The sequence below is a fragment of the Solanum verrucosum genome, unplaced genomic scaffold (genome assembly GCF_900185275.1).
Source record: "Solanum verrucosum unplaced genomic scaffold, falcon-dt-bn FXZP01000150.1, whole genome shotgun sequence".
Lineage (NCBI taxonomy): Eukaryota > Viridiplantae > Streptophyta > Magnoliopsida > Solanales > Solanaceae > Solanum > Solanum verrucosum.
The window spans coordinates 445873-517961 of NW_026020371.1; the positions used below are offsets into that span (position 1 = coordinate 445873).

Sequence of the window (72089 nt, forward strand, 5' to 3'; positions counted from 1 at the left end):
GTTTTATATGCTTTGTGCACCAGTCATGCTCATTTTTCTTTTAGTGTAAGAGCTAATTCCACCTTCTTTGTAATGGCTTAAATGTTTGATGTAACCTTGGCTATTTTCTTAGCCCCTTCATCAGCAAGGAAGATAATTTGACTAAATTCAGACACCCTTCATTTGCCACAATCCATTTAACACTAAACCATCAGAAAATATCTTGTATTATACAAAACCAATAGTAAAGCAATTTGAACATTTTATAAGAGAAGCCATAAGCAGGATGACAGAAGACAAACTACTAGCAATGCTCAGAATTTCACAGTAATGTACATTGGTAAGCAAACGAATCTATAGATTTTCTGTCTAATGAGAAGCAACGGCACTTACTAGCAAAAGATTCAGCTTCAACTACCAGAGAAATATTTGTCAATCTGCTCAACGATTTCTTTCGCCTTCCTCTTGGCTCTAGTGGTCCCGTTTAGGGGATGATTAGCTATAGTCCCATTAACACTCTCATCTCTCCACATCTCTTGCAACCTTGTTCTGTCATTATAACACAGTGTGTGAAGAATCGCGATGCAGTGCTCCTTGCTTTTATCACTTGTGTCCTCCTTAATGATACTAAGGAGACAAGAGACTGCATCCAGCTTTACCATGCATCTGCTCAATAGGTTTGTCATAACTGGACAGCATGGCAAGAAGGACTAACAATTCATCAACGAGTATGCGATCAGTGATCTTCTTCATAATCACCTTTATTGCTCCTTCAAAAACAGCTATAGACCTATTTTCTTTGACAACGCCAAGACTAACAATTGTTGCAGCAGCATCTTTCATGGCCAACAGTGGTCCTTCATCCAGGAGTTTGACTAAAGGCTTGAGAGAACCTGCCTTCATTATAATACACTTGTTTGACTCAAGTGATGATAGTGTGCAGAGAGCAGCAGCAGAGTTGCTTCTTGTTTCAAGTGTTCCGAATTTCAAAGACTCAACAAGTAAAGGAATGACAACAGGATTTGTTGCTATAAGCTTTTTATTGGGGTCATGTAATGAGATGTTCATAACTGTCTTGTAGTTTAGGATGATCATTCAGTTTTCCAGACATTAGAGGTTCTAGCAATTTGGTAACAGCAACACTGTCCTCTTCGAAAAAAGCCCGTAGAGGTGGAAAGCGTTTAGTCAGAATACGAACTAGTTTTGCAGCCTTCATATTCTCCAGAACATCATCATTAGATGACAATGTCTCAAGCAGTGAATTAAAATGATATCGGTCTGATTCTGGGAATACACCGTGGTCCTTATCAGGCAGCTCGATTCCATGGTCGTTGCACCAGAGTAAAATAAATTTTCTCATTAGAAGATTTGGGATGAGATCTGAATGGGGGAGAACCTCCTTTGTTTCAGGGCAGGTTCGACTACCGTTGTTGAGCCACTTTTCAATGAATAGTCTGCAAACAAGAATAACGAAAACAACCATCCTAAGAAGAAAGATGAATGAAATTTCCTAGACTTTGAGAACGCAATATAGTTTATAATTCTGAATACGCCTCTGGTGATATTCATGACAAACAATCACCACTGCAAAACAACATTATGAAAGCAAATTAAACCTTCTGAACCCCCTCTTCCTAACCAGGTAGCCTTTATCTTATAGTTTTTCTTTTTCTATATGGCTAGATGAACACCATGTCATTCAGCAACTAGCATTTCTTTTGGCTTAAACTACAATAACAATTTTATGATTCCGAATCCGTTATATTCATGACAAACAATCTCGAAATTGGTCATATTTTCACAGGGGACAGACATATCATCCTTTTACAAAAATCCCTAACTATATAGAGAATAAATAATTTCAAAGCAGAGTTGAAGAGCAATATGAATTTTAACAGAAAGCAACTGTAATTTGTAGTATATATATATAAGAGGTGGTTACAGAATTTGTTACATTAGGCTCCGCTCCACTTTCTTTCTTCTTTGTAAACCATCTTCTCTATTCCTTGAATTACCAATATTTTTTTAAAAATAAATAAATATGGAATTAACGTTTTCATGTATTTGAAAAAAAGTATGACCATATATATGGGGTAGATTAGATAATAAAAATGTATTCTTAAATATTTATTTGGTCATAAAATTCAATTATATTTTATAAATATTTTTCAAGTTACAATAACTAGCTTAGACATGAGAAATGGATTTGACCGTACAAAAAACCTCAAATTGTGATATCGTTATTGGGCGTTGTCATGATCCAAAATCACAAGTCGTGAAGGCACCCATGTTACCAACTCAATCAATATTAATAATGGGAAAAATAAGCGACAAGTAAAATATCCCAACAGTTAACTCTTTCATAAGTATTAAATGCGAAAAATTAAACTACAAGCCAAGATTAATGTCATAAGTACAAGAGCAATACAAGTCTAAAATTATATAATAAGTTTAAACATAAAAAATTATCCTATCAGAATACCAAAACAACCTAATAAATAGAGATAGATAAAGGTGTCAGTAGCAGAATATCCAAGTAGCTCACCACAACTCCAAGATTATCTAAACTCAAACTCAAAGCTCCAAGAAATGCACTCGAATTCGAAATCCAATCTGCATCATAAAAGAGTGCAGCAAGTGTAGTACAAGTACGAAATCACGTGTACTCAGTATATCTCATAGACCGACAACGAAGAAGTAGTGACATGAGTATATAAGAAAATCATCCTTTAATTTTACAAGTTTACTTCACACCTTATCAGCCAAGTTCCATCAAATATGAATAATTAAATGTCACAAAATGTCCATATACTAATGAAACACATAATCAAATAAGAATGAAGGATATTGTATAAGATGCAATTGAATGCAACACCATGAAATAATATGCCTCAAATGCCAAGTACTCTCTCTTAACTGTATATACACGATATTTGTAGTTTAGTTTTCCGCACTTATACGAGTTAGTTCTTTTTATTCAATATTATTTCTTCATTAGTTAAGTTGTTAGTTGATAATAAAAGAACATGGTTCGCCTATTGGGTAACAGGTTCCCTCATGGCCTAATGAGATTTTGGGTCGTGACAACATGGTAAGTTACCCCTAGTGGTCATTTTCAAAGATGAGAATGGGGAGGTAGATCAAGTGAAGGTCTTCCTCGGATAGAGTCTCATGAAGTTGTCGAGGGTTTTTATTAGGGGTGTCAAATGGGTGGGTTGAAATTAAAGATATTAAAATGGGTTGAAATAGAAATCAAGTTGAGTCCTGACCCGCCTAAGTTTACTACGGCTCAAATGGTTGGACTCAAATGGGCTAAAAAATGGATTGGGTCTTGTCTCTTGACCCACTTAATCTCAATATTTTAACATAGTGTTATTTAAGTTTTATAACTACAATTTCAATTTCAACTCAAGATTTTTTTTTAAAAAAAGAAGTTACAAATGTATAGATAAATCTTAGAAGATATAAAATAGATAGTAATTCATACCTTCAATATAAGAATATACATTACATCAATGCAACTATGCAAGTAAAGAGTCTTAAAAATAGGTTGAAATTAGAGATTAAATTGTACTCAATTGAAAATTCTTTTTCATGGATTAATGTTTGAATGAGTTGAGATTAAACTCAATTCAAATTATCTTAAACCCAACTCATAAAATTCTGGAAGGTTAGAGCAGATTTACCTATGTTTTGACACCTCTAGTTTTGACAGATCAATGAAGGCATCAACGACCTCAGCATATCTAAAATTTGGCTTGTTTAGAATTTGCAATGTATAAGTATCGCATAAACAGTGTATATATCTGATACATCATTTATACATAATATATAGTATTAATACAATATCAATACATTAAATATACATATGACCATTTTATTGAAATTATTTTTTGTTGCTCGTAAAGATAGGCTAAGAATCCCTTGAGATAATAACACTCTCTATCAGTTGAGGCAATAATGTTATCAAAATTGACTGATATTTTATCTTCTCACCTAATTTTGTGAAATTTTTGTGAAAATTAAAAGTTACTACTTTTTATCCATTAGCGCGCCTAACAACATCAAAAACACTATCTGCTATAATCTGTTTGCTCAAGAAATGTTCTTTAGCAGATATAATCTATTAGCAGGATCAAGTTCGCCATTACTGAAGAGTGGAGACGATGGACCATATCGAGCTGTTAGTGAAATCTCAGAGCCAACTTTATGTACTGGATTCTGTCCTTTTGAAAACCACACTCGACAAATTCACAAGGCTCAGAAGTTATAGAGAAGGCTAGATTAGTGCAAACTCTGGGTCAAATTTTCTTGTTATTCAATAAATCTTGAGATCAGCCTCACAGTACCTTCCTATCCAACAATCGTCCTTCACATGCAAACAAATTATTGAGCCAAAAAAATAAAAACAAATTTCTTCAATAGGATCAAAATATATAATTAGGAGTCCGTCAAGATCCTAATGCTTCACTTGGGTATTAGTATGGACATCTTTATTGTGACTGCCTCACTTTCTAAGTCTGCAATTAAAACCACAAAAACAATTAGACTGCAACCTGAAAAATTTAACACCTGAAACAGCATCAACTGCATGTATATCTTCAATATTATATCTAATGCACATGATGATACTCGCCAATATGCATTTAGCAAAAAAATTGCTACCATTAAACTAATATCTTATTCCTGTATAATATCAAATAATATGCGGAGTCAACTTAGCATGTATACTAAGATTATCTTGTATATGAACTTTCATGCTTATCATTAGATGCTTTCTCGTTCACAGGGAAAAATTTCTTTCGCAAAAAACAAGTTTCTTCTAACTGGCACAATTCAGGTACCTCTAGGCATTAAGATTTTATTGTACTTGCCAACTTAAGAATCCCTCCCTATAGGACTTGTCTAAAACAATCAAACTGATTAGGATTCAGCTCTGTTATTATTGACTACTACCTACAGGAATCCAATCTTTTGGTGTGGCTCTCGCACCTTCTGAGTGCAGATGTGGCTGCCCCACTTTCTATATCTGCTGTTGGAATTACAGAAACAACTCAAAAGGCCTACACCTGAAGCTGCATCAAGCAGTCTCAGGTGAAAAACTATTGCTACCATAATACTATGCACTATTCCTGTATAGTAATGTACATTTATACAAGCAAATCTCATAACTGGAATGTCGTCTTCAACAACCAGATACTTCACCCAATCGTGAACCAAGCAAATCTTACTTTAATAACTTGTGTTTACACTTGTACATTGAAGCACAACCAACAAACCAAAAGGATTTAGCATTAGATCTGTGCAACAATAAAAAAGGAACTCAGCAGCAAATGTTTAGGTTTCAGGTCAAGTTATACCCAGCACTATGGTAAAGAACAACTTACTATAAATGATGTGCACACGAAGAACATTATCCCTGAGGTTTTAGACATACCCTATGCCACTTGAAAATCAAAGAGAAAATTATTTCTTTGGATAGGGAAAAAGATGTAGAACAATTTCCGTGACAGTACTTACATGGGGTGATTAAGAATGTACATATGCAAAAGATTCAGCCTCAACTAGTTTGTGCACCAGAGAAATATTTGTCAATCCGCTCAACAATTTCTTTCGCCTTCCTCTTGGCTCTAGTGGTCCCGTTTAGGGCAAGATTAGCTATGGTCCCATTAACACTCTCATCTCTCCACATCTCTTGCAACCTTGTTCTGTCATTATAACACAGTGTGTGAAGAATCGCGATGCAGTGCTCCTTGCTTTTATCACTTGTGTCCTCCTTAATGATACTAAGGAGACAAGAGACTGCATCTAGCTTTACCATCTGCTCAATAGGTTGTCATAACTGGACAGCATGGCAAGAAGGACTAACAATTCATCAACGAGTATGCGATCAGTGATCTTCTTCATGATCACCTTTACTGCTCCTTCAAAAACAGCTATAGACCTATTTTCTTTGACAACACCAAGACTAACAATTGCTGCAGCAGCATCTTTCATGGCCAACAGTGGTCCTTCATCCAGGAGTTTGACTAAAGGCTCGAGAGCACCTGCCTTCATTATAATACACTTGTTTGACTCAAGTGATGATAATGTGCAGAGAGCAGCAGCAGAGTTGCTTCTTGTTTCAAGTGTTCCGAATTTCAAAGACTCAACAAGTAAAGGAATGACAACAGGATTTGTTGCTACAAGCTTTTTATTGGCGTCATGTAATGAGATGTTCATAACTGTTGTGATCAATTCTTCTTGTAGTTTAGGATGATCATTCACATTTCCAGACATTAGAGGATCTAGCAATTTGGTAACAGCAACACTGTCCCCTTCGAAAAAAGCCCGTAGAGGTGGAAAGCGTTTAGTCAGAATACGAACTAGTTTTGCAGCCTTTATCTTCTCCGGAACATCATGATTAGATGACAATATCTCGAGCAGTGAATTGAAATGATGTCGGTCTGATTCTGGGAATACACCGTGGTCCTTATTAGGCAGCTCGATTCCATGGTCGTTGCACCAGAGTGAAATAAGTTTTCTCATTAGAAGATTTGGGATGAGATCTGAATTGGGGAGAACCTCCTTTGTTTCAGGGCAGGTTCGATTACCCTCGTTGAGCCACTTTTCAATGAATGGTCTGTCATATGTCTGCAAACAAGAATAACAACCATCCTAAGTAGAAAGATGAATGAAATTTCCTAGACTTTGAAAACGCAATATAGTTTATAATTCCGAATAAACCTCTGGTGATATTCATGACAAACAATCACCACTGCAAAACAACATTATGAAAGCAAAGTTTAACCAAACCTTCTGAACCCAGGGGACTCCCCAGACATATCGTCCTTTTACAGAAATCCCTAACTATATAGAGAATAAATAATTTCAAAGCTAACGTTGAACCCAGGAAAACAGATAAGATTGAAGATTACCCGTCCAGATGCCAAAACAACAGGGTCTTTCATAAGCTGATGAGAAAGCGGGCAAAGATATTCAGGAGGTGGAGTAGCTCTCAATTTCAAGTCTTTTAGAGCACTCAAACAATGCATGGCTTCATCAGTGTCTTCAATACTGTAATCAGCGTCTTCAACTATACAATTCACCCTTATCTGCAACTCTCTTTTCAGTTCATCCGCCGCCAATCGTCTGCTCGATTCCGCCATTCAGTAATACACAAATGTAATTTGTAGTAAATATATAACTAACTATAAGAGTGATAGAAAATTAACTGCAGCAAAGATGAAAGGAAAAGACTCGCAAATGTGGAAATTTTCTCTCTATTGATACTTCAGAATACGCACTAGTTACTAGACTCCTTAAATAGAAAACCTTACAAATAAAAAACACGTTTATTCTCCTAATAATTCTGAATCTAAAAACTGACTTCAATACTCCTATAACCTAAAGACTAGGAAACAACTTAATGACACTCCTAAACAAAAGCAACAACCTAACTGTTAGTTTATTTACACAACAAATAAATGAAACTACATAGACGACAAATAATTTCAAAAAGTTACTATAACGATCCAAAATCACAAGTAGAATATCCCAATTCAATTCAATATTAATAATGGGAAAAGTAATTGACAAGTAGAATATCCCAACAACTAAGTATTTCATAAGGTATTAAATGCGGAAAACTAAACTACAAGCCAAGATTTAATGTCATAAGTACAAGAGCTATACAAGTCTAAAATTATATAACAAGTCTAGACATAAGAAATATCCTATCAGAATATCAAAACAACCTAATAAATAGAGATAGATGAAGGTGTCGGTCGCAGAATATCCAAGCAGCTCACCACAACTCCAAGATTATCCAAACTGAGATTCAAAGCTCCAAGAAATGCACTCGAATTCGAAATTCAACCTACACCACAAAAGAGTGCAGCAAGTGTAGTATAAGTACGAAACCACGTGTACTCAGTATATCTCATAGATCGACAACGAAGAAGTAGTGACAGGAGTATATAAGAAAATCATCTTTTAATTTTATAAGTTTACTTTACACTTATCAGCCAAGTTCCATCAACTATGAATAATCAAATGTCCTGAAATGTCCATACACTAATGAAGCACATAATCAAATAAGAATGAAAGATATTGTATGAGATGCAATGCAATGCAACACCATGAAATAATATGCCTCAAATGTCAAGTACTCTCTCTCAACCGTATATACACGATGTTTTGTAGTTTAGTTTTCCACACTTGTACAAGTTAGTTTTTTTTATTCAATATTATTTTTACATTAGTTCAGTTGTTAGTTGATAATAAAAGAACAGGGTTCGTCTATTGGGTAATAGGATCCCTCACGGCCTAATGGAATTTTGGGTCGTGACAACATGGTAATTAGTTACCCCTGGTGGTCATTTTCGATGATGAGAATGGGGAGGTATATCAAGTGAAGGTCTTCCTCGGATCGAGTCTCATGAAGTTGTCGAGGGTTTTTATTAAGGGTGTCTAATGGGTGAGTTGGGTTGAAATTAAAGATATTAAAATGGGTTGAAATAGAAATCGAGTTGAGTCCTGACCCGCCCAAGTTTATTTTGGCTCAAATGGGCTAAAAAATGGATTGGGTCTTGACCCATCCAGTTTGACCCGCTTAATCTCAATAATTTTAACAGAGTGTTATTTAAGTTTTATAACCACAATTTCAATTTCAACTCAAGATTTTTTTTTTTTAAAAAGAAGAAGTTACAAATGTATAGATAAATCTTAGAATATATAAAATAGATAGTAATTCATACTTTCAATATATGAACATACATTACATCAATGCAAGCAAAGTATCTTAAAAACGGATTGAAATTTGTGATTAAATTGTACTCAATTGAAAATTCTTTTAAAATGGGTTAATGTTTGGATGGGTTGAGATTAAACCCAATTCAAATTATCTTGAACCCAACTCATAAAATTCTGGACGGTTTGAGCGAATTTACTTATATTTTGACTCGTTTTGACACCTCTAGTTTTGACAGATCAATGAAGGCATCAACAACCTCAGTATATCTAAAATTTGGATTGTTTAGAATTTGCAATGTATAAGTATCGCATAAACAGTGTATATAAATGTCTGATACATCATTTATACATAATATATAGTATCAATACATCATATATATATATATATATATATATATATATATATATATATATAAAGTGGGAAACTTTTAACTTCAAAGTTGGATTACCATTTTACCCCTACTATAAGTTAAAATGTTATAAAATATTTAATTAGTCAAATATTAGAATTCACAATAAGTTTTCTCTAATAAATATTTGTATTCATAACCGAATTTTTATGCAACCTATAATTATAATATTTAATATGTATTAACCTCTCACAATTGAATTATTATTAATAATAATAATAATAATAAATAATAATAATAATAATATATATTATCTAATTAAATCAAACATTTAATTAAAAATCTAATTAAAAATATTATTTTGCGCACCTTAAGTAAAAGTTAAATAAAATTCAATTAATTAATTTTTCAATTACATAAATTGAACGTGATTTGGAAGTGGAAAAGTGGTACTTTAATGCTCAGACAAATGTTTCCAAGGAATTCACATAATACATGATTAATTGCTTTAAATTAACACATCATGTATTACTTTACCTAACTTTTACAATTCCTATAATTTGTCTTTTCATTTTCTTTAACTTGACTTATCAAATTCTAACACTTTTAAATTAGTAACCAATCTTTGTTAATATAACAATCAGTAGAATTTGAATAGTTCATTAAGTATGTAACTGTAGGTTAATAACTACATATTATGTTAAAAGGAATTTCAAAGAACATAAAAAAAAACACTATATAAAGGTAACAAATGATTTCCATTTCCTTCAAGTTTTGTTTCTTTAGTTGAGAATCTGACCTTTCTTCTCATTTTCTTTCTTTTCCTTTAAATTTTTCCTTTTGCATGAAATAAAGAAAATGGGAGATGGAGAGGAGAAGCATGTAGAGTTGATACATGCTGGAATTGAATAATTGTCATATCAACATTCAACATTCATTGGATGATATATGAAGACCACTATCTCCGTATGGAGTGCTAGCAGAAATTCATGAGCTATGAAAAGGAGGAAGTTGGTTTCTTTGGAAGACTGATTTTAGAATTTTCATTAATTGATTTATTCTTATAATGTATTGTAATTATAATTATTTACGGCTATAGATAAATGCGATGTTATTTGTGTATTTCGAGGGAGTTATAAAATGATATCTTGTAGTATTTTACTATAAAAGTGGGAACTACCAAGTTAAAAGTTTACATCTCTGACATTCATTTTAATTTGTTTGTTATTGTTGATACTTGATATAATAGTTGGATATCACAGGTTATATGCCTTCATGGCGTCATATGATTGGTATTGAAAAAATTATTTTGTATTTTTTTTCTATTTTGTAATGTGTCTTCATATGTATCTTCATATTTGAATTTACTGATTCATTTTACAGAAAGAATTAGGAGTATCCGCGTCATATATAAATATAGTATCAAACTTTTAAAGGAAAATTTTCTTTTATTTTGATATGATATCATTGAATAAAAACTATTTCAGCTACCACAAAATATAGGTATCTTCATTTAAATAGTCGGGTAGATTTACTATTACTTTTTCTAGCCGGCATATATATATATATATATATATATTTATTGATTACACATGATCGTACACATTACAAATGAATTATACATATATAATATATTATATACTCACCGTTTTTTTTATAGTTTAATCAATTGGATGAACAACTATTTATGTTAATTCTTCAAAAATAATCTTAGTTGCAAATTTTTGCTACATTTATTTTCAAAACTAAATATGTATGTATTTTTTAAAATATCATTAATATGGGAAACACGCGCAACGCGCATGCACGGAAACTAAATTTTGTGAAATTTTTGTGTAAATTAAAAGTTACTACTTTTTATCCATTAGCCTAACAGCATCAAAAACACCATCTGCTATAATATGTTTGCTCAAGAAATGTTCTTTAGCAGATACAATCCATTAGCAAGATCAGGTTCGCCATTACTGGAGAGTGGAGACGATGGACCATATCGAGCCGTTAGTGAAATCTCAGAGCAAATTTTCCTAGATAGTACCCATGTTTGGAAAATTATTTAGAAATATCACTTATGTTAGTTTTAATACTACAATATCACCCAACTTTATTTATTTTCTTCAAAATATACTTGACACAAAAAATACATTATCTCTCTCCTACTAGGATGCCATGTCACATTTTTTAATTTATTAATAATATTTTTTTAATTCTTTAAATGACAGCTTATGTTTAATGTATCTATAAGAGAGCATTAATCCATTCTCTATGAAAATCTAGTTACTTCAATTTTATAGCGAAAATCTTTATCCTATGTTTCATTTACGAGTATTTGCCGTTATATCCATACAAAAATTTAATCTTGTTGTCGAGGAAAAAATTAAACTAGTTACTTGAAGCTAATGAATAAACAATAAATTTTGTTGGATATTTAGAGATAAACTAGATATTAGGAACATTAATTTTACACAAACTATAAACATTTGTTGCTTGTTCACGGTAAAAAATCAAAGGTTTCTTGTTCATGGTAAAAAAAAAGATTTTTACACAAACTATAAACATTTGTTCAAAGCTTAGGCAGATTCAAACAATAGAAATATCCGATTCAAAAACAAGCAAGCAAAAATCCCCTAAATTTTAAGAAAATTACTTCAATATCATGTTAAGTATTCAAATTATTTCACAATTTACACTTCAAAAATAAAAGAATCAGAAGAAAATTTGAATTTTACCTCGTGGCGATTTCTTTGGTCGACATCAAAGGTATACAGCGGCTCAGGAGACAGTTCTTTATGCAAATTCGTTAATTTATTCCTTGAAGAACCGGAGGAAGCCACATATTTTCTTGAAGAATCGGAGGAGCTCATATTACAATTCCTTATGTAAATTATTTTTTTCACCGGGTATAATATATGGATTGTTTAATTTTTTTAAAAAAAATTGTTAATAATAATAAAAAAAGGAATAATGTGACATGGCATCCTAGTAGAAAAGAGATAATGTATTTATTGTGTCAAGTATATTTTAAGAAAATTAGGTAAAGTTGGGTGATATTGTAGTCCTAAAACAAAACATAAATGATATTCCTAGGTAATTTAATTTCCCAAACATGGGTGACTATCTAGGGAAATTACTCTGGATTCATAAGGCTCAGAAGTTATAGAGAAGGCTAGATTAGTGCAAACTCTGGGACGAATTTTCTTGTTATTCAATCAGCCTCACAGTACCTTCCTATCAAACAATGGTCCTTCATATGCGGAGTCAATCTAGCATGTATACTAAGATTAACTTTCTAAAATAAAATTTTGTTTTATCTTGTATATGAACTTTCATGTCAGTCTTGAAGTGCTTATCATTAGATGCTTTATTGTTCACAGGGAAAAATTCCTTTACCAAAAAACAAGTTTCTTCTAACTGGCACAATTCAGGTACCTCTAGGCATCAAGATTTCATGTCAGTACTGATTTTTGTATTTCAAGAACTCAAGCTTTAAGAACTCATCACACGACAAGGGACCTAATAGAGTGAACAAGGGCAATCTTGAAGTGTTGTTGTTTTAAATGCTTGTATTGTGCTGAAGTTGTAAGATTTGTTTCTCATCTATAAAGAAACGTATCAAGTCTTTTCTTGGTTACTGATCGTACGAACACAGTTAGAGTTAATTACGTGTCTTACAAGTTGAAGTCTATATTAATTAGAGTTAGTTAATAGTGGGCAATGGAGGCATTGCTTTGGCTCAGGTAAGTAATAGAGTTATTACTTGTTGTGAGATTAAGAGTTCAATCTCATATAGTGTAGTTGAAGTCTAGGAGGAATGTTTTTTATGCCCTGTGCACCAATCTCTGTATTCATGCTCTTTTTACTTATTCATTTTTTTTAGTGTAAGAGCTAATTCCACCTCCTTTGTAATGAGGTTTAAATGTTTGATGTAACTCTAAACCTGCTATTTTCAGAGCCCCTTCATCAGCAAGGAAGATAATTTGACTGGATTCTTGTAATTAACTAAATTCAGACACAATCCATTTAACACTAAACCATCTGAAAATATATTGTATATCTTCACCTTTCACACTGGAGATAGCAAAACCAATAGTAAAGCAATTTCAACATTATAAGCAGGATGTATCTGTCTTTAAAGGTGACACAAACTACTCAGAATTTCACACTAATGTACAAGCCTCAACATGGACAAGCAAAAGAATCTATATTTTCCTACAAGGACGAATTCGGTCTAATGAGAAGCAACATCACTTATATGGGGTGATTAAGAATGTACATATGCAAAAGATTCAGCCTCAACTAGTTTGCGCACCAGAGAAATATTTGTCAATCCGCTCAACAATTTCTTTCGCCTTCCTCTTGGCTCTAGTGGTCCCGTTTAGGGCAAGATTAGCTATGGTCCCTTTAACATTCTCATCTCTCCACATCTCTTGCAACCTTGTTCTGTCATTATAACACAGTGTGTGAAGAATTGCGATGCAGTGCTCCTTACTGTTATCACTTGTGTCCTCCTTAATGATACTAAGAAGACAAGAGACTGCATCCAGCTTTATCATCTGTTCAATAGCTTTGTCATAACTGGACAGCATGGCAAGAAGGACTAACATTTTATCAATGAGTATGCGATCAATGATCTTCTTCATAATTACCTTTATTGCTCCTTCAAAAACAGCTATAGCCCTATTTTCTTTGACAAGACTGAGACTATAAATTGCTGCAGCAGCATCTTTCATGGCCAACAATGGTCCCTCATCCAGGAGTTTAACTAAAGGCTCGAGAGCACCTGCCTTCATTATAATACACTTGTTTGACTCAAGTAATGATAATGCGCAGAGAGCAGCAGCAGAGTTGCTTCTTGTTTCAAGTGTTCCAGACGTCAATGACTCAACAAGTAAAGGAATGACAACAGGATTTGTTGCTATAAGCTTTTTATTGGCGTCATGTAATGAGATGTTCATAACTGTTGTGATCAAATCTTCTTGTAGTTTAGGATGATCATTCACATTTCCAGACATTAGAGGATCTAGCAATTTGGTAACAGCAATACTGTCCTCTTCGAAAAAAGCCCGTAGAGATGGAAACTGTTTAGTTAGCATACGAACTTGTTTTGCAGCCTTTATCTTCTCTGGAACATCATCATTAGACGACAATATCTGAAGCAGTGAATTAAAATGATCTCGGTCTGCTTCTGTGATTATACCCTGGTCCTTATCAGGCAGCTCAATTCCATGCTCCTTGCACCACAGTGAAATATGTTCTCTCATTAGAAGATTTGGGACGAGATCTAAATTGGAGAGAACCTCCTTTGTTTCAGGGCAGGTTCGATTACCTATCTTGAACCACCTTTCAATGAATGGTCTGTCATATGTCTGCAAACAACAATAACATGCAAAATTTTAACGAAAACAACCATCCTAAACAATCCAAGTACAAAGATGAATGAATTTTGGCATCTGTGTTTCCTAGACTTTGGGAACACTAATTTAACGTCTAGTACTGAGCCTCCTCTCCAGCAATGAAGTAGTTTGTCAAATGAATATCAGGAAGAGGTAGCTTTGTGGAAACCAAATACAATACAAGTAAATCTAGCCAGAGTATAATTTCAGGAAGAGGTAGCTTTGTGATTTTGCACTCTTGACTCTACAAATGGACCTTGTAAGACTGCTAGAAAAATTGTACAGATTCTTAAACAACACTATGAAAGCAATTTTAACCAAACCTTCTTCTAGATGGCTAGATGAACACCATGCCATTCAACAGATTGGTAACACTATGAAAGTAATATTAACCAAACCTTCTGACGAACCCCCTCTTCCCCCAGCTTTCCCACCTTTTCCTAACGAGGTACCCTTGACCTTATAGTTAACTTTCCCTTTTTTCTTTTTTCTTTTTCTTGATGGTTAGATGAACACCATGCCATTGATCAGCAGATGCACTTAAACTACAATACAGTTGAACAACTTTATAATTCCGAATCCGCCCGCCTCTGGTTATATTCATAACAAACAATCACTACTGCAAATCAACACAACAATATGCAGCATTCTTTTTCTTGGAAATCGCGTAATGAGAATGAAGAACTATAGTTTATAACAAATACTCAATGAAACTACAAATAATTTCAAGAAGCACAAAGCAGAGTTGAAGAGCAATAAAATTAGACATTTGAACCCAGAAAAACAACAACCGCAATACCAAAATTGAATGAAGATTGAAGATTACCCGTCCAGAAGCCAAAACAACAGGGTCTTTCATAAGCTGATGAGAAAGTGGGCAAAGATATTCAGGGGGTGGAGTAGCTCTCAATTTCAAGTCTTTTAGAGCACTCAAATAATGCATGGCTTCATCAGTGTCTTCAATACTGTAATCAGCGTCTTCAACTATACAATTCACCCTTCTCTGCAACTCTCTTTTCAGTTCATCTGCCGACACCCACGCCAACGCCTGCAATCTTCCGCCCTGTTTGCTCGATTCCGCCATTGAGTAATATGAATTTTAACAGAAAGCTACTGTAATTTGTAGTATATATATATATATATAACTATAACAGGTGGTTACAGAATTTGTTACATTCGCCTCCACTTCCTTTCTTTCTTTAGCTCATTAACCACCTTCTCTATTTCTTCAATTACCAATATTTTTTTAAAAAAAATTACCATCATTTTTTAAAAAAAGTTAAAATGGAATGAAACGTTTTCATGTATTCGAAAAAAAGTTTGACCATATATTTCAGATCAGATTATAAAAATGTATCCTTCAAAATTTATTTCGTCATAAAATTTAGGGATAATACATATATTTGACCTTAAACTTGGCTTCAAATTTTAACTTTGACCTCCAACTTTCATAGTGCAAAACAAGCACTTTAACTATCCAACCTTTTAATAAATAAACACGCGATTTTTGGAGCCAAGAGCATGAAATGCAATCGCTGCCACGTGTATTAGTGAGCCACTCAATGGCTGCCAACTAATTAAACACTTTACACGTCCATTTTAGAACTAAAAAAAAAATTAATTAATTAAGGGTAGAGTTGTCATTTCAGCATTTTTTTCACTGTTGTGTGCCTAAAAATTACTTCTCACTCGCGCAAAATGTGTGCACGTCACGCGTTTTGCCAGGTAAGACACGCGTGCTTATTTATTAAAAGGTTGGATAGTTAAAGTGTCTATTTGTGCACTTTGAAAGTTGAAGATCAAAGTTAAAATTTGAAGCTAAGTTTAAGGTCCAATATATGTATTATGCCTAAAATTTAATTAGATTTTGAAAATTTATTTTTAAAATATTTTCAAGTTATAAAATTAGTTCAGGCATGAGAAATGCACTCAACGGCACGAAAAACCTTCTGACGTCGTTATTAGACGCGGGTCTCACATTCGACAAGTTATTGATTGACATAGAGCATATAGTTCAACCGTTAGCAGTGTTTCTCTAAGGAAGTAATACATTTTATGTGCGGTATGATGAGTCCAGAGTCAAAAGTCCAACAAAATTGAACAAAAATTTCTAAAGTGTAAACAATTTAAGGATGATATCAAAAGGGAAACATTGGTGTTATGCCATCAACGAGTCAAAATTATAGGGTAAGACATATGACAGCATGAGCTTTACAAGGCTCAAGCCGTCGCGCCTTCCGTTTTAAAAAAGGTTGCTAACTTTAAAAAAAAAAGTTAATAATCCCTTTTCTGTTGTAAAACTAAAGCAAAAATAGACAAGAAATATAGAAGATGAAAGCAATAGAAATAGGGAGACAAGAGATGAGAACTTTTCTTATTATTCCAAGTCTTCAAGTGTATACAATATGAACCCTTATGCCTCTATTTATAGTGTAACATGGAGGCATACAAAATGTTAGTCATAAACATGACATTAACATGAATATAATGGGGAGGTTATGGAAGTGAAAGGATACAAGAATAATGGTTATAAAGGTGGAGGTTATGGAGGTTATGGTTATTTTCATAATGGAGGAAAATAATGGAGTAACTTCTTGATGTAATGGACATCCACAATATATTATTTTATAACCCCCTTGGATGTCCATAGATAATATGCCTCGTTAAAACCTTACTAGGAAAAAACCCCGTGAAAAAAAATCCTAGTGAAGGAAAAAGAGTACACATATCTTTTAATACGCTTTGAATGTTGCCTAGTTAAAAACCTTACCAGGAAAACCCAATTGGGATAAAACCATGGTTAAGGAAAAGAGTACAACGCGTATTTTTCTCCCCCTGATAAAAACTTTACTCGATATCTCGGAGACGATGCATTCCAATCTTATATCACAACTTCTCAAATATTTATATTGGCAATCCTTAGTGAATAAGTTTACAAGATTACCACTTGAATGAGTCTTTGAACGTCTATCTCACCATTTTGTTGAAGATCATGTGTGAAAAATACTTTTGGTGAAATATGCTTTGTCCGATCTCTTTTGATTGTATCCTCCCTTCAATTGAGCTATATATTATTTCCGTATATGGTGGTTAGAATATCCTTTGCCAAAGGAAAATCACATATTTTCTGAATATGATAGATCATGATTCTAACCATACACACTCCTGACTTACTTCATAGATCAATATTATTTATGTATGATTTGAAGAAGTGGTTGCCAATGCTTGATTCTTTGAATGCCAAGATATTGTTGTGCCTCCATATGTAAACAAATAACTCATTTGCAATCGAGCTTTATGCAGATCAAATAAATATTCTGCATCTACATAATCAAATCATTTCTAACTCAGAGATTGATCATTTCAATTTTATGTGTTGCTCGTCTTTACTTCTCAAAGAAAATCACACATCTTCTATGTGTTGAGTCACTTGCTTTGTTAGTTGTTTGGCATAACTTGAATGATAATATGAAATCCCCTCACATAACTTTATATATATATATATATATATATATATATATATATATATATATATCAAATAATCTTCTAGCATTTGCATAACCAATAATCTGTAAGTGCACCAATTGCACTAATACATGACATTTTTAATCATTTTCATGAGGTTGGAAATATTCTTTCTTTGTGTTAAGCAGTCTCAAAACCATTGGGTACTCAATGGAATTGCTTTAAGACCTTTTAAATCCTTCAAAGATTTTCATATAACATTCATCGTCTAGTTAGACATAATAATCATTCATTATACATATTCAAGTATTTTATTTATTGTTAGACTGAAACAAGTCTCCTTGCATCCACCACTGGAGATATATCTCCATTTAATTATGAGGATTTTTGCGAAAATCCTTTATACTCCGAGGCACAAATCGCACTTTATATCTTACGGTTATACTTTCGCACAGTGATTTATTTGTACCACATTGACATTATATTTTGATCCATGAACTATAAGATCAAAAACATCACTTTTCAAAGTGAAACAAAATATACTTGAATAGTGCCAATCATTTATCTGTCCACATTATATGACAGATTCGAATTTAAGATCCTCGTAATCACTTATAGCATTGAGTGCTACTTCATATCAAAGATACTGTCGACGGTCATTTGATTCGATTCCAATACGACATTACTTATCGAGATCTCTTCATTTTCATCATTTTCAGGTACCTGAACCTTTGCCAAGATTTTATGAAGTGTTATGTCATAGTGCTCTTTCAAAGCACTTACCTCATTATTATGACCATTTTGATAATTTGCTCCTCTCCTTTCCCAAGGAGCTTTACGTTTGGAATCGATTGGTCTATCACGCTTCTGGCGTACCATAGACGCTATCCTTCAAGGACTATTTATTGGAGCATTTGTAGCTTAATTAAAATATTGGGTCAGCAAATACATCTGGCAAATTATTTGCAAATGAATTATCTCTTGAACTTCAAGTTCACATTTTTTTAACGAGGATCTAGATAATTCACCCCACACATAATTTTCAGCTGCTACACATATCTCCCCCTAATGTTAGGAAATCTAACATTTACCCCAATCTCATTTGGGGATCCATCTTTGTGCGTGGTGGAGCAATAAAATCATATGTGCACACATCAAATTTTTAGATGGAAATTATTTGGTTCCTGACCCTGAACCAATTGTGATGGGAGAACCTTGTTGGCTTGATGCATACATGTTAAATAAACCCATCTCATACCAAATTTTATTTGAGAGATTTGTTCTCATAATCAGTGGTCTAGCTATAATTGGAGGCAAACAATTTCTGCTAAACCAACTAGTATTATCAACATAATTTTATAGTTTGGAACTATGCTCTTTAATTTAACAATTTGAGCAAACAACCTTACAAAAACCAATTTGTAAGTTGATGCAAATGCACATGTGACCATACCATAGATGCATCTATTAAATCATAATAGTAAGCGATCCCCATGGCAAGTGAACGGGCCCATATTCACCTTTTTATATGTTCCAAATAATTTCAGGGGATACAATCCCAACCTTAGCTGGTACAATGATCAATTTATCATGAAAACAAGAAGTACAAGAGAATTCTTGAAGAATCTTTTATTTCTTTAAACATATAGTCACATGAATTCTCAATTTCTTTTGCATCACATTTGAATCGGAATGGCCAACCCATTATGCCAACTAATATTTATTCTAGTAAACTTCTAGTTTACTTTTACATGTGATTCCATCATCATGCTCATATTTGTATACAACAAACAACGAAAAAAAATGGGTAATTTTATACGTAAATATTTATAACCCACTTTGGTTGTAGTAATTTGAAGATTTAAATCTTTCCATAATTTATAGTCTCAATATAATATTTTTTTTCTTTTCAATTCTTTTGAAACTTGAAAAGTCTTTTTTGAGACTTACTACAACCCCAATATTATGAACAATTTCATTTCTCCGGATAGTAACAAATTAGCCCTTTCGGAACTTTCAATTAATTTTGTGTACTACCACAAATTTCACAACACCATTCTTATGGTGACTATATCCTTCAAGGAGAAAATTATTATTATTGTCATGGTTAAAACTATCACATTCAAGACTTATTTCTTGACAACCAATGACAAATTTGTGTTACCACACAACAATATTTATTTTGGTCATAATTTCTTTCTTTTGTCCTTCAATAGTTCATAATTTAACATACCACAATATTTGTGTAGTATTTAAAGTATATGACTAAATGACCACTTATGTCAAAATATTTCTTTTCAATCTCTCTAACCTCCCGTAAAGGTAAGATGCGACATTTATCCAACAATACATGAACATGTTCTTATCCATAAGAACACAAGTCACATTTTCTTTAAGAAATGGACCATAACCATTTGAACTTGCTCCATAAGTTTTTATTAGAAACTCATTGTCATGCTTTCACATTTATCAAATTTATGTGACTCACCTCAACATCATTTTAAGAGGTCAAATGTACCAAATGTACTACCACTTTGTGTTCCTTTATTTCGATGGAGGATTTACAAAACTTTTCAAATTTGGGTTGCACCAACAACAATGTGCCCAATAACTTCTCATACCACTTTGATGGATAAAAATTACCTTCACATTTGAAGGAGCATCTTAAGAAACAATGTGTCCAATAACCTTTCATACCACTTTAATGGACAAAATTACCTTCACATTTGAAAGACCGTCTTAAGAACCCATAATGTTTTTCCTTTTAATTACCACAATGATGAACATTAACATTTTACCACTCACATATTCATACATTCAACCACTTGTCATTTTTCAGACATATTATGCACTGCTACCACATTCACATAAGAGAATGGAGCAAATTAATTGGGTAAATTTCATGAATTTCAGTCAAAAGTATAAAACTTTATGTTAGTCATCATCATATCATCACTATAGTGCATTATGACTTAAACCCAATGTCTTACCCATATAAAAACGTCTTTGGTCATAAATCAATGGGACTTGAACCCAACTTCTTATTATCATGGTGCATCGAGACTTTAACTCGATGTCTTACTCACTTGGTGCAGTGAAACCTGAATTCACTGTCTTACCCTCAACCAATGTCTTAATAAACCAAATGCATTACCAAACAAATAAATATTGAATACCATAAATATAATCTGAATTTGACTTAAAATTGAATAAAAATGAACAAAAATTAATTAATTAGAACAACATGTTGGAACCATATAAAAGTCCTAAGTTAAAATAAATTAAAACATGTTAATAGTCCCTCTTAATATTGTTATGAAGATCATCATAATTTACTAACCATTTTAAAATAACCACAAAACAAGCTTTGTTAGTACAAATAATATATAGGATGATATGAAGTATACCTTGCAATCGAATAATTACTAGGATAATTCATAAAAAATCAAGAAATACCTACCATTGATTCTTGACGGAGTATGAGCAACTCGTGTTGATAACGTGTTGTAAAACTAAAGCAAAATTAGACAAGAAATATAGAAGATGAAAGCAGTAGAAATAGGGAGACAAGAGATGAGAACTTTTCTTATTATTCTAAGGGGATAAGGGTCTGAAAAATATCTCAACTTTGGTCAAATTTGTTGTTGCGATACTAAACTTTTATGAGGACCTATTACCTCCCTAGACTATTTAATAGTGTATTTTTTACCCCCTGAACTATTTAATAGTGTATTTTAAAGGTATATATGTGCCCACGTGGACACATTACTATTTATAATTTTGCATTATTTTTTATGTCCACGTGGGCAAATATATATGTTTAAAATACGGTATTAAATAGTCTAGGGAGGTAATAGGTCCTCATGAAAGTTTAGTATCGCAACAACAAATTCAATCAAAGTTTAGATATTTTTTAGATCTTTATCCCGATTCTAAGTCTTCAAGTGTATACAGTATGAACCCTTATGCCTCTATTTATAGTGTAACATAGAGGCATACAAAAGGTTAGTCATAAGCATGACATTAACATGAATATAATGGGGAGGTTATGGAAGTGAAAGGTTACAAGAATAATGGTTATAAAGGTGGAGGTTATGGTTATCTTCATAATGGAGGAAAGTAATGGAGTAACTTCTTGATGTAGTGGACATCCACAATATATTATTTTATAACATTTTCATTATTTACTTAATTGTTTTGTTGTTGTATTTTTCATGTTTATTTTTTACCATTTATATGTACATAAAATCGTAAGTGGTGCGGTCAAGTTTTCGAAGTGAACACAAGTCCTCCTTCTAAACTTGAGCACACCATTAGCATCAAGTTTGGCATCTCCCCCCTCCCCCCCTCCCCAACTCCACATTATCTTTGAGTTTGGCCAACTCTTCATCCTCAAATTGTTTAGTCATGATTTTCTCTATGAAGGTGGGCTAATCTCAATATTGGCTAGCACACCATTTCTCAAAGATGCCCAACTGCATAAATTTGGACTACAAGGTTTGAATTTTTCTAGTCAAAGGCCGCTTTGATATCCCCAAATAGGCCAAACTGCATGTTCATGCTAACTTTCTTTTGGCTCAATGTGTCTGCTACCACATTAGTCATGCTCGGATGATACTGAATGATTACATCATAATCTTTGAGCAATTCCATCCATCTTTTATGTCTCAAGTTCAGATCCTTCCAAGTGAACACATATTGAAGATTATGATGATCACTGAACACTTAACTACATACAAATAATGTCGTCATATCTTGAGAGCAAACACCTCCGCTGTCAACTGCAAGTCGTTGGTACGATAGTTCCTCTCATGGACCTTCGACTGTATGGAAGCATAAGTTATGACATTCTTTCCTATATCAACACAACACTCAACCCCGAACCTGAAGCATCAGAATAACAATGAAATCTTTACCTTCTATCAACAAGGTCAAGATGGGTGTTGTAGTCAACCTAGTCAAATGTGTAGCTATAGAAGCAAAGTTCTTCACAAACCTACGATAATAACTAGCAAGCCCCATAAAATTTCTTTCATCAATCCCAAAGTTAGGTCAAACTCAATTCTTGATTGCCTCAATCTTTGGTGACAGGTGCAAACTATCTTTTGATACGACATAGAAACGTTGCAAGATTGGATTTCCTGACTCATATGTTGTTTGACATACCGTCACGGTCCAAAGAATATTCCCCTTAGTGGTCATTGTCGAAGATGAGAATGGGGAGGTAGATTTACGTAAGGATCTTCCTCAAATCGGATCTCGTGAACTTGTCGAGGGATTTGACATACCAATGAAGGCATCCAACGATTTGAACATATCTAAAATTTGGGTAGTTTAGAATCTGCAACGTATAAGTATTGTATGAACAATGTATATGAATGTATATACATCTCTAATACATAGTCATACATTATATAGACATAGTATATACTCTCTCCATTCCATATTAAGTTAATTTTTGAGGTGTTTCGCACCATTTAAGAAAAGTAGATTAAGACATAAATTGAACCTAGTTTTCCATTTTTACCCTTATTAATTATTGTCAAATTTATGATTAAAATAACTAAATATTAATTAATCACTAATTCCAATACTAACTAATGAAGGGTAAAATTGGAAGAATACTCTAAAAGTAGTCTTGAAAACTGAACAATTAAGTTAATTTGATAAATGAAAAATGCCTCAAAAATTAACTTAATATGAAATGGAGAGAGTAGTATTTATACAATATCAACACATTACAAATACATACGACAATTTTTGTTGAAATTCATTTTTGTTGCCTACACAGATACATAAAAATCCTTGAGATAATTACACTATTAATTGAGGCAATAATGTTATCAAAATTGACTCATATTTTAGGTGTGTTTGGTATGAAGGAAAACATTTTTCGAAAAATGTTTTCCAATTTTCTCATGTTTGGTTGGGTTAAATGTTTTGGAAAATGTTTTCCAAATCAACTCATTTTCCTCAAATTTAAGGAAAAATGCCTTCCCTTCAAAACTTAAGGAAAACATTTTCCAAAACTCTCTTCCAACTTCAAATTACAATTACTTTTTTGTTGAAAAAATCAATTTATTTTGTCCCTACCCTCAAACCAGCCCCCCCCCCCCATCAAAAATAATAATTTTAAAGCATGTTTTTAAATTCAAGTTTTTTACCCGACCCTCACCCCTACCCCCACCCCCACCCCCTACCACCATCCCCTCCCAAAAAAATATTAAAAATTGTTTTTAAAAGATATTTCTAATTTCAATTTTTTATTTTTTTAACCCCACCCACTACCCTCGCCTCCCCCCATCAGCCCCCCTATCACCCCCCCCCCCCCACCCCCTTCTAAAAGAAAAAAAATTAAGTTTGTTTTTAAAAAATATTTTCAACTTCAAATTTTTATTTTTTCATCCCGATCCTTGACCACTCACCTCCCTTCCCCTGCCACCCCTCCCCCCCCCCCCCAAAAAAAAAAAATTGAGTTTGTTTTTAAAAAATATTTTCAACTTCAAAATTTCATTTTTTTTCACCCCTACCCTCGACCCCCCACCCACCCACCCCCTAAAAAAAATTTTAAATTTTTTTTAAAAAAATATTTTCAACTTCAAAATTTCATTTTTTCACCCCTACCCTTGACCCCCGACCACCCAGCCCCTATTAACCTCCCCCCCCCCCCCCAGCCACCAAAAAAAAATTTAAGTTTGTTTTTAAAAAATATTTTCAACTCCAAAATTTCATTTTTTTTCACCCCTACCCTCGACCCCCCCACCCACCCCTACCACCCCCCCCCATTCCCCAAAAAATGTTTGTTTTTAAAAAATATTTTCAAACTTCAAAATTTCATTTTTTCACCCCTACCCTCGACCCCCTACCACCCCTCACCCCAACCACCCCCTACAAGGCCCCCCACCCCCAAAAAAAAATTAAGTTTGTTTTTAAAAAATATTTTCAACTTCAAAATTTCAATATTTCACCCCTACCCTCAACCCCACCCCCCCAAAAACAATTTAAGTTGTTTTTAAAAAAAAAATTCAATTTCAAAAATTATTTTCTACTCTAGTAAAAATAAAAGATATTTCTCAAAAACATTTTTCATTCATAAATCAAACACTAAAAAAATTTTCCGGAAAATATTTTCTAGTCACCAACCAAACATGAGAAAATAAGTCAAAAATCAACTTGTTTTCTAGGAAATAATTTTCCATGAAAAACATTTTCCTTCATACCAAACACACTCTTTATCTTCTCACCTAATTTTGCGCAATTTTTGTGTAAATTAAAAGTAACTCTCTCCGTCCCATTTTTGTGTAAATTAGAAGTAATCTCCTCCATCCTATTTTATGTAACGCTCTTTCCTTTTTAGTCCATTCAGATAAAAATGTCACCTTGTCATAATTAGAAACAATCAACTTTAACATACCTCTTTTATCTTCAGTGAAATGATTTTAAACCACACAAATATCTAAAAATTATTTTAGACCATAAATTTTAAAAATCTTCCTTTCAAAACACCATGTCAAATCAAAATGTGTCACATAAAATGGGACAGAATCATAGCCTAACAACATCAAAAACATCATCTCCGCCTTTGCTATAATTTGTTCGCTTCAGGTAAGCACTTGGACAAGTCCCATGGGTATTTTGCTATATATATGGGGATAATTCGGTGTAATTTCTGAGGTGTTTTGAATGAATCTGATACTTGGATTCAAGGAAGAAAACGAAATCAACTTTTGTATATATGTAATGTTGTATATCACGAATTAGCTATTGTATTTTGAGCTAAAGATTTACAGCTCGCGTTGTTAATGTTAGAAATATTGGTAAATTTGGAAGTGCTAAATATCCCACTATTGTTATTGGCATCCAGTAGCTCACTCCTACTTTTTAATTAAAACAAATGGCAGCCTACCATATTCATAGTATATTCAATATTGTTTGTAGATCAGTACAAACTTTGTAGATACATATCAAAGCAATTCAGTGTATATAAAGGCATTAAAAGTATACAACAATAGTTGCCTAATTAGGAGACCGTCAAGATCCTAATGCTTCACATGGGTATTAGTATGGACATCTTTATTGTGACTGCCTCACTTTCTAAGTCTGCAATTAAAACCACAAAAACAATTAGACTGCAACCTGAAAAATTGAACACCTGAAGCAGCATCAACTGTATATGTGCTACCTGGAATATCTTCTGCAATATATCTAATGCACATGGTGATACTTGCCATTATGCATTTAGTTAAAGATTGCTACCATAAAACTAATGTCTTATTCCTGTATAATATCAAATGTCATCTTCAACATGCATATGCGGAGTCAACGGAAGGCCCAAGAACTTGATGCCTTATCCAGATGTGAACCTAGCATGTATACTAAGTTTAACTTTCTAAAATAAAATTTTGTTTTATCTTGTATATGAACTTTCATGTCAGTCTAGAAGCTTATCATCAGATACTTTCTCATTCACAGGGAGAAATAAATTCCTTTAGCAAAATAACAAGTTTCTTCTAACTGGCACAATTCAGGTACATCTAGGCATCAAGATTTTGTTATAGTTGCCACCTTAAGATTCCCTATAAGACTTGTCTAAAACAATCAAACTGATTGGAGATGTGCTTAAAGTGCTCAAGGATTCAGCTCTATTATTATTGACTACTACTACAGGAATCCAATCTTTTGGTGTGGCTCTTGCACCTTCTGAGTGCAGATGAGCTGCCCACTTTCAATATCCGCTGTGGGAAGTACAGAAACAATTAGATTGCAACTCAAAAGGCCTACACCTGAAGCTGCATCAAGCAGTCTTCTACCAGGTATGTCCTCTGTAATATGACTAACATACATGATACTACCTATATGTAAAGTGAAAAACTATTGCTACCATAATACTACACACTATTCCTGTATAGTAATGTACAGTTATACAAGCAAATCTCGTATCTGGAATGTCGCCTTCAACATGCCTAAAGCTAATTAAGTTTTGAGTCCCTCAGAACCAGATACTTCACCCAACAGTGAACCAAGAATGTAACTAAGCAAATCTTACTTCAATAACTTGTGTTTACACTTGTACATTGAAGCACAACCAACAAACCAAAAGGATTTAGCATTAGATCTGTGCAACAATATCTGTTCCAACAATAAAAAGGAACTCAGCAACAAATGTTACATTTCAGGTCAAGTTATACCCAGCACTATGGTAAAGAACAACTTACTATATATATGATGTGCACATGAAGAACATTATCACTGAGGTTTTAGCCATACCCTACACCGCTTAAAAATTATTTCTTTGGATAGGGAAAAAAGGCAGAGAACAATAAATCTTAAGACAATGCCAAGAAAAATCAATATAAAGGATACATGGAAGGATACAGAAGTGCATAAACTGCGGACACCTGCATGACTTCCTACTGCAAGGTTTTAAGGAAAAAATCAACCAGCAATATGAATTCAGTCTTTCCTGAAAAAGCAAAATAAATTTAAGTATTTAGGTTAGTCAAACCCATAGCTGCTTTACCTAGCCAATTTGACCGGTAGACCACAAAAGGCACCAGTCACAGGAAATTCTTTTCTGATGAGACCAATCATAATAAATTCTGATGGTGATGCCGTTCCAATATCAACACATAGCCAGATTAACCTGACAAAAAGAGAACTAGCTGCAATAGTGGGACATTTTCTCACAGTTTTTCTAAGGTCCTGAAGGATCATATCGGTCTTCAAAATCATCAGAAGCATCCCTTGGCTTCCGTTTCTTGAAGTCAAAATGATGATCACCTCTCTCCCTATGTGGACTACTCTCCTCAATTGATTTGTGGTACCTTCTGGAAAAATTTAATCTAGAATCATTTGAATAGTCTCTCTTCTCTTTGCTGATCGATTTCTCACGTGAATATGCACGACCGACTCGCTGATTTGGGCTTCTAGAGTAATCTTTTTTGTCCTGTCTGGACCTCCCATTACTTCTCTGGGCCACTAAATGTCGATGATGCCACTGAGATGCTTTTTCCATATTTTCAGAATAATCATATTTGCAATCTGTTGAATTGACTTCTCCATCAGTATGAAACTCTTCCCTATAACCACCCTCCCTTACTTTGCTTAAAGCAGGCGAATCTGGCTGCCTCTTTCCAGACTCAGCTTTATCCTTATAATTATTATTATCCACCCTGTAGGATGCGGACGGCGGAAATTTGGTCCCTTCAGCTCCTTTTGTTGGGCAATTGATGGGATCTGCTTGCCTGATTTCCTCCATGTATTCCTCAATTATGTCCCTCATAACCTAAAGGTAGAAGAGGACATCAATGAAGATGTAAAAGAAAAAGGTGTATAGGGAACAGAAAGAAGTAGCTGAATACACAAAATGAGTAGACATAAAGATCGAGATCTATAACGAGTGCAAATAATTGAAGTCCACAAAGCTTTCTGCATTACCAGATGGGCATCAATAGAATTCTTCTTCGCAAATTGATTTTTGAAGGAACAAACTCAGAGTTAGGTCAATGATATACATGACTTGATAGAAAAACAACAGAGAAAACACAGTCAAATCTTAAGAAGCAAAATGTACCTGTGTTGTTGACCGCTTCAACTTTTTCCCGCGATATGACATTCTTCTACGTTTGTAATCCCTTTCCTCAGCTAATAATTCCTCTCTAGTCTTTGTCCTATCTGTGTCCTGAAAATGCCACACAAAAGATTAAGAAAGGAGTACGGATCAAACTGATAAGACTAAAGTAACTGAAGCTTTAAAGTTAAATTGCATATCACTAAATAATATTTTAATTCACCAATTTTAAGTGAATTTCGCATACTGAAGAATTTAAGTCACTGAATTTTAAGGAATCAGGGTCTTAAGTTTTATCATCTGAAAATGTTTAACGCTAAGAGGTGTTTGACCATGCTAACAAGCTGGTCAAACTAGCGCTTATAAGCAAAAATCGACCAAATACTTAAGTTTGGTTACCCTTAACTTATGATTTTATAGCTTATATGCAATTTTGGTTTGACAAAACCTTTTACGATGGTATCCCTAATATGTTTATTTAACTCTCTGAAGTACTCCACATAAAACATAGCTTTTAATTATCTCTATACTTTTTCTCCATCATTCATCTGATTTATGTAGAAATATTTTTAGATTTTTAAAAAAAATTTGAGATTTATAATTTTTGACAAATAGCTTTAGGATATTTCAGTCATTTTAACAGAAAAAGTGTTATCAATACCTTTTAATGTAGATTTTATAAAAATCCAACTAAATATTAAATATAGCTTTTCATAAGAGTTTCTAGTTTTTACGAGATGCATTTATATGATATTTAGTTATTGCTCATCCTCCATACTATAACCCGAAATTGTCTCACTAAATTTTTTAAAAGAAATTGTAAATGCCACTCAGGGGTCATTTTGGTTCATGGACTAGTTGAGATTCTGGTGCGGGTATAGTTTTGCAGAGATTAATAATACTTGTACATCTTCTGACAATACAAGTTCTTCCGTGTTGCAACCAATATGAGATACAAGCTCAATAAACGTATAAGTTATACTGGAAATGAAAATGTCATCAAACACACAATAAATAATACTACCATGACTACTTTTTCTAACCTCTCCAACCAAACGACCCCTTGTATGTAATAAGTGATCTTAAATTTCACATCAAATTCCTATGGTGCAGCAAGCATAAATTGGTCCATTGCAACCTTCACTACTAGCAGAGTGCACTGCTCTCACACAGTAACACATCCACAAACAGATTGACTAACAAGTGCAATGAATTCGAAACTTCTAGCCAGACACAAACATATTGAAACACATTCCAGTTTTGTATTTTATTAATTAGCACATTAAACTTTAAAAAATAACAGTCTTTTTGGCACCACGTCTATATTCAGTGCTAGAAGAGACCATGAAGAAAGGATAAAACAGAAAGCATACTTTAATTTGTTGTATTCTGTTAGGATGAATTTTCTCAAGAAGATCTGAAGGGTCGGAAAAACAGAAATATAAGCAAAAATGCTCTTAATCTTTAACCTCCCAAAAACAGATAGTACTTTCAGAAGCTACTTCTATCCCAAATGTTTCTACACTGGTTAGCCCTTATATATATTTATTGCTTCAAGATCAGCAACGACTCAAAGTACCATTTGACAAGCAAACACACCTGATTATTTTGCGAACGCTGCCATAGAAGGCCATCATGTTCAAGCAGGGGTTTGTAATTAGGGCGTTTTTGCCGTTCCTCATCTGCTTTATTTGAAATATAAGTGTGCTCCATCGATCTGCAAAGAAAACTGTTTAGCAATATACTATAGGAAAAATACACTAAGTATATTCTTATTTCATGCTTGACGAAAAGATTGAGATCAGAAAAAAAAAACAGCAATAAAGAACTCCTGCTCTTAACACCTTTGCACAAATTGTAGATGCTTTATCTTTGCACATCACTACTTTACTAAGCCTGTTTGGCCAAGCTTCTGAAATCAACTTATTTTGAAAAGGGTTTTTTTCAAAAAAGTACTCTTGGTGAGAAGCAGTATATCTTTGATTAATCGATTTGAAAAGTACTTTTGAGAAGTAACTAGTGTTTGGCCAAGACTTTAGAAAGTGCTTCTAAGTATATTTTCTCAAAACTGCTTTCCAAAAAAAGTACTTCTGAGAAACTTCTTCTACTTCCTAAAAACACTTATTTTCGCCTAAAAGTCTGGCCTAACACCTCAATTTTAAGAATAAGCACTTTTGGCCTCACAAAAGCTTAGCCAAAAAGAAAGTATTTTATCGCAAACCAGAGGGCTGGAAAGAACTTTTTTATTCATCTGCATATAAATCATCTGTGAGACAGATACAACTTTCTACATAGTTGAAGATATGCTTTTCATCCCTTCAACTTTATGTTATTGTCCTATGCATCTAGATGTATGGTCGTTATAAATCCAGTTGAAACTCTGGGCTTAGTAGCAAAATCATTCATGAATCATAACTTCAATTTGAACCAAGTTAACCCCCAACTTTTGACATCAATGCATAGACTAATCTTCTTAACAGAAAGCATGCACTTGTCCAAAAAAAAGCTCAAGTGTCTTCTCTTTTTTACCATCTAAAATTGAAGAAAAGAAAGAAGGATCAGTTGGCAAGTGGATTACGTGCCTGGGTACGAAACTCTAAACGCAAAATTTGATCATTCAAGTCAGATAGCATTTATCTACGCTAGGATCCAAAGAAAATAGTCAGTAATATAAAAACAAAAACTAATAAAACACTTAAGTAAGAGTTGCTGAATTTGTGTTTTTCCTTCTCATTTTTTTTTGGGATGTTGTGATGCACATCTAGACATATGGACATCTTCAGAATACCATTCTAAGAAGAGCAAAGGTAATATACCGTTGGTAAGCTGGAAGTGATGGTAAACTCCTAAGTGCTTTGAGCTTTTCTTCAAGCATGGATCGTTCATACAATGCTGCAACAGCTGCTGCTACTTGGGAAACAAAAATTGCACTTTTAGAGAGTGTTTCATCCATTACATTTGTTCCCTCATTTTCCATTCTTCTTTTAAGTGGTTCACCACTTTCCTGTGGCTCTTGAAGATTGTCATCCCCACTTTTCATATCAGTAGATTCATTGAACATACAAGAACTAAATGCAGAGTCACAGATACATTGCTTTAGCATGTTGATCGCAAACAACTTCCCATTCATTTCTCCATATAACACAGAAAGCTGGGTTCCCAACCACACGAAGACTTGAACTAAGACAGGACACTTAAAACTTCGATTACTCAAAACTGATTCCTCAGCTTCTCCATTGCAAAATGTACTAGCTAAATCATTAGATTCCCTAACTATAGCCTTCAAACAAAGCTTAAACAGTACAAGTATATGATCCCTCATTGCTAAATCAAGTACAACACTATAATACCTAGCTGAATTAGCAACTACCCACGTAGATAAACACTCCACACTACTCATCCCTAATCCCAAAATCGCACGAAGAACACGATATGAATACATAAAAGGAAACTCATTCCAATGATCCGTTTCATTCCTAATTGCATAAACCTCCGAAGGAAGAAGCTGACTAACAATTTCTTTCGGAAACCCAATCAAATTTTGACCAAAATTAGCACATTCGGAAGATAAAACAGCAAGCAAAGTGAGCATCGGAGGATTGGCATTTTCTCCCCTAATAGGAAAAGAAACAACACCAGGACAATTAGAATAACAGAAAGTGGGATTTTCAAAATCGAGGTATGTTTCAAGAGAGAAGCAAAGGTCAGACTGCGATTCAAGCAAGGGTAAGGTAAAGGGATTGGATGAGTGAAGGGTATGGGGGTATTTGAGGTGTTGTATTAGGGTTTGAATGTAATCGGCGGATGAAGAGGAAATGGGTGCGCAATGAAGAGAGTGAGAGAAGAGGGAAGAAAGGGGAAGACGATGGTTGGGATTGAAAGGGCATGGGATTAGAGCTGGAGAAGGAGAGGGAGGAACAAGGGGTATAGGAAGAAGAGAGGAGAGAGAGTTGAGAGTAGTTGAGGAGAGGTTGAGGAGAGATGTAAGGGATGAGAGAGCACCAGGAAGATCATATGCCAGAGCACTGGCTGGAGTAGGGTGGTGGAAGTAAGGTGGTGGCGGTGGCGGGGGAAAGGCGGAGGCGGATGGCCGTGGCGGGGGAAAGGCGGAGGCCGGTGGCAGTGGTAGCGGTGGCGGGGGAAAGGCGGAGACCGGTGGCAGTGGTAGCGGGGGTGGCGGAGGAAATGGATTCATTTCGTCCTTAATGCTCGGCGACGTGTTGACGAACTAAGTATATTGTGTATGCATTGCGTATATAGTAAGTCTATTCAATATCTATTTAATTTTTATCCATAATTAAAAGACACCCCACTAATTAAGAACTCATCCAAATAACTTGACCTACACCCAAATTATAACCCAAAATCAATCTTTATACCAAGTAAATCCCTAATTCAACTATTTAAATCCCTAAATCTATCCTTAATCAATTTCTAAAAGTAAGTACTTGATGTAGATTTTTCGATATGAATCCATCGCCCTTATTGGAGAAATAGAACAACGCACCTCTGAATGGGCCCTGCAATGCGTGATTCAAATTTAATCGGAGCTCCAATGTGAACTCCAACACCGGATAGAAAAAAAAAAGAAGAACAACACATACATGGAGAGCAAGAAAATCGCTATAACAAGAGCTCCTAACTGGACCAGAACGAAAAGAGGATGAAACTAGTCGAATGGGAGATGAGAGAGTCTGCTTCATGATCATCTACAATTTCGTTAATGAAAGATACAATGTAGCTAGACGATCGGAGAATCAGAGATTCTCGAAGAAGTGAAGAGTAAGTCCCCATAAGCTTCCTCTTGGCTTTTCTGACCGTCCCAATCTCTCATTATCCAAACCCTCCAAATCAAGATGCAACATATAAAAGTTCCTCAGATGATACACTGTTTGAAGTTTCATCTTTACGCCATCAATTTCAGTACTTGAAATCAAGTAAGTTAATCGAGGCAGCCCAGGTAAGATTTCATGAAAAAAGGAATCAATTTTGAATGTAAATTAGCTAATTTAGGCTTAAATGAGGAGTGGGGTAAGTGGAACTAATTTTTTTATTTTTTTAAATCACTATTTATTAATTTGAAAGTCTAAGTCAATTATCAATATAATGTATATTGTATTGTTATCTATTTATTTTCAAACAATTATAATTATTTTCCTATTATTAATTCGAAAGTCTGACTCTCTCCGCAGAAGTCTCCTTGATGAGTTTTGTTTGTCTTGCCTTGTGTTTCTTTCTATACTAAATGGTTCTTGCCCGTGCTAAGCACAGGCCCAACAATTTAAATTCTAATATAATTTATTGCGTTTGATCTACCTAGGAAATATGTTCGAGAAACCAAGTACCATAATAAACATTTGGCGAAATGATCTAATGGACCCTTGTACTTGTATGTATTTGTATTGTGGATCCTTCTACTTAACTCTTTACCAACTAAACCATTAAACTCAATCAAAAGATGATTTTTAATCCCCTTCTATCATGTGTGTAGCCCACTCTCCCTTAAATAGATGACATGCCAAATCCAGTGGCGGAGAGAGGATTTTCATCAAGGGGGTTAAAAAAAAAAGATTAATCACATAAATAATAGGCACATACATATATCTAAAAACTTAAATAGATCATTACAATTGTACTCTACGAGGTTTCATATCTTGAAATGTCTTAATAATAGCATCATTAGGAATACTATCAAATACATCTTTTTCTACAAAAGGCACCAAACAACCACTAAAAAAATCATCACTCATTTGACTTCGCAAGTCATTCTTGATAAACTTCATTGCCGAGAAAGCTCTTTCAAAGGATGCAGTGGCAACTGGTAGAAGTAGAGCAAGTTTCACTAAGCGGAACACCAAAGGATAATTTGAATGTTTTTTTGTTTGGACTAATCTTTTGGAAAGATCACAAAGTCCATTTAGATCAGAGAACCTTTCATCAACATCACGAACATCAACAATATAACTTGCAAGTTGATTCTCAAGGGTATCCATATTAAATTCATCAAAATCATCTGGATATAATTCAGTCATCCTCATTATTTTTTTGCTGTCAAAACTTGAAAACGAGTTAATTGGATTCAAACAAGCAATTCCATGGAGCAAAGCAGTAGATACCTCATTAAAACGATTATTAAGCTCTTGAAGTTGCCAATCAATAATATTGCAAAACACTTCAACACGGTAATGATGTAAGACTGTATAGTGAGCAAGTCTTCGTCGTGATCTTAAAGAGCTAACATATGGCTCCTCAAAGTTAGGTATCAAAATTTCATGTTTAGTACAAAATATAGATACCTTAGCAATAAGAGAATTTCATTCATCATCCCTTAAAACTTGCAACCTTTTCTTTGCTACTTCAACAAGTAGCATGGCATTTGCAACATCTTGCTCCTTTTCTTTGTAAGCATTTATTGAGCTCATTTGTGATTGCTAATACATCTCTCATCAAATGCAACATGAACGCAACCTCAAATGTTTGATAAGATTCAAGATGTCCCATTGCCTTGGCTCTTTCAACCATACTTCGTGCATTAAGAGCAAGTGATTCAAGAACTTCAACAATAGAGCCAAACATAAGAATAAAATTGTTAAAGGATTTATAATGAGATCCCCAACGAGTATCACAAGCTCTTGAAAGACCAAGTTGTTGATTCAAGCCCCTACCGGCTGTCAATTCACCCATATCTAATGCATCTTGAATTGCTGCTTTTTGAGAATCTCGTAAATCATCCATACGTTTAAAAGAAGATCCCAATACATTAAAAATATTTGAGACCAATACTACAAGTTTTCCCACTTCAACACACTTTTTAGAGACCCAACAAGAGTTAGTTGAAGTTGATGAGCAAAACAATGTATAGAATGAGCCGATCTACTTTCTTGCCTAATCAACATTTTAAGTCCATTGACCTCACCTTGCATATTGTTTGCCCCATCGTAACATTGTCCATGCATACGTGATGGACTCAAAGAATGTTGAGCAAGTAAATTAATAATTGTCTCTTTCAAGGATAATGCACTAGTATCTTGAATATGAATAATGTCAATAAGTCGCACCATCACAAATCCCATTCTATCAACATATCGTAATACAATAGCCATTTGCTCATTGCGTGAAATATCAAAAGATTCATCAACTAGTAAGGCAAAGTAGTCACCATTTAGTTCCTCGAGAATAGCTTTAACTGTTTCTATCTTGCATGCAGTCACAATATCTTTTTGAATTATTGGAGAAGTCATTTGATCATTTTGAGGGGCATGTTCAAGTACATAATCACGAATTTTATCACATCTTTTTGCATACCATAAGAGAATTTGAAGAAAATTACCCCTACTAAGTGATGATTTAGATTCATCATGACCTCGAAATGCAAGTCCTTGAGTTATGAGAAGTCTTACTACATCAACCGAAACACTTAAGCGGATATAATATCCATGTTTAATTTGATTAGATTGTCTCTCAAATGCAGATTGAATCGACTATTGCTGCCGTAGTAAATCCTGACATTTTTTTTTTGATCGATTATGTGGGCTATTCTGCAGACCAATATGCTTGTCAAGACCACTCTTTTTATTCCAATTCTTAAATCCTGTACATGAAAATACTTCACCTCCACCTTGATTAATATTGTGATCTTTAAATAGCTAGCAATACAAACAATAGGCTGCATCTTTACTAACACTGTACTCCAACCAATCATGATATACATCATCAAACCATTCATGATTAAAACGACGCATTGCTCCAGAAATATTTGTTTGAGGGTACTCATGCACCTCCAAGCGAGGTTGACAAGGACCATTCACAAGGTATGCCCTTCTAATAACATCACGATGATTTAGATGATAATTCAATATTGGAGTTCTTTCACCGGGATCAAACTTTAAAGTACTCAAATCAAATTCTTGAGAAGAATGTGATGGTACTTTAGAATGATTGGCATTTTCTTCTTGGTTAGATTGACTATGACTATGAGAGGCTAAACTTGATTTCGATATTGGGGTAAAATACTTCTTCATTGAATATTATGACTGGATTGTAAAGTAAAAGTTTAGTTAGAATTTAAGAGAAATAAACACACATTCAAAAGTCAGAACTATTAAACAAAAAAGCATACACACAAGAAGGACCAAAACCAAAAAGCTTAAGCAATGGTTATTGGATTATTACATTATATTTCTCTATCTCTCCAATTTTAGATTAAGAAAATATATTAAATTAGCCAAACAAAAAAAATGAAACTTCAATGATATCAATAATTCAGCAAACTAAAAGAAAGCACATCAAGAAATAACGAAATAAGGTATATAGAAATCTAGTAAGAAAAAAGGGAACCAAAAACATACCAAAGTAATTATTAATGGAGATGAAAGAAACGATTGCGGATATAGACTTCAAGATTTCAATAATGACCAATCCAACAAAAGCAGCAAGCAGCAGTGACAAGGAGCAACCAGCAGCAACCAGTAGTGACAAGCAGCAGCCAGCAACAGCCAGAGCAAGGAAGAAGGACGATGAAAAAAATAAAACGTGAAAAAATCCTAAAAGAAGAAAAGGGTTTTTTAATATTTGACTTTGTAATTAGGGATTATCAGGGTTTTAATAAAGAAGAAAAGGGCTTTTTAATATTTGACTTTATAATTAGGGATTAAACTAATAAATCTTAAATTCCCGCCTAAAATATAAGGCTGATAAAAAATTGCCTCTGTTCGAATTCGAACACACGACCTAACGTGCAGGAGCGCGAATTCTTGAACCCCCAACGCCGCTGAGCTACGCCTTTGGTGTATGTTCAGGGGGTTCAATATTATATATATACACATAAATAAAAAAGTTAATCGTATATATATAGTGTAATTTTTCGACGATGGGGGTTCGGATGAACCCCCTTGGTTCAACGTAGATCCGCCCCTGGCCAAATTCATGTCACATAAATTAATAACACGTCAAAATAATTTTCATTAAATATTTTTAAAAATTATTAATCAAAATATTAAATAAAAGGTAATATAATTCTTTAAAGTGAATTCTTATTTCTCTCACCTTCCTCCAACTTCCGTCCACCTCTCCCGACCAACAATCACCATCACCACCTCTCCTGAAAAGGAAGGTTGGGGCGGGGGATAGGGGTGGGGGTGGGGGTGGGGGTGGGGGATGATTGAAGAAGGTGATGTGAAGGAAAGAAGAAGACTTCTTTTTTTTTAAAAAAAATATTATTTTATTTTAATAAAATTTAAATATGTTCTTCACTTGCCTTTACATGCATGTGGTTACACTCTCTCGCCAACTCATTCATTTTAATGTCACATAAGCATAATCAATGGTCAGGAGTGTTTGATATATTATGTTTTAAAGAGTTTAAGGACTCAATTGATAAATGGTTAAGTAGAAGGGTTCATAATACAAAAGCATACAAGTATAGGGGTCCATCAGATCATTTCGCCTAAACATTTTTATACCAAAAATAACATAAGACAAAAAATAAAAATACGAATAATAAGTAAGAGTCTTTATAAAGATCAACAATCTTAGTGAGCTCTAGCTTTGAATCGATCAAGAAGTTACTAAATTCTATCAGCCTATTTTTGTTTATGGCTTTTGTTTTTGCACTTGAACTCCACTCTGAGCAATCTTTACCCAAGTACAAATATAGTTGTGAACTACCAGGACATTGTGGGGAGGGACCTTACATTTAGAAAGTTTACAGAAATATCCACCAACATGTACACTACTCTTCATCTTGATCACACTATATATATTGATCCACAAAAGTTAGTACATTTTCATCTATGTGAGTGAGCAACTGAATTACAAGAAGTAATAATATTTGTCATGATGAAATACTATTGAAAGACCTGAGAGTTAGTTCATAGAGACATTGCAACAGAGAGCCATACATACTCAATTTATATTTATATAAGATACCTTCAAATGATATTGGCTCAAGTTTGAAAAAACGAAGAAGATGGTTTCCCTGAATCATCAACCATTTCAAGCCTTATAACATTTCTATTCAAATTATTAAAAAATAATCAAGCTCGAAATAATTGATTAGGGGGCATGATCTGAACTTTCTTTTGTTGTTTCTATTAAGTCATTGAAGGGTAGATTGGAGTTTATGTGAGTTCGTTCTCTACTGCTTTTGTATTTGCTTTGAGAGCCTATTTGAGAATGCCTACCCATATTTCCTTCTTTCTTTAATCTATTGAATTTATCAGTTGAAGAAAGATCATTTTTTGGATTTTTCATTGTCATCAATATCTATAGATGGCTACTGATACTGTTTCACCAGATCATCCTACACCCGCCTCTGAGTTAAGCTTCTGTGAATCTCAGATTTTTACCAAAACATGTTTACGTCTCTTCTTTGGGTACTTTTAAATGGATGCATATGTTGACAACTTAGTTGAAGTACCCTTCTTGGTTGTTTGGTTATATATAGAGTTTTGTAGCAAATATATTTTTTGCTCTATCATCTCTAATGTTATGTGTTGAGTTTTATTAGCACAATTCAGATTTTAGAATTCATACCGATGAATGAATAATAAGCAGTCATGAGCTACGTCAATGCAAGAGAAGATTAATCTTCTACTTTTAACAAAAACAAACAAATAGTAATACTAGAAGGATGTATTTGTAATGACCCTCCAGGTCATTTATGTGTACCCGCCTTCTTTTCATCGTTTAGAGCATTTCTATAGCGACTCCAAGTCGATTTATGACTTGATGGCACTGACTGTTTGGTCGCTTGGTCATACGTTTGGATTTTGTGCAGCTTTTCGTGTTTTAGAGACCTCGAAGCTTGAATAGTTAATTTTAGTCAAAATGTCAGGTCAACGACCTCATAATGGAATTCTGACAGTTCCATCACCTCCGGAATGGCCAAATTAGGCTAGTAGCATGGTTGGCACTAGTATCGAGGCATTCCGTGCAAGTATGAATCATTAGGCATTTTAGCTTTGAAAATTGGCCTAAGGTTGACTTTGGTCAACATTCTTGGAAAACGCACTTGAATGAAAATTCCGTCAACGCGGTTAGCCCCGGAATGTCGAGTTTGGTCTAGAACGACCTTTCGTTCGACTCCCGAGGCCTCCTGACTCATTCCGAGCCCCTCGGTGGACTTTGGTTAAAATGGGCTTTAAGAGTGGGACCCACTTTTTATCGAGATGACCTCTGATGGAAATTCCAACTGCGCCATTGAGTCCGGTGCGTCGAATTTAGTAGGGTAGCATATTTATTTTATTTTTATCGGGTTCCGAACGAATCCCGAGAACCCCGTCGGAGACCGTAAAAGAAATAGCAAAAGCTGAAATCTGGTGCAGCCCTTTTAGCGACCAAATTTTGGGCTCTTAACGATCAGATTTTTAGGGTTTTTAGCGACCAGTTTCGCCCTTTAAAAGCTCTCATTCAGCTTTCAACCCTCATTTTAAAAGTGTGATATCTTGAGCTATAGAGCTCTAATTTGGGTGATTCAAGAGGCTAGGTTGTGAGATTTTTCGAGGAGAACATGTTGGTGAGCTAGGAAGCTGCTTTGGGACCTTCATTTGAGATAAATTCTTGTTTTCATCTGCTGCCATGGCTACTTCGTGAATTCAATTTGTGAAATATTTTGGGACTTGATTTCTCCCTCATTCTAAGTCCAAATTTGATGATTCCAGTGGCTATTTTGAGTGGTTTTTTGAGGAGAACATTGTGGTAGTTTGGAATTCACTGTAGACCTTCGTTTCTGGTAAATTTATTGATTTCAGCTGCTGTCCCATTTCTAGTTCTTGAGAAAATCCGGGTTTTGGTTGCATGTTAATATTGTGATGTTTTCGATCCCCGAATTGTGTCCCAATTTGGGACATGAGCTCGGGGAACTGATTAGGACCTATTTTTGGGGTTAATTCTGGAATTTCCAGCACGGGTCCCACATTCTCCGTTTTGACTTCGAAATTGGTCCGTCTCCGTTTCTTGTGATGTTAGTGTCTAAAGGACCGTAATAACATTGTGACTCTATTTTTTTTATAGCGTGGCAGCGTTTCGAGGCCGTTCGAAAAGGAAAAGCTCCGGAGAAGTGATTTGGAGCGCGCGTGATCGGCCTACAGGTAGGCTACGACTTCCCTCTCTTAGATTGAGCTTGAGCATGTGAATGCATGTTGATTAGTTGGGATTTGGATTGAGTAGTTATTGAATCATGCATAGGTGTTTAGAAATCATGTTTTCGGCCAATTTCAGGAATTATCGGGTAACTGTGAGCATGGTATGTGTTACTAATCAACCTTCTTTGCTATGTGGAGTACATGTATGCTTGATTACTATTTATCGAAGCATGTTGGGCCTTAGCTTAGGTTTGAATAGGGCTTGCCTTAGAAATGCGTGATTCGAAACTGATAGGCCTTAGTTTTACCCCGACGTCGCTCGATCGTCTTAGATCCCTGTAGACTGGTGTAGCAAACTAAAGTATGATAGTTTGGGCCTTATCTAGGCGATACGCTTGCTCCGATGTTAGTTATCCTTATTGCTCCGATGCTACGGCTTCACGAGTTACGTCGGCGATACTGGGTTTCACTTCGTGATTTGAAGTTGGTTTTCGATTCGGTTCCAAGGACTTACATTGATTGGCTAAGTGTGAACGGCGTTCCATGGACATTTATGATCATAGATCGATTGAAACTCTTTCAGCAGCTACATTGACACCTTTATCGGGCATCCAGATTCGAGCTCCGACCTCAACTTCATTGATATTTTCGAAGAGCATCCGGTTCAAGGTCCGACCTCGATCACCCGGATACTTCTATAGAGCATCTGGTTAGAGTTCCGACCTCAGTTACTTGATACTTGTGATTGGTTACTTGGGTACTTCTGGTGAGCATCCGGTTCGAGGTCCTGCCTGGGGAAGATTTGTATTGTATAATTATAATTGTATAGGACGAAGAGATATGTATTTGTCTGTGTATATACAATTTCTCTCATTTTATACAAACACTAACACAATTTTATATATTTGTGTTTGTATAAAATGAGAGAGGCGAGCGAGATTTATGGGGAGAGAGGCGAGTGAGAGTGGCGAGCGAGATTTATGGGGAGAGAGGCGAGTGGCAAACTGTTTTCTACAAATTAGAATTTAAATAAAACTGTGATTATAACATTTATTTTGAATTAATAATTTACTATTTTGTACAATTTCCCAAAAAAAATACAAGTACCCAAAAACATAAGTGGTACAAGTAAAAATGACAGAAATTTTGAAATTTTAAAATTACCTCTAGATAAAAAATATCATGTCATTACCTATCTTCTTCAAACCTCTTATTTTAAGTAGGATATCAAAAAAAAAAAGGAAAAATATTTAAAACACCCATTATTTTTTGTTTAATAATTACCTTTATCCTTCGTTATATTATCAAAATCATTTATATCCCCGTTGTTATTAAACTTATTGTCACAACCCAGGGGTACACGCTAGATGTAATATGGCGTAATTGATGTCACGACCCGATAATTCCCGAAATAGGCCGAAAACATGATTTCTTAACACCTATGCAAGATTCAATAACTACCCAACCCAAATCCCAACTAATCAACATGCATTCACATTCTCGAGCTCAATCTAAGAGAGGAAAACCGTAGCCTACCTGTAGGCCAATCACACGCGCTCAAAAATCAATTCTCCGGAGCTTTCTCTTTCCGAACATCCTCGAAACGCTGCCCCGCTATAAAAAATAGAGTCACAACATTATTACAATCATTTAGACACCAAAATCACAACAAACGGAGACGGGTCAATTTTGGAGTCAAAATGGGAATCGTGGGACCCGCATGGAAAATTCCAAAATTAACCCCAAAAGTGGGTCCTAACCAGTTCCCCCAGCTCATGTCCCAAAATGGGATACAATTCGGGGCTCGGGAACAACACAATATCAACATGCAACTAAAACCCAAATTTTCTCAAAAATTAGAAATGGGACAACAGTGTATTTACCAAAAACGGGCGGTCTACAATAAAATCTAACAACACCACAATGTTCTCCTCGAAAAACCACTCAAGATAGCCTCAAAAATCACTGAAATTGGACCTAAAATGGCTAAGAAAACAAGTCTCAAAATCTTCCAAAATCAAGCTCACAAAAGGGTCAGTAGCAGGTATTTTTCGAAAATTACCTCAAACGGGGACTCCAAATCACTATCCGAGCTCACCAACACGTTGTCCTCGAAAAATCTCACAACTTTGCCTTTTGAATCGCCCAAATCGGTTAAGAGATGAGAGAGTTATGAGGGCTTAAGTTTGGGGAATATGTTGCTGTTTTTCTACATTTATCCAAATCTTAAAACTCCGACGGGGTGCTCCGAACTCGTTCGGAACACCGCGCATGCAAACGAGATATGCAACCATACCAAATTCGACATTCCAGACTCAACGGCGTAGTTGAAATTTCCATCAGAGGTCATTTCGATAAAAAGTGGGTCCCACTTCCAAAAGCCATTTTAAGTCAAAACCCACAAAAGGGCTCAGAAAGATATCGATATCCTCCAGACACAAAAGAAGGGTCAATCTAGACCAAACTCGACATTCCGGAGCTAACCACGCTGACGGAATTCTCATCCGAGCACGTTTACTCAGAATGTTGACCAAAGTCAAACTTAGGCTTAAACTTAAAGTTAAAACGCCTAATCGCACCGACTCACACTGAAAACCTCGGGAGTCATGACGACCATGCTACTAGCCTAAAATGACCCTTTCGGAGCTGATGGAATCGTCAGAATTGGATTCCGATGTCATCTTCTTGAACTTTTGATCGAAAATGATTGTTCAAGGTTCATAAGCTCCAAAAACACAAAAACTCGCAACAAGACCAAACGAACGACCAGGTGACCGAACTGTCAGTCCCAGCAAGTCATAAATGACTTGGGTCGCTATATGAACGCTCTAAACAACACACAGAAGGCAAGAAATAGAAATGACCAAGAGGGTCATTACAATATCCACTACTAAAAAGAACTTTCGTCCGCGAAAGAAAGGATCAAGAAGTACCTGAAGGCTCAAACAAGCTGGGAAACTGCTCTCGCATCTCCTGCTCAGTCTCCCAGGTAGCCTCCTCGACTGGATGATGCCTCCAATGGACCTTAACAACAGGAATGGCTCTCGAGCGCAATCTCCTCACATCTCTAGCTAGAATGACAATTGGCTCCTCTACAAATGTCAAACGATAATCCAATTCGACTGCATCATACTGGAGCACATGGGACTCATCAGGAACATACTGCCGCAACATCGAAACATGAAATACTGGGTGGATGGCTGAAAATGTTGGAGGTAGGGTCAACTCATAAGCAACCTCCTCAACTGTCCGGAGTATCTCAAAAGGCCCAATGTACCTGGGGCTAAGCTTGCCCGCCTCCCAAACCTCATCACGCCCTTCATGGGCGACACACGAAGGAATACCCGGTCACCAACAGAGAATCTCAAAGGTCGATGCCTCTGATCAGCATAACTCCGGTGCCTACTCTGGGCCGTCCTAAGCCTATCCTGAATCACCCTCACCTGATCTAGGGTCTCCTGAAGCAAATCTGTACCACGTGGCCTAGGCTCTGTAGACTCAAACCAACCAACTGGAGAGCGACAATGCCTACCATATAAGGCCACAAACGGGGCCATCTGAATACTAGAGTGGTAGCTGTTGTTGTACGCAAACTCCACCAAAGGCAAGAACTAGTCCCACTGACCTCCAAAATCCATAACACAGGCCCGCAACATATCCTCAAGGACCTGAATAGTACGCTTTGACTGACCATCCGTCTGTGGGTGAAATGTTGTGCTAAGGTGGACACGGGTTCCCAACTCCTCCTGAAAAGCCCTCTAAAAGCTGGAAGTGAACTGTGAACCCCGATCTGAAATGATAGAAACAGGCACACCATGAAGACGAACTACCTCCCGAATATAGATACGAGCCAACCTCTCAGCACTGAAGGTAGTATGAACAAGAAGGAAGTGTGCTGACTTGGTCAATCGATCCACGATGACCCAAATGCTGTCAACACCTCTAGAAGTCCGAGGCAACCCCACAACGAAGTCCATAGTGATACGCTCCCACTTCCACTCCGGAATGGGTAATCTCTGGAACTCGCCACCAGGCCTCAAATGCTCGGCCTTTACCTGCTGGCAGCACAAGCAACGGGAAACAAAGTTAGCAATATCTCTCCTCATGCCACTCCACCAGTAATGCTGCCTCAAATCACGATACATCTTCGCTGTGCCCGGATGGATAGAGTATCTAGACTCATGGGCCTCAGAAAGTATCAACTGTATCAAATCTCCAACTCTCGGAACACAGATGCGGCCGACGAATTTCAACACTCCATCAGGATCTAAGGTAGCCTGACCACCAGCACCCCTAACACTCGATCTCTAAGGGCCACCAAGGTATCATCCTCAAACTGGCAACCACAGATCCTATCAAGCAAAGAAGACTGAACTCCCATAAAGGCCAAGACGCGTCTAGAATCTGAGATATCCAACCGAACCATGCTATTAGCTAAGGACTGAATGTCCAAAGCTAAGGGTCGCTCCTCAACAGATAAGAAGGCTAGACTACCCATACTCACTGCCTTCCGGCTCAAGGCATCCGCTACCACATTCGCCTTGCCTGGATGATAGAGAATAGAGAGGTCATAGTCCTTCAGGAGCTCAATCCAACGACGCTGCCTCGAATTAAGGTCCCTCTGGCTCATGATGTACTGAAGACTCCTATGATCGGTATAGATCTCACATCGAACTCCATACAAGTAGTGTCTCCAAATCTTAAGTGCGGAAACTACCGCCGCCAACTCCAAGTCATGAGTGGGGTAGTTGCGCTCATGGATCTTAAGCTGCCTCGACGCATAAGCAATAACCCAGCCCTGCTGCATCAATACACAACCCAAACCAACGCCGGATACGTCACAATAAGCTGTGAAGCCCTCACCCTCAACTGGAAAAGTCAATATAGGAGCGGTGGTCAATAACTCCTTGAGCCTAAAAAAGCTCGCCTCACACTCCTCTGACCAAACAAAGGGAACATCAACACGAGTCAATCGAGTCAACGGGGCTGCAATAGTAGAAAAGCCCTCAACAAAGCGTCTGTAGTAACTCGCTAACCCGATGAAGCTACGAACCTCAGTAACAGAACTGGGCCTGTGCCAATCACGAATAGTCTCAATCTTCGTCGGATGAACCCTAATACCCTCCTTGGATACCACGTGCCCCAAGAAGGCTACAGACTCAGCCAAAACTCGCACTTTGAGAACTTGACATAAAGCCGCTGATCTCTCAAAGTCTGGAGCACTATCCTCAAATATTGCTCATGCTCACTCCGGCTCCGCGAGTATACCAGTATGTCATCAATGAAGACGATGACAAAGAAATCAAGGTATGGCCTAAACACACGTGTCATCAAATCCATGAAGGCAGCAGGGGCATTAGTCAACCCAAACGACATCACCAAGAACTCATAATGGTCATAACGAGTCCTAAATGCAGTCTTAGGGATGTCCGCTGGCCTAATCCTCAGCTGATGGTACTCGGACCTCAAATCAATCTTAGAAAACACGGCGGCACCCTGAAGCTGATAAAACAAATCATCAATACGAGGCATGGGGTAACGGTTCTTCACCGTCACTTTGTTCAGCTTCTTGTAGTCAATGCACATCCTCATAGTCCCGTCCTTCTTCTTCACAAACAGAACAGGATCACCCCAAGGCGACACACTCGGACGGATAAACCCCTTACCTAAGAGATCCTCTAACTGAACACTGAGCTCCATGAGCTCTGCAGGAGCCATCCGGTAAGGCGGAATAGAAATAGGACCGGTGTCGGGCTCCAAATCTATGGCAAAATCAATGTCACGATCTGAAGGTAGGCCAGGTTGGTCTGTAGGGAACACATCTGCAAACTCTCTAACCACAGGAACTGAGTCAACTGAAAAGTCATCTCTACTCACATCTCGCATAAGCCAAATAAGCTAAACACCCAGAAGCAACCAACCGTCTAGCCCGCATAAAAGAGATGATCCCTGTCGGTGTCTGACTATAAGCACCCTGCCACAACACTGGGGAAATGCCAGGCATGGCTAAAGTAACAATCTTGGAGTAGCAATCCAAGACCGCATGGTAGGGGGATAACCAGTCCATGCCCAAAATCAACCATATCTAGCAGAATAAGATCAACTCTAGTATCACAACCCTGGATAGTCACTAAGCAAGAACGCAATATCTTATCCACTACTAAGGACTCACCCACCGGGGTCGAAACATGAACTGGCTCTGCCAAAGACTCAGACCTCATACCCAATCGAGGAGCAAAATAAACAGATACATACGAGAATATGGACCCGGGATCAAATAATACTGTAGCAGGCTGATGGCATAATAAAAGCGTACCTGTGATAACATTGTCAGATGCCTCAGTCGTCGCCCTCGTCGGGGCTGCATAGAAATGACCTTGAGCACCTCTGCCCGATGCATCTGATCTACTACCTAACCTGCCTCCCCGAGCTCCGCCTCTGGTACCCTATCGGCTGTCCCGATGATCCTGGCCCTGACCACCACCTCTAGCTGGAGGGGGCACTGCTGAAACTGGTCTAGGTGCAAGGGGAGCTGGTACAATCGCTCCTCGCCCTCGCCGGGGGCACTCTCTGGACCAATGGTCAAGCGTACTGCAATCAAAACACCCCGAAGCTGAACGCCCTGAAGTAACCTGACCGCGATAGGAAGGGAGGGAATCAGATCCGCTCGAACTCTGGCCCGTACTAGGACCACCCTGGTGATGCTGGCCTCCCTTAGAAGCAGGTAATGCCGCCTGAACAGGACGACTGGACCGACCCTGCTGGAACCTCTGGCGGGGCCTATCATAGGAGTCTCTCCCATTAGTCTGGGACCCACTGTAGCTGCCCTGGTAGCGTGCCCTCTTATCGCTGCCCCCTTGGGCCTCACGATGAATATGCCTCATGGATCGAGCATGGTCGACCATATCAAGAAATGAACGGCCGGCTGAAACCAAATGCTCTGTGTCGACTTTCAGACGGTACCGCAACTTACGTACAAAACAACGAACTCTCTTCTCCTCCGTGGGTAGGATCATGGTAGCATGTCGAGATAACTCATGGAGCCTCGTCTCGTACTCTGAGACGGTCATAGGGCCCTGCTCCAATCTGGAGAACTGATCACGAAGCCTATCCCTGACGCTCCGTGGCATGAATCGGGCTAAGAAAGCCTCTGAGAACTCACCCCAAGATACAGGAGGCGATCCAACTGGCCTGGACTCTCGATACGAGCACCATCACTGCCTGGCTGGCCCACAAAACTGATGAGCAGTGAAGTCGGCTCCTCTCGACTCCAAGAGGCCTAATGACTGTAGCTGCTCCTGACAAGTGAGCTGGAACTCGTAGGCATCCTGCCCCATCGCCCCTGAGAATATCGGCGGTGCCAACCTCTGGAATACCCCGAGCATCTTCTGTTCGCACAGTGGCATCTCCCCGTCCTTTAAGTCTGACACGACAGCCACATTAACTGGTGGCGGTTGAACCTCTGGTGCCGCTGCAGCAGGCTGACCCTGCGGCGCTGGAGCTGGTGCTGCTGGGACTAGTGCTGGTGCTTGTCATATCTCCCCAATAGTTGCTAGTATCTGAGTCAGCAGAGCATGAAAATCAGGAGCTGCAGTTGCAGCTGGTGCAGGTGGTGGCTGGGATGGCCCCGGCCCCACCGCCTGTGGAGTACATATGCTGCCTGAGGCTCCTCCTCCCTATCTCGGGCTGGTGCTATAGCCCTGCCTCGACCTCGGGGTCGCGTCTACCCCAAGCTGAGGCTCTACATGCAGACCCGGGTGCGCCACCCCTGGCCGCACTACCTCGCGAGCGAGCCATCCTGCGAAAGAGTGAAACAAGTGAGATTTCCAGAAACCAATAAGACACACGCTGCATGAAAGTGAAACAAAAGAGGAAATTTTCCTAAGGACATCCTGTAGCCTCCCGAAGATAAGTTACGGACGTCTCCGCACCGATCCGCAGGACTCTAGTAGACGTTAGCTCTGTACAAGTGAGACCGATAAACCTGGGGCTCTGATACCAACTTGTCACGACCCGATATTTCCGGAAATAGGCCGAAAACATGATTTCTTAACACCTATGCAGGATTCAATAACTACCCAACCCATATCCCAACTAATCAACATGCATTCACATTCTCGAGCTCAATCTAAGAGAGGAAAACCATAGCCTACCTGTAGGCCAATCACACGCGCTCCAAAATCAATTCTCCGGAGATTTCCCTTTCCGAACGTCCTCGAAACGCTGCCCCGCTATAAAAAATAGAGTCACAACATTATTACAATCGTTTAGACACCAAAATCACAACAAACGGAGACAGGTCAATTTTAGAGTCAAAATGGGAATCGTGGGACCCACGCAGAAAATTCCAAAATTAACCCCAAAAGTGGGTCCTAACCAGTTCCCCCAGCTCATGTCCCAAAATGGGATACAATTCGGGGCTCGGGAACAACACAATATCAACATGCAACTAAAACCCAAATTTTCTCAAAAATTAGAAATGGGACAACAGTGTATTTACCAAAAACGGGCGGTCTACAATAAAATCTAACAACACCACAATGTTCTCCTCGAAAAACCACTCAAGATTGCCTCAAAAATCACTGAAATTGGACCTAAAATGGCTGAGAAAACAAGTCTCAAAATCTTCCAAAATCAAGCTCACAAAAGGGTCAGTAGCAGGTATTTTTCAAAAATTACCTCAAACGGGGACTCCAAATCACTATCCGAGCTCACCAACACGTTGTCCTCGAAAAATCTCACAACTTTGCCTTTTGAATCGCCCAAATCGGTTAAGAGATGAGAGAGTTATGAGGGCTTAAGTTTGGGGAATATGTTGCTGTTTTTCTACATTTATCCAAATCTTAAAACTCCGACGGGGTGCTCCGAACTCGTTCGGAACACCGCGCATGCAAACGAGATATGCAACCATACCAAATTCGACATTCCAGACTCAACGGCGTAGTTGAAATTTCCATCAGAGGTCATTTCGATAAAAAGTGGGTCCCACTTCCAAAAGCCATTTTAAGTCAAAACCCACAAAAGGGCTCGGAAAGATATCGATATCCTCCAGACACAAAAGAAGGGTCAATCTAGACCAAACTCGACATTCCGGAGCTAACCACGCTGACGGAATTCTCATCCGAGCACGTTTACTCAGAATGTTGACCAAAGTCAAACTTAGGCTTAAACTTAAAGTTAAAACGCCTAATCGCACCGACTCACACTGAAAACCTCGGGAGTCATGACGACCATGCTACTAGCCTAAAATGACCCTTTCGGAGCTGATGGAATCGTCAGAATTGGATTCCGATGTCATCTTCTTGAACTTTTGATCGAAAATGATCGTTCAAGGTTCATAAGCTCCAAAACACAAAAACTCGCACCAAGACCAAACGAACGACCAGGTGACCGAACTGTCAGTCCCAGCAAGTCATAAATGACTTGGGGTCGCTATAGGAATGCTCTAAACGACACACAGAAGGCAAGAAATAGAAATGACCAAGAGGGTCATTGTACTTGACCCCGAAGAGATCTCATACAAGCCACTTAGCATATCATAACATAACATAACATAAGATAATATAAAAGTATGAAAAATTTAAAAACTTTATCCATACAATCAAAGTCTTTTTTTTTAAAAAGCAAGCGAAAGTCTTACTACACTTTGTCTCAAATCATCCATTACAACTTTGAATAACTCTTGGGACATAGCCCATACAATAGTCTCAAAACATAAAGAAAGATATATATAAAAGGAAATGGTGGCTTTGTCCTCAATGCTATGAGGACTCACCAAGTCTTCAACTCCTTGCACTTCTAGAAACCTATCTTTAAGAATGGAACTCAAATCACCGGACCCTATATTTGATGAGAATGTAGGCAAGAGTATGCGTTAGTACAAAAGTACTAAATATGATAGCTAGCATAACACCATAAGAGCATAATATAAGGTTAGTCAACATATATAAGACATAATCCACAAGCATAAGAGATAATAACATGATCATAAGCATAATCTCCAACATAGACATAATGTAAGCATTAGTCATCATAAAACATAGTCCATATACATAGTCAAGTCTTAGACTTTCATACCATAAGAGAGTCATTTCGTAAGTAGCTTTAAGTTATACTTGTGCAATGCATGAATAAGACCCCGTAATCCAATCCACACTAAGTATCACCTTAGGCTATCATACATACTTACCATCTTTGATCTCATCCTTAGCTTAATTCTCATAACCAAGGGAATCTCTCACTTTTAGTCAATCATAACAAGGAAGACAACTATAGCACAATCATATCTAAACATACCTCATATAAGAGAACACTTCCTTAGGTAACCTTAAGTCATACTTGTGCAATGCATGAATAAGACCCCATAATCCTACCTATGCTAAGTACCACTTTTAGGTCCTCATACTCATACTTCTTGATTTGGAGGCTAGTCCCTCTTTTTAAGACATTGGAACCCTAGAAGATACTTCTTTAAATATGTCTTAGTCCCTCTTCTTTACTTTTGAACACTATGAAATGCTTACTCAAGCATGTCTAAGTTCATTATGTTAGAACACTTGAGATGCTTCCTTAAGCATGTCTTAGTTCTTTATTAACTTGGAACACTTCGAGATACTTCTTTAAATATGTCTTAGCTCCATAATAATCTTGTATTAATTGAGAATATAGCCTTAACCGACATGAGACCACATGAGCTATCACATGATCTTCTCTGATGTTACCCACATCGAGAAGGATTGGTCTACTTGCCTAGGGTAGAACCGATTTGTTAGCTTAGTTGGACCCACTAGATAACTTTGCTACGAGGCACATAGTTATAGGATACAGAGATTCTACTAGGAAACCCGAACTCCACTTGTGAGGAACTCCATCTCATGAGATATACTTTGGGAAACTCGAACTCTACTTGTGAGAGTTCCCATCTTGGAAGCTGGACTCAACTAGGTAAAAGCTTTCATCTCAATTCAATATCTACTCGTTGCTAGGAATACATCCCAGAAGATAGCTTATTAATTTCTTACTTAATTCATGACTCATGGGGGGATGTCCTTGACAACCCATCCATGTTTCAAATGCTTCTATCACTTTATAAATTTGAACATTCTTAATTCAACATATTAGCTTTACTCTCAAAGCCCTAACACTCAACAATACTCATGACTACAAGCCCTACTCTCAAAGCTTTACCTCTTACCAACATCATTCATACCTAGATTTCAAGGCAATCTGATCACATTCTTCATTATCAAGTGATTCTAGTCATAAATCATCATAAAGGTTCAACTTCAAGCTTTACTAATCAAGACCCATCATATATACTATAATCTAATTCAATTCATGTTTACAAGCTTTCATTCATGAACAATTACTATACAAGTCATCAATTCTAGAAGATCATCAATAAATTCTCAATTTCCCCCTTCCCAAGGCACAAACCCACATTACTACAATTTCATCAATTAAACTAGGGTTAGACATGGAAAATATATAATATCATCATAATAGCATGATTCAATAATAAATCAATCATAAACAAGTATTATCCACTCAATTGGAATCATTCTCAACTTAACCCACAATATTGGAAGGAACCCTAACTTGAATTAGGGGTTCATCTGCACAATTGGGGGAAAGCTAGGGGGCTCTATGGATGGAAGAATCCATGGATGAATAAGCTATCATACCTTGATTATAAAGCCCTAAAAATACTTGCATCAATGGAGGAATTTGACATTGCTTGACCCTTTCTCTCTCTTTTCTTCTTCTTCTAGAGAGAGGATTTTTTAGAGGAAGAACTTGGGGTTTGATTTGGGTTTAGGAACTAATGACTTAATTGGGGGTGGTTAAAGGGTTAAAATAGTTTATATGGGGTTCTAAAACCATACAAAACAGCCTTACTTACTAACCACCTAATTTGGAATTTACTAAAAAGTCCTTCACTAGGCAGCCATGGTGCCAGGCACCACGACAGGGATCATAAGCCATGGTCCTTGGGCAGTGGCTTGGCTAAGAGGCTTTGGCCTCCATAAAACTAAGGCTTCTTCACGAGCCTTCCCACGAGTCGTGGTCTTTACCACTGGTCGTGAAGTGGTTCGTGAAGATGAGCCACTTTGAGGCAGCTTAAGGGTAGCTACTGCCTTAGCCACCACGAGCCGTGGTGGTGGCCGTGAAGTGGAGCAGTGCTAGGTAGCCTTAGGGCAGCCTTGTCCCTTGGCTTGGGCCTTGCCCCTTGGCCTTGGCTCTTGCCTCTTGCCTTGGCCCATGTTGCCCTCAAACTTAACCTTAGATGGTCTACTAGACAACAGGGCGTTACAATATCTCCCCCCGGGAACATTCGTCCTCGAATGACGATTCTAGGCACTTCTTAAGGTCACGACTCTAGACTAGCAACCCATCATACATGCAACTCATCTAAATGCACATAAACAAAGGAACACTCAATGCAACACAAGGGAGTATGAACTACATCTACCAACCCAAAATGCATGAAATTCTATATCTACTTATTTTCAAGGAGGAACTACCATCTCCTAACTAAAACATGCTCAACATACACTCATGGAGCCTATATGCAATTTACTCTAAAAAAGCATTCATTCAAGGAGGAAATCTTTCAACTCCAAACTAAGGCATGCTCATTAATTCATCTCATGAAGTCTATAGGCAACTCTACTCAATGCACTACAACATGAGGTAAAACAATGCACATAAGTCATTTCTATCAAGACCTAAACTTTTTCATGGACATGCATACAAGGAAATCATGGCCACACATAAACACACATTAGCCTTGCTATCTAGGCACACCATCTCCCCCTTGGAAATAAGTCTATACAAACTCTTCTAAACATCATTCACACTAAGAACAACTTCAAAGCCTAACATATCAAGTCACAAAAGACCAAACAATATCGGAATCTAATAAAGCATGAAACACATACCGGTAGTCACCTTAGGAGGTCACTCTTGATCATTTTTAGCATGGAGAGCATATGACTTAATTTGCTTTCTCTCTCTTCCCCTAGCGGTAATTAAGTACCGGGCAATTTCTCATTTTGTGGCCACTCCTACCACATCCATAACATCCTTCCATACCGGCCAAACATCTATCCTTATGTCTATTGTCACATCTAGCACAAGTAGGAAATAGGGGTCTACTATCCTTTCTTTGAGACTTAGGGTTAGATACCCTTTCTAGGTTATGTCTTGGGGAATTCTTAGAAGGACCTTGTCCGGAGAACCTTTCAAGAGGAGAATTATCATCATCAATCCTAAACCTTTCTTCAAGTTTCTCTTCCTCAATTTGATAAGCATAAATCATAAGGTGAGAAATATTCATACCATGATCAAGCATGGCCATACGACATTCTTCTACTACTAAATCGGACAATCCCGACACAAACTTACTCATTCCCGACCTAGAATTGGAGCATACTTAGACAATTGGGTGAACCTCAATTCATATTCCTTAACACTCATACCACCTTGCCTAAGGTTAATGAACTCAAGCACCAAAGCTTCTCTCATCTCTAAAGGGAAGAACCTATCTAGAAAGGCACTCTTGAACCCTTCCCACTCTATGGGACCCATTCCTACCGGTCTAACCTTTTTCTAGTTATTAAATCAAACTTGAGCAACTCCTTTGAGTTGATAAGAAGCCAGCTCCGCCTTCTCTACCGGAGTTACTACCACAAACACTTTTATTAATTCAACAACATACATAAATATGATTTAAAAGAAAAATAAAATGTATAACCTTACTCAACAAAGAATTCTACTTTAATTTAAAAATTAGAATACAAATAAAATTATGCTAATGAAAAAATAAACATAACATAAAATAATAGATAATACAAAATAAGGTTTTATAGATAATACAAAAAATTGCATGGAATCACATGAACTCATGAAGTAAAGGTTGAAAATGAGAAGAAAATGAAATATAAATAATAATAATAATAATAATAATAATAATAATAATAATAAACTTTTAGAATAATAAAAATAAAATAAAAATTCAAAATAATAAAAATAAAATATAAATGAAAATGAAAGAAAATAAAAAAATAATCAATTTATAATTATCATAATTTACAGTTCCTCCGTGTGAATCGAAAAATTATAATTACCAATCGATTACACTCAATTACCTGCCGTAAGGTTTGCGGCGTTGTTATGATGTAATATAAGAGGGAGAGAATAAGAGCTTTTAGGTGACAAGTGCGCCTGCTTAGCCACCTATTCAACTAAATCATTTTCCATGGCAGCATGCATGCGCTTTCGTGTTTGCCGTTATTTATTCCCAACTTTTGGCATCTTTCTGAAGAGTTTGTGATATTACCAATTATGAATTTAATATTTTTAAAATATGGATATATTATTAAAAAGAAGAAGAAAAAATATGTTAAAGTGAGTATTGAATCCTAATTCTCAAGGGAAACAATTCAACATTCAATTAATTGTTGGTATCTCAACATTTTTGAAATATATACATAACTATCAAAAAACAATAAAAAAAATTACGGATTCACGTGCCTCAAAATTTTACCTATATTCGCCCATGTTCAAGGTGATCCGACTTCCTTCTTTGCCTCATAAATTATTTCTTTTTTCTTGTTTGTCTAATTCGAGTTATAAATGAGTATCGTACAATTTAATTGTTTTATAAGTCATATAATTGCATTAATCTATAGTTGTTGTTTTTAGTTTATGTGATATAATTAAAAAAATTGAGAGTTAATTAAAATTTTCTTTGATGGGAACTTTTTTTATTTGTTTTAAAATATTTTAAGTTGTTAATTTATTTTGATTTACAGTACTTTTTATTAATTTCTAAATATTTAATTTTTATTTCAGAAAATGTAAAACATCATGATCAAATATAATCAAAATTTAGAAGTTTGAATTTTGAAATTTCAATTGTGTCATATAAATTGGGATAAAAGAGAGTATTATGTAAATGAGTGAATACTATAACAATTAGAAAAAAAAAATCAAGGTACTTGATGTGCCTTTTCTTTTCTTATCCATCTTGATACCGTTAGAGATTATTTTTTTTTGATAGAATATGATAGGATAGGATATTCATGAGATTAGTTATTTTATTTTTAAAATAAAATAGATAGTTTTCATTGTTTCAAATTTTAAATGATGAGATAAAGTAATTTAAATTAATTAATTATCATAATTAATTATATATATGATAAAATAATTTCATGTTTTTCCAACAAAATTGATTACTTGCTATTGAAAATTACCAGAACCAATTTAGTTATAATAGTAGTATTATTAAAAAATGTGGTGCGGTGGATAGAGCTATTGTTTCCTTTTGAATTTGAATTCAGGATATAAAAAATCTTTAATAAAAAGCGCTTCTCCCCAAATAGTGTTCTATGCGGCACGAAGCCAAATTAGTTGTGCTCTAATGTAAATTCGAATTCATGACACTCAGGAGAAATAAAAAATAAAATAAAATTTAACAGATGCAGAGTAAGTAGGCGTTTGGCCATGCGATACCATATCACGATATGGAATCGTGAGATGGAATCAGGGTTTGGACATGTGATTTTACGCTGATTCCATCTCATGATTCCATATTCTCCAAAAACCATGATATGTAAATTTCATATCATGATTTGAGATATTTTTAATACAAAAATTGATCCACAAGTTTATATTTTGTTAAAACAACCCCACATTTATATGCACTAACCATTTATTTCATATGTAAATAAAATTTATAATCACATCATTACTTTTTAAAATTTATTATTTTCACCAACATATAATCACTTTAATTCACACCAACTGATTGTTGAGTAATAAATTTATTCTCTTCATTTACTCAAACACCTAATTTATTACTTCTACCGTTTTGTATTTAATTCTCAAAGTAACAATGTTGGTTCGTCTTCTCGGTCACAGGATCGAGAAATGCAGGTTCAACGTGAGAAAATTGTCCGTACTATGTGGGAGGATTTTATTAAAAACTAGTACACTACACTTTATGTTCATTTTTGTTATTAAATTAAAGTTAGATGAAACAGTTACTTAAGTGGAGAACAAAGCTTTGTAATAATTTATTATGCGATTTTATAAATTTTTGTTTATTTGGTAAGATTGAATAAACAATTTGGGCTATTTTAATAGGTTTACAACTTATGAAATTCTTATGTTTATGAGAAAATATACAACACAAAAATTTCATATCGCATGTCCAAATAAACTTCAATTTCATCTCATAATTTCATATTATGATATCATATCATGATTCTATATTATGATACCATATCGCATGGTCAAACGGGCCCTAAGGATGTTATGAATCGTTATTTCTTATACATATATACATTTTTTTAAATTATTGTCAGTATAATTAACTACTTATGAGGAAATCAATGATTTTTATTTATAAAGATATAATAATGAATTCAATAAAGTTGAAATTAGTTGGGATAGTCCGTTGTCAAATCTCTACGTCAAGACTGCCACGCTAGCTAATTTCGCGGCAAAATTTGGATGTTAACTCAAAGCTTTTACCCACGTGTCGGCTAATGTGCGCCAACGAAGGTATTCGCTTCTACACACGTGGAACCCCTGCTAAAATATCACCATGAAATTTTTATTCTTTCATTTTTACCTAATAAATTCTGTATTTTATTTTACTTTTTATACATTACTATTTTGTGTTTTAATTTATGGAATGATTTTTTAATTTATTTTGATATTTTTAATTATATTAATATTCAATATTTTCTTGGGAAAAAAGGACAAATATACTCGAACTATTATAAATGTTATCTAGATACCATCCGTTATACTTTTGGGACAATGGTGTCTCTGTCGTCCAAAAACTAGAGCATATATACCTCTTATATTAACGGACATACATGTGTCATAATCTTATCCATCGATCCGACATATATTAAATATCAGATCGGCGGATAAAATTGCACCACATGTCCCTATTTAGCCTTCTGTTAGAATGAAGGACATATATACTCTAGTTTTTTATGGCAGGGGCACTAATGTACCAAAAGTATGACAGAGGGTATCTGCATATCATTTATGATAATTCAGAGGTTCCCTTTTCCCTATTTTCTTTAATTAACATTTTAATAAAGGGAACAAAGACAAATATATCCTCGAACTATCATAAATGATATGCAGATACCCTCCGTCATACTTTTGGGACATTGATGCCCCTGCCGTCCAAAAACTAGAGCATATATATATACCCATTAATTAGGAATATTCTTAGCCCTTTAATCAGTGGCAGACCCAGGATTTGTGTTCAGGAGATTTGTAAAATAAAAGTATAAACGTGTAAATAAGTCTTTAGAAATGGGAACCTTGAATTCTTTTATACAGAAAATTACCTTATATATATAGTATAATTTTTTGCCAAGGGGGTGGATCCCACGTGGATTTTAATTAATGCGTAAATCATGGACCTAACGATTTTACTTCACCTGCGTGACAAGGATGACCAGATACAGTTGTATTATGGCGTGTGTGCCGTGTGTCACATGATCCACGTGCATAACCACTGTTTGTACACTTGTAACTTCTCCAACTATAAATAAAATTAGGAAAAAATAAATACCTTGTACCTTTTTAAAGGAAAGGAAAGGAAAAAAAAGTAGTGATGATGGCGGAATGTGTAGGAAGGGCAGTAGAATCAAAGAAATCAATAGTTGGACGTTCGAGAAAAGGTTGCATGAGAGGTAAAGGCGGTCCAGAAAACGCGTTGTGCACATATAGAGGAGTGAGACAAAGAACATGGGGCAAATGGGTAGCTGAAATAAGAGAACCAAATCGTGGAGCACGAATTTGGTTAGGCACTTTCAATACTTCAATCGAAGCAGCCAGAGCCTATGACGACGCAGCTCGCCGCCTTTATGGTTCTGATGCGAAGCTCAATCTCTCAGAAGAATCAACTGACACAGAAATTAGTTGCATGGAAAACAACATAATCGAGGAATGTTCTGTACTTGAGGAAGCATCCATATTTAAAGATGGAAACGGGGAGTATTTGGTGTGGGATACTCCCGCACCTAATTTGCTTGGCTTGGATTTTCATGGAGACGCTACATCTTTCAATTGGACTGATGAACCTCAAATCATGTATTGATTTTCAGTCCTTACTTGTCTAGTAACTCTTTTCTTCCTTTTCATTTTAATTTGTGGGGAGAAAAAAACGAAAATTCATGCAATTTCTAGCTAGTATAGTTAGTTAGTAGGTTTGTTAGTTTTTTTCCTTTTAGTAATTTCTTTCTAGTTAGAGAATAGTAAAATTAGTCCACTGGTATTACTAATGTTTGTAGTGTAAGATGGGACGTTAGTTAAAGGTTGTTGTACTGTGTGTATTGGATTTTGTTTTGCTGTGTATAATAATTAATTCAATTATTTGTAAATCTCAAAGTAGCAAAATCAAAAGACTTCAAATTTGAGATACACATTTCACCTTTAGATTTTGCTACTGTGAAGAGTTGTACTAAATACTTAAGGGTGAAATGTGTATCTCGTAATTGTGCATGGATGTTGCGGACGAGGAAATATGAGTATTCGGATAGATTTCGTATTTATAAGTACATTGGCGAACATAGTTGTGGCGTTGAACATGCCAATAATAGTCATAGATAAATTTCAATCAAAGTGATTGCTTCACTTTGTGTAAAGTGTAAATATGTATCGTGATGGTAAGGATTCAAATGTTAAAGAGATTCAAAGAGCTATGCTTAATTTTTTTCATTGTAGTCCAAGCTATTGGAAATGTTGGAAGGGTGGTGTGGTTGCTAAGGAAATGGTCCGAGGGACACCGGAGAACAAATATTCATGCTAACCGGCTTTTTCTTAGATGTTTGAGACACTTAATGTTGGTTCTAGTTATTGTCTCATGGTAAACGAGGATAGTCATAGGTTCATGTATTATTTCTTGGCCTTTGGTGCTTGCATTAAGGGATTTGCCCACATGAGAAAGGTAATTGCAGTTGATGGCACTCATTTACATGGTAAATACGAGGAGGCGTGTTGTTGAGCACTGTTACACAAGATACGGAGAATCATGCTTATTCAATTGCCTTTTGTGTCGTGGACAAAGAGAATGATGCATCTTGGACATTCTTCTTTGAGAAATTGAAGGAGATTGTGGTTGATGAACCAGGTTTGTGTTTTTATCTTCGATAGACACAAGAGTATCACCAACGATACTGTGAACGTTTACAATCATGCTCACCACGGATATTGTATGAGGTACTTGGGTAAAAATTTCCACGTAAATCATCATTGTGGAGATTACCTTTATCTTTACTACAATGCGGCAATAGATTGTGTAATGATGATACTAAAAAAGAATACGTGCCTAAAATGTATGATCCTTTGTTAAATGGACCATATCGAGGAACAATAAAAAAGGGGTTATTCTTTGGAGGAGTTTGACAATCATTTTGTAGAATTCAAAAACAAATGCCCCGTAGTAGCCGTCGTCCTTGAGCATGATATTGGTTTTGAGAAATGGAGCAGGGCACATTTTCCTGGCAATAGATATGATGTGATGACCACAACTATCGCCGAGTCACTCAATGCTATGTTGATAGATGAAAGAGAGTATCCCGTGGAAATCTATATTTAATTCGATTGCTAAGAGGTTTGGAGAATTCTTTAGGGAGAGGCATGCATATATCCTCAAATCAATGGGTAATCAAATGGTGCCGACTGCGAAAAAAATTGCAAGAAAAAAAATGATAGAGGGCGACTCCTTGTATGTGGAGAATATAATCGAGGACGACAATCAATTTACCGTGTTTGGTGCGGGTGTTACTGCCTATGTGGAGCTACTGAAAAAGTCATGTTCATGTAGGGAATATGACTTGATCAAGATACCTTGTGCTCACGCGATGGCCGTTTTGCGATCGAAACATGGCATTGAGTATGGTATGAGCATCTATGAGTACTCTTTGCCTTTGTATAAAGTTGAAGCGTACCTTCTTGCATACATGGATTCTATTAATGTTGTCCCTCTCGAGTCGAAATGGTGTGCTCAAGAAGCATTGCTTAATGTGAATATTTTTTCGCCTCTTGTCGATACCAAGCTTGAAAGCAAAAGAAGAAAATGTGTCAAAGACATCGGTGGTGAGAATTTCAAGAGCAAGAGAAGGAACAAATTTTCAACTTGTAATAGAACCGGACACAAGAGAACTACATGTGTGAACAATAATAAATCTTAAACAAGCTTGATTGAATTTGTTTTTGTAATGAAGCTACTGATTGTTTTTTGCAACTGTAATCGAGTTTCTATTTTTTTTTTTGCTACTGTAATCAAGCAACTGCCAACATTTTCGTCAATTTATTGTCATCTATTATCGTAATAACTCATGATCTAATATAGATCAATCAAAAGACGACATACATTTTGTACACTGTCTATATATATGAAAATTATTATTATATGAAAATTCATGGTATTTGTAATGCAATGATTCTAATGCATGAATTAGAATATGATTAAGAACTAGAATTAGAATGATATTTGTGACTATTTTTTATGCACCAAATCAGACAATCCTTAAGAAATAATCTAAGTATAACTAATACAAGCATTATTTGCATATACACTCTACCAAACAAATCCTTAATGAATTGTCAAAAATATAGATGTTACCATTACAAAAAGTAGCAATTTGAACTTTTTTTACCGTTGTAAAATGTGTATATCTAAATATTTACTGGTTATCAAAATATATAAATCTTTTATACAATCGATACATCTATATGTGTAAGGTGTATGTATGACATATGAGATTTATACTCTGACTTTAGTAAGGTATATTCGGTTTTATATCTATGTTAACGCATTATCGTTACTTCACCAACTAGAATCTGACACTTATATATAGACCAACTAGAATCTAACACTTATATTGGGTGTGGTGATTAGTGATGTACGAGGAAGAATTGTGGTTATACAATCAACATCCTTAGAACAATGTTTGAGAAAACATAAGTATGTTGTGAGGATGTCACTTGTTCAACCACACATTGTTATTGCCACCCCAATTTATATGGACTCATACATGATCACATGCTTATGTTGTAAACATGTTGATTGTATAACCACACATAACTATTCCTCATTCATACCTGTGCATTCTTCACACATAGTTTGAAGATGTTCATTGTATAACTACAACTCTTTCTCATACATCATTTATCTCCACCCTCAATGTATTAATTTGGACCTTTACATTACTTGTTTAAACTTATTTAATTTAATAAATTTCAATAATATTGTTTATTATTAGTTAATCATTCTCCCTTTTAAATTATACTAGCTACAGTCTATATTTAAGCGTCATACTCTAGTAGGTGCAGTATAGAACATTTATGGATCATGATATCAACCCGTATTTACCTTATTAGTGTTGAAGTGTAGATGTCGTTGGTACAATCTAAACCAACCACATGAAAAAATATTGACTGTCTTAATTATCTATATTTTTTGTCCAACAGTGACAATACTCAATTATCCAAGTTTTACAACGGTAACAAAGTACAAATTGCTACTTTTCAACGGTAACATTTACTTTTTTAGTGTATAAAAAGAAGAATTCAGGAACTTTGTCATCCTATTCTATTTTATAATACTTAAACATCTCTTTTTATTATGTCTCAAGCATCTCAAACATTCAATGCAAAAAAAGCTTACGTTTGTCGTTGTGGTAATTTAGCTATGTTAAGGACGTCACACACCAATATTGTTACGACCTGATTTCGAAAACTAAGGGTTTCGAAACCGCTTCGCAACTTTGGCAAATTTTGTTAAGTTTTTGAAAAAATCATAATTTGGAAGTCGCCACTTAAGGAAAAATTAAGAAAACCATTTTAAAAGGAAATTTTGAAAGAAAATATTTTAAATAAAACCAGAGTCGGGTAAGAGTTCAAATAATTCTCTAAGGAAGGGTTTAGGCATCTTAGAGAATCCGCTAACACACGATTGACCGACGGAGTTAAAAATTTGGCTAACTTTGTAAAAATGGTTACTTATGAAAATCTCGTTTGAAACTTAGATAAAAATCTCTTGATATTTCTAAAAATCTCAAGAATAATCCTAACTTAAAACTTTTATCCATAGTCATGTTTTGAATCATACAATTAATGCTAACTCATAAACAAGGATTAAAGGACCTTGTTTAACAACTATGAAATGATATTAAAGATCCTTAAGTCATTCATAGAAAGTCCTAAGTTAAATTAAAAGATAACTAATTTATTTTAAGAAACTTAACAATTTTATCCTATTCAAAAATTTGAACTAAATAATTAGTTCAAACTCATAAACATGGATTCAAACTAATTATTAATTATGAAAGAATATTGATAATTCTTAAGTTAGTCTAAGAGCTTAAGCTTTGCAAGAGTTTTGAAAATTTAAATACTTAATACACAACTAACGAAATAGAAGAGTTATTTAAAAACTTCCAAGGATTCATCTAAGTTAGATAAAATAAATGTTAAAAGTTAAAAGCAAATATCACAAAATCACATTATAAGGAAAATAAAAGTGCGAACAGAACTTGGACAAATTTAAGTCCACTTGCTGCTTCTTAGTTGTTGCTGCTGGCGCAATTTTCAAACTTTTTAAAGTCTGAAAAATGCGAGTTTCAGCCCTTTGAAGTTGCTGCAACTCTGCCTCATTTCAGGTGTCCAAATTTCGGCCAATTTGAACTGAAAGCACTTTCATTTCAACTCTTTGAGCTGTTGTTGCCACTGATCTGTTGGTATTTCTTGGGTTTTAACCCAATGATATTAACTTCCCTTTCAATCGGTTTAAAGGAAGTTGACTCGGAGAGAGGATACAAGGGAATGAAAGTTCGAATGGACTCAAACGGGAGAGTTCATGCAAAGAAGATGAATAAAATGATTAGCACATGTGAAGTAAACAAGTAGGAGTCGACACTTACAATAAAACAACTCAAAGCAGCAAATTGGTCAAATATTTGATATTCTAATAATAACATATTCCTTGTTAACTAATTTAACACCAATTTGTCCATAATGAGCTAAAACACCCAACTTTGTGCAACATAGAATAATTAAAACTTGAAAGAAAATCATTAGACCTCCAGGTAACATAATCAACTAGGTATTATATGTCTCATCAAACCAGAATGTCAAAGAGTCTTAAGAAATCACAACTAACTCTAAAATGCAAGAGACTACCCATATGATTCACTTTAAAATTGAGATAAATCTGATCGAATTTTAAAAATAAAAATGAATAAAACAGACCATTGTTTAAGCAAGCAGGTAACCACATTTAACAAGTTAATATGATACCGCTTTGTGGAAACCTAGAACAGAAGAAAGTCTCTTTAGGATGGCTCTGTCCTAGCTAGACCGAGTCTCATAGTCCTGTCTCAACCAATTCAAGCATGGATCTAAAGATAATGAGTTAAAGAGTTTTCATTTATCCGAGCCTAACTCTTTGGGAAACACTATTAAAAAACTGCTTAAAAATGACGTATTGAAAAGCGACGGACAGCGTCGCTAAAAAAAGCGACGCATTTTGCCACACTGTCCGTCGCTTTTTAGTAAAAATAATTATTTTTAAAATTATTTTACAAAAAGCGACGGACGACATCTCTTAGTCCATCGCTTTTTTTCATGGATTTTTGCGTCAAATATATAAATAATTAATAATTATTTATTTAATATATATAGCGACGCCGTCCGCCGCTTTTATTAAAAATAATTATATATAAATTAAAAATTAACGACTCTGTCCGTCACTTTTAATTTATTTTATTTTATTATAAAAAAAAATTTATGGCGACGGACGACATCTTTATATCCATCGCTTATTGGTCAAAATATATGGTCAACTATTTTTAAAAAGCGACGGACAGTGTCTCTTAGTCTGTCGCTTTTTTGGTCAAAATAATAGTCAACTATATTTAAAAAAAGCGACGGACTTAGAGACACTGTCCGTCGCTTTTTATTAAATATTTGAAAGATAGATCACTATTTTCTTATTTTCCTCTCTCTCTTCACTCTTATTCTCTCCCTTCTCTCTATATTTATCCTCTACCCGTCACCGACGCCGCCCTTCCCCGTCGCCTGCGCCGGTCGGCGTCCTCTCCCAGGTCTGCCCTTCCCCGTCGCCGTCCGCCTTCGCCGGTCCCGTCGCTACAGTGCTGCTGCCTCTCCTTGTTAAGGTTAGGGTTAAATTTTAGTTTTTTTTTTCAATTGTAGTGATTATAATTGATTGTTTGTTAGTATGTTATTGTTTTTGTTTGTTGGGTTGTGTTATTCAATTGTTAATTTGATTTGATTATTGTTAGTTAGGTATAGATAGTTGAAGATTTTTATTTTAAGGTTTTTTTTTTAAAAAATTGGGCATTGTTAATTAGTGAAGAATTAACATTTTTGTACTTTAGGACTAGTTTAAACTTGAGAATATGTAATTTGAGGTTGAATTGGGATTTTTTTGGATTTGATTTTAGGACTAGTTAGTAAAGTGTTAATTTGAAGTTAGAAATTAGTAATTGAAGTGTTATGAGTAGATGATGAATGTTTGAATGTCATGAATTTAGATAATGAATGTTTGAATGCCATGAACTTAGAATTTGAAGTTGAACTTAGAACTTGAATTTGAACTTAGAATTTGAAGTTAAACTTAGAACTTGAACTTGAACTTGAAAGTAGAACTTGAACTTAGAACTTGAACTTGAACTTAGAACTTGAACTTGAACTTAGAATTTGAACTTGAACTTAGAACTTGAACTTGAACTTGAAATTAGAACTTGAACTTAAACTTGAACTTGAAGTTGAACTTGAACTTAGAACTTGAACTTGAAATTAGAACTTGAACTTGAATTTAGAAATTGAACTTGAACTTAGAACTTGAACTTGAACTTGAACTTAGAACTTGAACTTGAACTTGAACTTAGAACTTGAAGTTGAACTTAGAACTTGAACTTGAAATTAGAACTTGAACTTGAACTTGAAATTAGAACTTGAACTTGAACTTAGAATTTGAACTTAAACTTAGAACTTGAACTTGAAATTAGAATTTGAACTTGAAATTAGAACTTGAACGTAGAATTTGAACTTGAACTTATATAAAACTTGAACTTGAAATTAAATCTTTAACTTAAACGTAGAACTTGAACTTGAAATTAGAACTTGAACTTAGAATTTGAACTTGAACTTGAAATTATAATTTGAACTTGAACTTGAACTTGAAATTGGAATTTGAACTTGAACTTAGAACTTGAATTTGAAATTAGAACTTGAACATGAACTTAGAATTTGAAGTTGAACTTATACTTGAACTTGAAATTAGAACTTGAACTTGGAACTAATTAGCTTGAATATATAACTAATTAAGTTTTGAAATTAGTTATGAACTTGAATTGAAAACTTGAATATATATATATATATATATATATATATATATATATATATATAATATATATATATAACTAATATTTTTAGATTTGAAATTTATATTTAACTAATTTTAGAACTTTTCGTGCTAGGCAACTGAGGTTGGTGCTTCTAAATTTCTAAAGTTCAAGTACAATTGTTTTCAATAATGTGTTTCTGTCCATCTAGTATTGATACTTAACTTTAATTCTAGTGATTATAATTGATTGTTTGTTAGTATATTATTGCTTTTGTTTGTTGGGTTGTGTTATTCAATTGTTAATTTGATTTGATTATTGTTAGTTAGGTATAGATAATTGAAGATTTTTATTTTTGGGTTTTTTAAAAAAAAAATTGGGCATTGTTAGTTGGTGAAGAATTAGCATTTTTGTATTTTAGGACTAGTTTAAACTTGAGAATATGTAATTTGAGGTTGAATTGAGATTTTTTTGGATTTGATTTTAGGACTAGTTAGTAAAGTGTTAATTTGAAGTTAGAAATTAGTAATTGAAGTGTTATGAGTAGATGATGAATGTTTGAATGTCATGAACTTAGAATTTGAAGTTGAACGTAGAATTTGAACGTGAACTTAGAATTTGAACGTGAACTTAGAACTTGAACTTGAACTTAGAACTTGAACTTGAACTTAGAACTTGAACTTGAAATTGAAATTAGAACTTGAACTTGAACTTAGAACATGAACTTAGAATTTGAAGTTGAACTTACAACTTGAAATTGAACTTAGAATTTGAACTTGAACTTGAACTTAGAACTTGAACTTGAACTTAGAACTTGAACTTGAACTTAGAACTTGAACTTGAACTTAGAACTTGAACTTGAACTTAGAACTTGAACTTGAAATTAGAACTTGAACTTGAACTTGAACTTGAACTTGAAATTAGAACTTGAACTTGAACTTAGAACTTGAACTTGAACTTGAACTTAGAACTTGAACTTGAACTTAAAACTTGAACTTGAACTTAGAACATGAACTTGAACTTAAAACTTGAACTTGAACTTGAACTTAGAACTTGAACTTGAAATTAGAACTTGAACTTGAATTAGAACTTGAACTTGAACTTGAATTAGAACTTGAACTTGAACTTCGAATTTGAACTTGAACTTAAACTTAGAACTTGAACTTGAACTTAGAGTTTGAAGTTAAACTTAGAACTTGAAATTAGAACTTGAACTTAGAGCTTGAACTTGAACTTAGAATTAGAACTTGAACTTGAACTTGAACTTGAACTTGAACTTAGAACATGAACTTAGAATTTGAAGTTGAACTTAGAATTTGAACTTGAACTTAGAACTTGAACTTGAACTTAGAACTTGAACTTGAAATTAGAACTTGAACTTGAATTTAGAACTTGAACTTGAACTTAGAACTTGAACTTAGAATTTGAATTTGAACTTCACACCATTCTCTAATAATGCTTCGCCTTATTCATGCTGGCCGATATTTCTTACTCCGTATAATCTTCCTCCTGAAATGTGCATGACCAGTCCCTACATCTTTCTAAGTTGTGTTATTACAGGTCCCCATAATCCAAAAAGTTTGATTGATGTCTATCTACAACCATTGATAGATGAGCTCAAACAATTATGGTTTGAAGGTATTTTGACTTATGATATATCAACTAAGCAGAATTTCGTTATGCGTGCTTCTTTAATGTGGACTATTAATGATTTTCCTACATACGGAATGTTGTCTGGTTGGATGATAGCTGGAAAATTAGCATGTCCGTATTGTATGGAAAATAGTAAGACATTCACTTTAAAGCATGGCAGAAAAAAATACATGGTTTGATTGTCATCGCCAGTTCTTGCCAATGGACCATGATTTTAGAAAGATAAAAAATGCATTTAGGAAAAATAAGGTTGAAAGTGACCCCCCACCTCCATTACTCACAGGGCATCAAATTTGGGAGAGAGTTTCTCAATTACCTAAAGTTACAGAAGCTTCACCTTCTAAACTTCCTGGATATGGTGTTGAGCATAATTGGACCAAGCAAACCATATTTTGGGAGTTGCCGTATTGGAAGGACAATCTGCTACGACATAATCTAAATGTGATGCACATTGAAAAAAATTACTTTGACAATTTGTTTAACACTGTGATGGATGTTAAGGGTAAGACAAAAGACAATCCAAAAGCTAGAATGGACATAAAGGAATATTGTAGGAGAAAAGAGTTATGGCTGCAGGAATTACATAATGGTAAAATAGTTAAGCCCAAAGCCAACTTTTCATTCACATTGGATGAGAAACGTGAAATTATTGAGTGGGTTAAAAATTTGAGGATGTCGGAGGGCTATGCTTCGAATTTAGGAAAGCGGGCAGATATGAATGAAGGAAAATTGATAGGTATGAAAAGTCATGATTGTCATGTGTTCATGGAAACTTTAATTCCTATCGCTTTTAGCCATCTTCCCGAAAGGATATGGAAACCAATCACAGAGATAAGTCTTTTTTTAAAGATTTGTGTTTTGGAAAGTTATTGGAGAGTAGTTTAGACAGGATGGAGGAAAATATTCTTGTTACTACTACTAAGTTGGAGAAGATATTTCCATGTGGTTTCGCATCTTCCAATTCACCTTGTACAAGAGGCGCGCCTCGGAGGTCCGGTTCAAACAAGATGGATGTATCCATTTGAGAGGTATCCATTTGAAATATTCACTAAGTTATATATATTCGCCAAGTCTTTTATATATTAACATATATATACATATATACATGCAGAAAAATTGGTAGTTCGAAGCAAACGATTAAGCAAAGGGGAAGGATCGAAGGATCATTTGTTCAAGGTCATATTGGGAGAGAAACAAGTGATTTTTATTCTTATTACTTTGGTCATGATGTGTCATGTAGGAGAAACAGGCTCAATCGCAATGATAAAGGCGATATTGATCCTTTATTTTCACCTATATCAATATTTAATCAAAATGGTCGAGGATCTAAAAAGCGTGGAAAGCGAGGCTTCACTGATATGGAAATGCAATTAGCTGTGACACATATTTTACTTAATTGTCCAGAGATTCAATCATATGTCAAGTAAGTGTTAAAAATATATTATTAAATTACATACTAATAAGTGACCATTAACTAACGAAATACTTGAATGTAAAATGATCAGCTTGTTCGTAAACACATGGGGTAATGAAGCCATTTATACAGAATTTTTCAAATGGCTGAGGAACTATGTAAGTGTGCAATAACTAACTATGTAAGTGTGCAATAACTAAGTATTTAATAATACATTCATGTTATACTAAATTATATTACTTGAAATAACAATCACGTAGGTTTACGATGAATACTCAAGTGTCCAATATTTGCAATTAGTGAAAGAAGTAGCACTTGGACCTGAATCTCAAGTACTGACAATGAATAAGTATTGTGTCAATGGTTTTAAGTTTCAAACTGAAGAAGTTTCTAGGAACAAGAAAACAAATAATAGTGGTGTCTACATACAAGGTGATGTTGATGGTACTGGTCAAACTATTAAATATTATGGTGTCATTCAAGAGATTATTGAAGTGAGGTATTCAGGTTGGCCAAAGAAAAAGATTGTATTGTTTCGGCGAGAGTGGTTTGACCCATCACATAGAGGCACAAAGGTGGACCATCAACATAATATAATTGAAGTTAAGCACACCAGGAAATACAAAAGTTATGATCATTTTATTATGGCAGAAGTACTCATTACCCTCCTGAACTTGAAGCTTTTTATACGGTGTACACCTAAACTAAATTCCATTTTAATTACCCTCCGAACTTGTTTATTCCTCCGTCGCGTACACCTTTTTCGTCCACCTACTCCTGTTGGGACTACACGCGCGCGACAGCTGTCTAAATTGGTGATGTGGATTTCCACCTGGATAAATAATAGCCACCTGGATAAACTAATATTGCAAAAAATAAATTTCTTAAATTTAAAATTCATTGTTTAAAAGTTATTTTTGAATAAGGGCTGATTTCGCGGAACTCCTTCTGGATTTGGGTTTTTCTAGACGTGAAGTTGGTCGATTAAATTTCAAATTTGTCTGAAATTCTTACGAAGTAAGTGTTAATCTTTGTTTCCTTTACTTTTCGTTTACATTTTGCCCTATTTTTCGTTTAAAATATGCCAAATATTAAAGAAAAATGAAGATTTTACGTTTTTTTTTACCGTTGTAGCTTTGTGATGTGGCAAAAAATCACTTCCTCACGCGCCTAATAGAGTGTGTTGTCAATTTCTACGCCAGGTGGACGAAAAAGGTGTACGCGACAGAGGAATAAACAAGTTCGGGGGGTAATTAAAACAAAATTTAGTTTAGGTGTATATCGTATAAAAAGCTTCAAGTTCAGGGGGGTAATGAGTACTTTTGCCTTTTATTATTGCACAAAATGCTAAACAAGTGTATTACGTTTCATATCCATTGCGTAGAGACAAAGTTGATTGGTGGGTTGTTATAAAAAGTAAGCCTGTGGGAAGAATTGAAATTGACAATATCTTAGATGTGGCGTATCAAAATGATGTTGCAATTGTTCAACAACAAGTTGATGTTGAATTGGAAACCACACTACAACATCCTCAACACATATTAGAAGAAGTATTTGATGATGAGATACTGAATGTTGAGGAAGAAATATCCGAGAATGAGGAAAATGAATCATTTGATGACGAAGAATGGGACGATAATGAAAATGAAACAACTGAGGAGGAAGAATGGGAGAATGATGGAATTGAAACAAGCGAGGAGGAATAGTGTAGAATGAAATCTAGCTAGTATATATGTAAGTGTATTTTGTTAATTTTATTTAATTTATTATTTTTATATATATTATACATGTAAATTTGCATACAGATGTCATCAGGCGGTGACGGTGATAGACATCGCGAGCATCTTGGAGTTAGCTAGACTAAACAGGCTAAGAAGAAGAAGTCTAGGAGACCGATATATCCTGAGGATATTGCAGGATCCATTTCTTCTGCGCTAGAGCACATCAGCCATGATACTCATTTATTTGTTGTTCCATTTGGTACATCGAATCCTCGGCAATATTATCCTAATTACCGTCGATCAGCCGGTGCTTCATCTACTTCACAGGCATTGCATTCACGACGCTACGAGGACCTACCTTTATAGGCTATTCGTCGAGCACGACCCTTATTGGAAGGTACTCCATCTCCCACAGGTACATCTCCTCAGTTATCTGCCATGAGGCTTGGAGATTCTAGTAGCGAACAGTCAGATGTTATGGCCGGTACGCCTCCATTGACTCAGCGTTTTGTGCATCATGATGTATCGCCCTCGTCTACAGCTACACCTAGTGCTACACCACATGATACGATGTCTGCTCTAGCTCCTGGCCAGAATGACAGACTTGGTAGAGTTATGATTGAGTCGGATGGATCATCGTAAGTTTGTTTTGTTATCTATTTGTTAGTTTATTTTATTTATTTCTTATACTTTAATATATTATTCATGAACTAACATGTTTATTATGTGTTTTGCAGGTGGCATCCTGCAAAGGATGCTGCCCAGGCTTTAAAAGAGTGTGTTAGAAGACTCTATACACAAGCTTATCACTCTTGGAATGAGATTCCAAACAGTATACGCCAAGCGATGTTTAATAACTTTAAGGTATATATTTTTTAGTTAAGTTTAGTATACTTTACTTTTTTTTACTATTAATCTAATTAACGTTATTCAATTTTTTTTGAGACTATGTGTACTTGGGAGTCGAGGTACAATTTGGTCATTGGGACCACATTTGAGAGGAAGGCATCTGCCAGACTATCTAGCTGGTAAGGAAAGTTCGGGATAGTGGTGAACGTCCCGGTTGGGTGTTGCCTCATGTTTTTGATGAATTGAGTCAGTATTGGAACACAGACAAGTTTAAGGCAATATCAGATCAAGCCAAAAAGGCTAGAGGCAGTCTTAAAAGTGGCTCGTTGCACACCGGATGTGCAAAGACGGTTGGAACAATTACATGAGGGATGGCAAGTTCTAATTCAAACTTTTAAATAAATAATTAGATGATTCATATATATCGTTATAAATTTCAGTTTTTATTTATAGAAAAAAGAATTGGGACGCAATCC

At 35.5% G+C, this 72089-nt stretch overlaps 4 protein-coding genes and 2 pseudogenes across 4 annotated transcripts; 1 reads left to right on the forward strand and 5 right to left on the reverse strand.

Moving 5' to 3' along the window:
- Window positions 1-389: 389 nt before the first annotated feature.
- Window positions 390-1462, reverse strand: LOC125838385 (U-box domain-containing protein 9-like; annotated as a pseudogene).
- A 4075-nt stretch (window positions 1463-5537) lies between these two features.
- LOC125838330 (U-box domain-containing protein 9-like) lies at window positions 5538-7127 on the reverse strand (annotated as a pseudogene).
- Window positions 7128-13351: 6224 nt separating this feature from the next.
- LOC125838329 (U-box domain-containing protein 9-like) lies at window positions 13352-15536 on the reverse strand. The gene is made up of 2 exons (XM_049517390.1): window positions 15279-15536; window positions 13352-14425 (listed from the first exon to the last, which is right to left on the reverse strand). The coding sequence occupies exons 1-2, from the start codon at window positions 15534-15536 to the stop codon at window positions 13352-13354; spliced, it is 1332 nt and encodes a 443-aa protein (XP_049373347.1).
- Window positions 15537-26970: 11434 nt separating this feature from the next.
- Window positions 26971-32682, reverse strand: LOC125838328 (U11/U12 small nuclear ribonucleoprotein 48 kDa protein). The gene is made up of 5 exons (XM_049517389.1): window positions 31304-32682; window positions 30087-30204; window positions 28491-28598; window positions 27438-28202; window positions 26971-27330 (listed from the first exon to the last, which is right to left on the reverse strand). Exons 1-4 carry the CDS (start codon window positions 32680-32682, stop codon window positions 27612-27614), a joined length of 2196 nt encoding a protein of 731 aa, XP_049373346.1. The 3' UTR covers window positions 26971-27330; window positions 27438-27611.
- A 1429-nt stretch (window positions 32683-34111) lies between these two features.
- LOC125838386 (uncharacterized) lies at window positions 34112-35728 on the reverse strand. The gene is made up of 3 exons (XM_049517455.1): window positions 35404-35728; window positions 34926-35206; window positions 34112-34783 (listed from the first exon to the last, which is right to left on the reverse strand). Exons 1-3 carry the CDS (start codon window positions 35726-35728, stop codon window positions 34112-34114), a joined length of 1278 nt encoding a protein of 425 aa, XP_049373412.1.
- A 24536-nt stretch (window positions 35729-60264) lies between these two features.
- On the forward strand, window positions 60265-60798 carry LOC125838388 (uncharacterized). The gene has a single exon (XM_049517457.1). The coding sequence runs from the start codon at window positions 60265-60267 to the stop codon at window positions 60796-60798; it is 534 nt and encodes a 177-aa protein (XP_049373414.1).
- Window positions 60799-72089: the final 11291 nt, after the last annotated feature.

Excerpts from the sequence above, each read along its gene's own strand:
- LOC125838388 (XM_049517457.1), top strand. The coding sequence starts at position 60,265 with ATGGGTAATCAAATGGTGCCGACTGCGAAAAAAATTGCAAGAAAAAAA.
- LOC125838328 (XM_049517389.1), bottom strand. The coding sequence starts at position 32,682 with ATGAATCCATTTCCTCCGCCACCCCCGCTACCACTGCCACCGGTCTCC. Across the intron at positions 28,599-30,086 it reads AGCGTTCGCAAAATAATCAG|GACACAGATAGGACAAAGAC; the intron begins GTGTGTTTGCTT and ends TGGCATTTTCAG. Across the intron at positions 28,203-28,490 it reads TGAAGCGGTCAACAACACAG|GTTATGAGGGACATAATTGA; the intron begins GTACATTTTGCT and ends TTCTACCTTTAG.
- LOC125838386 (XM_049517455.1), bottom strand. The coding sequence starts at position 35,728 with ATGACTTCTCCAATAATTCAAAAAGATATTGTGACTGCATGCAAGATA. Across the intron at positions 35,207-35,403 it reads TGGGGCAAACAATATGCAAG|ATTCTCAAAAAGCAGCAATT; the intron begins GTGAGGTCAATG and ends ATGATTTACGAG. Across the intron at positions 34,784-34,925 it reads TGTTGCATTTGATGAGAGAT|GTATCTATATTTTGTACTAA; the intron begins GTATTAGCAATC and ends CTTATTGCTAAG.
- LOC125838329 (XM_049517390.1), bottom strand. The coding sequence starts at position 15,536 with ATGGCGGAATCGAGCAAACAGGGCGGAAGATTGCAGGCGTTGGCGTGG. Across the intron at positions 14,426-15,278 it reads TTGTTTTGGCTTCTGGACGG|ACATATGACAGACCATTCAT; the intron begins GTAATCTTCAAT and ends TGTTGTTTGCAG.